At 41.4% G+C, this 71,939-nt stretch overlaps 2 protein-coding genes across 3 annotated transcripts; one reads left to right on the top strand and one right to left on the bottom strand.

The window, feature by feature from the left end:
• Positions 1 to 22,769: 22,769 nt before the first annotated feature.
• NUFIP1 (nuclear FMR1 interacting protein 1) lies at positions 22,770 to 46,148 on the bottom strand. Its single transcript, XM_027649327.1, has 10 exons — positions 45,515 to 46,148; positions 45,165 to 45,250; positions 43,925 to 44,029; positions 43,210 to 43,272; positions 42,801 to 42,877; positions 36,086 to 36,178; positions 32,290 to 32,552; positions 29,300 to 29,428; positions 28,179 to 28,411; positions 22,770 to 25,019 (listed from the first exon to the last, which is right to left on the bottom strand). The coding sequence occupies exons 1-10, from the start codon at positions 46,104 to 46,106 to the stop codon at positions 24,684 to 24,686; spliced, it is 1,977 nt and encodes a 658-aa protein (XP_027505128.1). The 5' UTR covers positions 46,107 to 46,148; the 3' UTR covers positions 22,770 to 24,683.
• Positions 46,149 to 46,289: 141 nt separating this feature from the next.
• Positions 46,290 to 67,710, top strand: GPALPP1 (GPALPP motifs containing 1). 2 transcript variants are annotated; one of them, XM_027649302.1, is made up of 8 exons: positions 46,290 to 46,412; positions 52,553 to 52,694; positions 53,722 to 53,817; positions 57,649 to 57,757; positions 60,608 to 60,742; positions 60,966 to 61,130; positions 61,552 to 61,650; positions 63,848 to 67,710. In XM_027649302.1, exons 1-8 carry the CDS (start codon positions 46,328 to 46,330, stop codon positions 64,064 to 64,066), a joined length of 1,050 nt encoding a protein of 349 aa, XP_027505103.1. In that variant the 5' UTR covers positions 46,290 to 46,327; the 3' UTR covers positions 64,067 to 67,710. The 2 variants fall into 2 exon arrangements, with proteins under 2 accessions (XP_027505103.1, XP_027505112.1); XM_027649311.1 differs by having other exon boundaries at positions 46,292 to 46,412; positions 52,559 to 52,694.
• Positions 67,711 to 71,939: the final 4,229 nt, after the last annotated feature.

The following is a 71,939-nucleotide window of genomic DNA, read 5'->3' as shown; positions in this document are numbered from 1 at the left end:
TATCTACATACTTAATACACTATTGGTTTGGGGGTTTTTTCAATCCTAATGATACCCAGTTTGTCAACTTGATTGTTCCTAAATTCAGTACTCCCTTTTGTCACTTTCCATAAATATCTGTAAGGACACAGTGCAGCCAGATCATGCAGCCAAAATTGTGTAGCCTCTAAGCCCTCATAAAGTTAAATATATATTCAAATATAAATATTATTTCACCTCTTCATATTCAGACAAAAATTAATGCCAAAGCAGACTCCAATTCCACATACCAGCCATAGCAGGAGAGCTGTCATCTCAGGCTTCATGCTCAGCTGATTGAAATGCTGATTGAGGCACTTAAAATGTACAAATAAATATATATATACACATATATCTCAATCATTGCTAAATTTAAGAGCTCAAGGGAGGAAAAGCCAAAACAACAGGAAGTTTCTAAAAGAAGGAAAATACTTCTCTTCCCCTAAAAAAAGCCAAACCACAACATCCCACCCCCCCAAAAAAAACCCCAAACAAAACCAACCAAAAAAACCCCCACCCAACACAGAAACACAGCATGTGCAAGGTATATTTTACATGTCCTGTATCCTCCAAGGCCTGGTGTTCTCTGGAGCTATTGACTGCCAAGGACTTCGAGAGGAGACATGAACGGCAGCAGAGGTAGCTCCATTTTCACGGTCCTCTGCTCGTTCGTGTGCTCTGGCTGTGTTATGGCTCAGGGGCTTATGCCAGTGCAGCTGATGCACAACCAGACAAGGAACATCAAACAATACCTCTAGTTTTAATTGTAACCTTTTGAATTTTCACTGACCAGGAAGAACTTCGGCCTGGCAGTGTAGAGGCTGGCTGGTTCACTTACAGACCAGATGCACCAGCATATTGGTGATGCCAAATCTGACAGTGTAGAAAAGGGTTGAGGTTCCCCATGCAGGGATAAAGTAAGAGTTAATGACTCTTCGCCCCAGCTACAGACCTTCTGGGTAGTGATTGTCACCATGAGAAGGTTTTAACCCTGCAGCTAATCACTGCATTTCACAACTTCTCAGCACCCAGTGGAAAACCTCTGCCATCCAGTGAAGATGGGATTGTCCATACATCTGGACTGGGAATGGTCACCTGCAGCTGCCTCTATGCTCAGAGAACATGGTCTTTGTTTCACAGACCACTGATCTCCATCCCTCCTGTTAGGCAGATATATTTGTTGGCTCAGGTTTCAGCCCAGGCCCGTCTTGCCCCCAAAAGATAGTTTGAGGATCGCAGCTCACATGAGGTGGTGATGGCCAGGTATGGCTCCTGCCCTTGCAGGAAGCCCTGGTTAGACCTCTTCAAAATAATGTGCACCATTGTGTATTTTGCAATTCAAGCTGCAACACGTACAGAGGACAGAGATGGGCAGAGATGAACAGAAACATTTTTTTAGCCTTCTTTAACAAATATTATAAAAGCTACAGAGAAACCCATGTGTTTGCATGCAGATGTATTTTTCATCCTGAAAAAAAAAATTATTTGGTTCCAGTTTGAAAGGTGAAAACCATGTGGTAGCTAGTTAGACAGTACATGTGATTAATAATTTACCCCAGCGATTTAGGACTTGAAGACTTTACTTGGGTAATAGCAGGAAGGAGCAAAAGGGATCCATGAAATCCATGCATGCTGCGCTGAGACCCACTGATAACACTTCACCTAGGTCAGAGGGGGAAATGATTTACAGCTGTTTCAAACTGGAATACCACAAAGTTTGGAGGGAGTGGTAAACCTTGCTAGCTACCATCATTCATCTCTCCTGTCTCTTGGGTTAGTTTCTAATTTTAGAAGTCCATTTCTTTTAAGAGCCATCATTATGTTTTCAATCTACAAACATTTCAGTTTCTGTGGAGAAACAAATGTGGAAAAAACCCCCAACTTTTCAGAGCTCAGGAGGAAATGATGGGTTTAGCGTGATCGTTTCTTTCTAGAAGATGGGTTGGCAAATGATTTTCAAGAACAGACTCAAGTCAGAGTGCACTTTGTGTTCAGCAGTATTGCCGGGGAATTTACACACCTGTCACCTCATTGCTGCTTCCTTTGTAAAACAGAAAATGACAAACCCAAGTCATTTGCTTTCATTGTATTTTTTTTTCCTTTATAACAAAATGCTTGACAGTCTTTTGAAAAGACATAGCAGATTTCCTCCACCCTTTGGGATTCAGCACAGACTGCAGTCTCTAAGGTGTAAGTAGAGTGGGTTTCCTTTGAGTTGTTGTGGTATTAGACAGTGCAATGTATTATTAAAATCCAATTTAAACTTCCTACTCTCAGGTGCCAGATGGCCAAACAATATTTGTAGTGCTGGAAGAGAACTAGGATGGGCTTGTCACATACTACTGCTGTTGTCACATCCATCTAAATAGAAATTTCTAATGTCACTTTGTTTTTTAAATAGTTGGAAGCCTATTGATCAATTTGGCTTTAGCACATGTAAGTGCCTTACTGCTCTCCATCATGATGCACAAACATTCCCGAGTTCCTGCTTACCTTTGAAAAACTGAGGTTCTCCTTAGCCAATGGTGCATATTAATATTAATTTGTATATTGTGCTAGACCCTCATATTTGTATCTTGCTCCTCTGTTCTCATTGAAAAGCTATGAGAACACAGAGATGTAACATGCACAAAGAGACTGCATTTCCAAGGCCTGACCAGACTTTTCAGCTTGAGACTGATCATGAGAGTGAGAGTACTCATTAAACAATAAAAGGAGAGAAGTCAAGGAGAGAAGTTTCTTGTATCTCCAGGGTTCAGGGGATTTCTACCAGGAAAGTTTTTATTTTTTTTAACTGTATGTATTTCTCACTGCTATTTTCTATCCTTCATGACATTCCCCACTGCTTTGTAATTGAGGTTTTTTAGAAGATAGGACAACTTTTGAGCTGGCAGGATAACAAAATTATATAGGATGTGGCTTGGATGGAATTTAGCCCAATGACATCCTGGCTGCATTACAACCCCTACAAAAAAAAAAAAAAACAACCAAAAAAAAAAAAAAAAACCCCAAAAAAAAACCAGCCTCCAGATCACATATGGAGCAGGACATCCTCTCTGGAGAACTGTCCCATGGTTGTCCCTGGGGCAAATGGGATGGGGCAGTCGCTGCTGCAATCTGATTACAGGGGATGTAGGCACATACTTACCTACAGTCCCATGGGCTGGAACACCTCCACTGTGCTCAGCTGTACACCTGTCTCCTCCAGGGAGGGATGCTCTGCTGCTTTGGATTCATAAAGAGCACACATGCACTTCACCACTGAAGGCTTCATGCCTCTGAGTGTTGTCTGCATTTTCCCCTGAGAAAGGAGCCAAAAAAATCTGCCCCATGAGGATGTCTCATGGAGCATCCTGTAGGCTTTCTCTTTGTTTTTCTTTCAGAAAAACAAAGATCAGACTGGGTTTCTCATTAGTAGTAAGGGGAAAGGCAATCCCCCATGGGAGGGAGAAATGGGGAGAACCCCAATCTTTACAAGAGGATCATTGTATGAGGATTGGGAGGCACAAACTATTTGGAAGCACAATCTGCCCCTCTCACAGCTAGCTCAGTGTGTTCAGTAGCATGGCAACATGACTGAGCCATCTTTCTTGAAGCTAATACCACATGGGGGGATTAACTGCAAGCAAGCAGGCAACAATAATGGGCTCATTGAAATTCAAGGAGAGCTCTGCTTCAACCACACTGAAATATCCCTTCTCCATTTTGAGCTTCTCTCCCTGCTACAGGAGTAGGTGTCCTGCCTGCATGGTACAGAGTAGTCCCACCTTTTTGTGGCAGTTGTCATCAGCATTATGCCTGACAGCAGCACTCCCAGAAAGTGTCAGAAAGTGATGTGAGACAGTGGGATAATGGCAGGGAAGTCCCTAACCTATCACGAAGTTGGGGCAGGAAAAGGAGAACAGGGAGGGAGTGTGAAACTGGAGGCAGGTGGTGAACTGGGATGTAATTCCCAGCGGAGCTTCCTGGAAGAGTCTGACCAGTGCAGAGAGGGGATTTATCCCCTCCTCCTCCTCCCTGCAGGCCCCAGAATAAGTTAAACAAGACGTCAGATGTTTCTATTTTAAGAATAACCAGGGAGACTGGCAACTACGAAAGGAAAAGGAGGGGAGGGCAGAAGTTGTCTAGTAAAATTAGCAGCATATTTTCCTCCCTGCCTTCCAGAGAGTATGCCCCCTTCCAGCAAGCCAGAGTCTGCACAGCATAAATTATTACTGTCTACATTTGAGCCTGTGCTGTTGCTTCTGCCAAGTGTTTACTCTTGAATGCCATATTTTTTCAGGCACAGATGACACTGGGTGACATGTGTCATCACAGTACATGCCCCTGAAAAATATGCGCTGTGAAATTGCACTGACATTCTCCAAGACAGGCTGCTCACGTGTGCAGAGAAAGGAGTTGGAAGGTCTTAGTCAAGAGACTATTCATCTGTCCCACTATGGCAAAGCTGGACTACAGACTGGGTAAGATCCATGCTGCAAATGTCACCGAGTTCACGGATCATCACTAAGCTGTACTTGTGTAGATAAGACCTCTGGGAACCTCCTACTCAAGATATTACTTCTCTGTTGTTTCCCCCATGAATGAGACCTGTCCTCATGGCAGTGAGTAAAGCCACAACTTCATCATCTATCACAGGTTCCTTAACATACAGAAGCTGCATCAGGCACAGCACAGTGATTATGTACCACCAGCAACTGCTGTAAGGGTGAAAGAGAGATGCTGGATAAATATTTGACAGCTATTTCCATTCTTCCAAGCCCACATTCCTCTTAACCCCTTTTGGCCACATGTTGCAGTGAGTCCGGAGCTCTTTGAAAAGGTTGGATGATCCAGTTTTGGTCATATTCAGCTTGCTGAAAGCCCATATCCATGCAGTGTGATTGACAAACCAAATCACTTAAACAGTCTGCAGGTCTCTTTTGGCTGTGTCAGGTAATAGACTTTAATGGCTGTTGATGTAATGAGTGTATTCTGTCATCAGAAAAAGGAGCTCTGGGCTGGGCGTGCTCACCTGGCTCTTAATCAGCTTTGGGCTTCACCTACTCATACGTTTCTGTTCAAACTAAAGCATACTGGTTAAAATAAACCATACATTTAAAGAGAGGGCTTTAGACCCCCAATTACGGAAAAATGTTTTACGTTAGTGTCTTAAACATCAGCGTGTTAAGGTTAGAAATGTTCTTGTTTAATTTCTCTGACAACATATGGCCAAAGGCAATGAGAAGCTGATGCGAGCATTTGATATATGGCAGCCCAGCATGATCTCATCTTATGGAGGTCACGGGATTAGAGCATAAAACAGTCAAATATGATTAACATTAGGTACCATATCTGTGTGAGGATGTACTGGTCTCTTGCTTTGACTACAGATAGAAAGCCAAAGTTGGATGAAGGTCAGACTGTTTAGACAGTCAAAACCTGTGACATCCTACTCTATGTGGTGCTACTGGCAGAGGGAAGTCACTTGTCCCAGAATGCTTCTCACTGCCATCAGCATTATTGTGCCTCACAGCTTAGATTCACTCAGCACACCTGTCTGCTACAACAGCACGCAGCAAATGGAGGAGGACATCTGTGCCGGGGAATTGGTTTCTGCCATTTTCTGCTATTTTTACATGGTGGCTGTGAAAGCTTCCAAAATGAGATGCATTGCCACAATTAAACTGAACGCATTTAATAGCAAACTATTGCAAATTGCAGAGTAAAGCCACTTCATATTTCCATGGGGCTTTCCAGAAAAATAGCTCCAATTAATGAGACACATTGTAGACTTGTTTATATTCAACTGACTCTGTTCAAGCACCAAATTATCTGTGTGTGATTATGAGGCCAAATTCACCCTGTAATTTTTCATTTAGCCTTATTTTACTGCCTGGCCTATTCTGCTGAGCAGAGGAGTCACTCATGAAGCAAAACCTCCCTGTCCTCACTCCCTAGCTTCAGTGGACTTTACAGGTGTTGCACGAAGTCACAGCATCCTGTAAATAACCACTGCTCTGTAGTATCAGATTCCAGGCTCAGAGTTAGCAGGCAGAGGGCTGGGTCACCCTTCTGGCTTTGTTTGCTTCTCCCTGTCTCCGTAACCAGAAACTAAGCAGCAAAGATATTCTGGAGTGGTAAAATTTATTTCACAAACGTGCACCAGCTTCAGGCAGAATTTAGGCTTTGACATTTGGAGGAAAAGAGCCTGCTCTGCCTTATGACCTGCCCCATGGTATTCATGGTGAAGAACATCCCTGGTATGCCTAGGCCATCCAGGTCCCAGTGCTGTAAGTGAAACCACCTAACACTGAAGCACCCTGCCCTAATTCCCTAGTCCTAGCCCCCCTCCCACATCTCAACTTAATGTGGGATGATTCTTTCCAGACAAAACACGCCAGACTCAGAATGGGGGAAAGGGAATATATTACAATGACTGTACAAATAAATATTGTAATACATTATACACATGATCACAACTCTCTCTACCATGACATATAGTATTTACAATGGATCAGATCTCTTCTCCCCTCCAAATAAAAGTCCAGGAGGGAAGAAGAACAGATCCCTTCCAGTCTCAAAACAGGAGTCTCTTCTAAGGCAGTAGGTTCTTCTCATCTGTCTTCCATGCAGCAGTTGCAACTGGGTTGTTGTAGCTGGATCTCTTTTCAATACACACAAGGGAGTCTCCAAGCCCCTCAGCTCTCCTTCGACTCCAAGCGAAGGCCTCACCTGTGGACTGCCAGCAGGGACAAGACTCATGTCACCACAGGTATATCACGAAATACAGGGGCATCTTCGTGAAAGTCCCTTCCTCAGGGGATTCAAATTCCCCTTTGCAGAGCTCCATGCTCTGTCTCAAGGCAGTGGGGGGGGAAAGCCCTCCTCCACATTCCTTTGGCTGTCCCGGTCCAGCTTCAGGATGCTTTTGAGCTTCTCAGCTCCTCTCTCTCCGGTGCTGCTGTACTCCAAGGCTCCTCTCAAATAGGAGTCCATCTACTCCTCCTCTCTCTAGGAGGGGTCTCCAAGGGAGTTTGGGGGGTTTGGGTCAGTTCTTACCCCCAGAACTCTGTAACTCTGCTGCTGACTCTCTTTTCCTCTGCTCTCCTTCCAGGAGTTCTTTCTCTGGTGCTGCATGTCTCTGTTGCTCCGTCTTATCTCTTCTGGCTCTCTGCCACCATTTCTCCAGCCAGTGCCGGCTGCTGCTTTCTCCAGCCGCTGCCCACGATGGAGAAAACATCTCCTGGCATAACTACAGACACTTAGCCCAGTCTAAGACTGTTCCAAGTCTCTGCAGTTCCCCCAGCTGGGGCTGGGGTTGGGGGGGCAGAGACCCCGAGGGGCTCCGGGCCCCTTTCCTCGTGGCTCTACAACATGGCTACCTCACCTACTACCCAAACTACAACTCTTCTCTTCCGGTCAGCTTGTGGAATGTTTACATTTTGCAGTAGCGTCCATTGGACAAGACTTCAAAACTTCCAGGGGTTTCCACCCCTTGGGGTTTTACCATTTTTTAGCCTCTGGGGGAAAACAAGGTTTAAACCACTACACCGTGAAAAGCAGTGGAGGTCACATTTCATCACTAATCCAGTGATTCTTCTCACAGTTACAAGTAATGTTCCCAGTGAAAGAGGCGCAGGTGAATTTTTGTGTGCTCTTCATGCAGCTGTGTGGGAGCATCTCTGGGAAGAAACCTTTTGAGACTTGAGTATTTTGGGGCAATTTAGGCCTTGCAGTGATGTTTCACTGTACGTTTTAGAACAAGCCATGTCGCTGGCACTTATCACCATGGGCACACTGGGCTTTCTGTGCAAGCCATGATGGGGCAAGGATGAAGAGAGACAGAATAGTCCTATATTACAATCCCAAATTAGGACAAATTGCCCCAGCCATTATATGTGTGCCTTCACTCATGCCACGTAAGCAGCACCAATGTCAAAACATCAAGCTTTTCTCCCTTCCCTAGGCTGCTGGAAGAGGCAGCCCAGCAGTAGAGCCCTCCATGATGGCCCTCCTCTACTCAGTGCACACCGTAGTACCCAGTCCCAAGCACAGGGACATTGGATCCCTTATTTCCACAGTAACAATTGCACAGACTATATATTTACAGCCTCCCACAAATGTCCTGAAGAGGAAAAGATCACATAAAACTGTCAATCAGAAGAGCAGCACTGTAGCTGTGCGATTCCACTTGTTGTTGCTCAGATGCCTTTTATTTTTGGTGCCTGTCCTAGCAAGCAATCTCCCCCTATCCTATTTCTACTCCAACCCTTCAGGCACAAACTTGGGGAACAGTCAGGCTGTAAGTTCAAGCTTGTACTTATAATACGAGATGTGCAGGAGATCAGGTACATCTCAGCAGGGCTCAGTAAGGGACAGGCAAAACTGCCTACTGCTAAATTCAGGTCAAATCTTGACTCTCTGCTGTTTCACCTGTTTTGGTTTTAGTGGAAATATCCCCATTTAATTATACTGGTAAAAGCATGTCAGATAACATTCATCATTGTTACTTCTACAGGATTAAAGCATGGGTACCATTTGCTGTTTCAGATTTTCCCCACATTAAAATCTGTATAGTTTATGCATTTCTCATTGGCAATAAAGTCCAAGTAAAACACAGGCAGACATCAGCAAGACATACGAGGAGCAAACTTACTCAGGAGCATTCCTGTGGGCAAAGTGCACCCAAATGCCTCCTTTGATTTTAAGTAAATATATCTTAGAGACATTTTAATGTGTGGAAAAAACCAACCTCTTAACCTCTTCGGTTCCACTGGTCCTCTTCATTTCTCACATGGAGCCATAATCCTTTCCAGTGGTAACTAGTTGGGATGTTACAAATAAAGGATTATACCTTCAGGTGAGGCAGAGCTTCTTATGAGCTTACTGAGTAGCTATTATAAATCTTGTTCTCATGCAGAAGTTACTCGCACATAAGGACGTGCATTATTTAAGATGGAGCAGAAAGACTGGAGATGGGTAGATCTTCAGATAGATCATCTAGCTCAGGAAACACCAATTATTGTTATTCCCATGTAGCCATCCAGTGCTGAGGTGGGGAAAATTAAGCATGGGGCATTAGATGGTCCTACAGATAAACTTTTAAAACAGGATATTCAGCAGGGAAGCACAAGTTATTATCAAGATGTGTTTCTTATATGGTCTCAAGTGACCAGTGCTGGATTTAGGTTGATGTTTCAACAGGTTGCAGTTGTTAACCCTGCAGTCAGGTTATTCCATTTGGATATTTCTGGCATGTTGCAAGATTTCAAGAAGAAAGTGCACTTACATTTTTAATATGCATCCTGCTGACACACCACCTTTCCCTGTGGGATAAGCAGTCCTTGAGGAGGGAAGACTAGAAAGAGGATTAAAAAAAAAATGGAAGTCATCATTGTAATGTGTTTATTATTCCAGTGAGTAGCAAAATGTCATTCTATATATAATATTAACCTACCATGAGAAGCCACATAATTTTTATGAGGATAATTGATAAAACAGACCTCTATCTAATGTTTCTCTTCATAGAAAATTACAGCCTTGGAGAAGAACACTTTATTGCAGAGAAAGTCAGAGTGAGCACTGAAGAGCTGACAGCCCAGTCTGGAGACAGATATTTCTTTTCATGGAAAACACAAGGTTTTACCAGTGCTAAACTGATTTGTACTGTATGACAATCAAAGTAACAACATCTATGGAGCTCGATCTGCCCTACGAGAAGTTACAAGAAAATTGTCCTTTCACCACACCACATGTAATATATATAAAAACATATACTTGGAGGAAGTCTCCAACAATCACGTTTTCCATCATCTCTCCCCCAGAAAAGAAAGATCAGTCACTGACACCAGATGAAGCCATTCCTAAGTCTTGTTTTCTTCTATCATCCAGAATGAAAGCCCACTGTGAAGGCAAGAGCTTGAAGAGGCTGGTCTGCAACTGCTCCTGAGAGCCTCAGTCATGGCTCCCATTTTCCATTTCCTATTCTCCAAAAGGGAAGACAGACAGCTGTTTAGGAAGCTTTGAAAAAGCTCACTCGTCAAGAATTTAAAAGAAGGAGATGGTGAAGGAGCGTGTTTGTATGTCTAGGTTTTGGCCTATCTCCATCTGGCTGATGGTATGGTTTTGGCTTTCTTCTTTGATTCCAAGCTGCAAAATAATCATAATTAAAAAAAATCTAAATAATGTATTAATGGCTTGATTAATTCAACTTTTGTTCATGTATTTTAGTACTTGTGCAGCCCCAGAGTTGTTTCACTGTGTAACAACAAGCAGTTCTCTAACTGTGAAAGAGGACAGAAGAGCTGGTGTGAGTTCACAACAGTAAATAACACTCTGCTGTTCCACACCTGGTGCTTGCAAAAAAAATAAAAAAGGAGATGTTTCAGTTCAGGGAGAATTATGCGCTCTCTGAACTTTTTTCCTGAGTGCCTGAGAGTACGATAAAATACAAACAAGCATTTCCAGGAACACCTGAGAAGCTGGGTACATGCTGCCTTGGATTCCCGAGGACATTCTTGTTCCTTCACAGCCCTGAATGCTGCACGGTAGCAGAAGAGCTGGATTTGTTCCTGCTGACCTCACAATGGTCATTCTGAAGGCCAAGCCTATTTTGAGAAACTATTTTCTTAAGAAAGCATGTACAAAGAAAGGCAACAGCGAGTAGTTTTTTGTTTGCTTCACTGTTTAGCTGAATTCTGGTTAACATTTAAAAAGATCAATCCAGAATCGCTCAAAATTAATGTTGCTATTCAGATCTTCATAAGACAGCATGAATGTTGCATCTTGCCCTTGACCTGACACTTTGTAAATTCCCCATAAATTTACAAAACTAAGCTAGATTTAATTTAATTGAGGTCTTACCTTTGTGTCCGGCAGAACACATACATGCACAAACACAGCATTTTAAGTGACACAAGAAGCCACTAACACTATTATGACAGGCACTACAGGCAAATATCTTTTAATGCACATCTACTTCTGCTTGCAAATGATCCCTTCTCATGGTGCTTTCTGCAAATCTTACTCATTTCCTGTTATCAAGCTGCAAGAAGTCATCTGTCTTCTTTCAGAAGAAATGAGTGAAGAAAGACAAGTCCTCCCACAGAGAATGGTCAAGTTAAAGAAGTGGGGTTTGACATTGCCTACTGTCCAGCTGTATTTTATGCCTTGCTGGCTTTATTGTGAAATGTCCATGCAAAGCCAAAAAACCCTCACAAACACTTTATTTGCTTTGCTGTGAGTTCTTTATTCTGCAGAAGACCAAATGAAGAGCAGCGCTAGATAAGCTACTCAGTCTTTCCCAAGACATACTAGTATTTTCACTTTCAGAGTCCACAAGAGCAGCATGACGCCCTTGCCTTGTAATTAGCTTAAGCAAGAGGGAGCAAAGATCTCAGTCTCTTGTACCAAAGAGACTGAGAGCTGAAAAGCTGAGACAGAGTTGCTGCCACCTGCCATAACCCTCCCTCAACATCAACACCCCATCAGTGTGAAAATCAATGTGTTTACTTCCCATCAGTGGGTGAAATCAGAGCCCTAGTGCAATTCCTGTCAACAATTACTTGATCACCCTATTTTTGTGCAGGTCTGATGATTGCAGTGCAGCGTCTCTGTCAGGGGATGGATGAGAGGCTGGAAGGGATCGACCTATTGCTTAAAAGCAGAATGCAACAGCTAGAAGAACTGTGTTTTTGCAGAGCTTTTTTTATTGAAATGCTAAAGTTGTTTCATACTAAACAAGCTAGGCTAATAGATGTGGCAAATTAAATGCTAAGTCAAGTCTGCCTTGACTCGCCACAGCAGCTGTTAATCTGATTTTTTAAGCCACCAGCTTGCTGGGCAGTATGAACACAGTTTGCTGGCTGCTCTCATGGCTGGTGGTGCAATGTAAGCGCAACACTTGGAATACAATCCACCAGTGTCCCCACGCCAGATCCCAAAACCTACTTCCTAGGCCTGCTGCCAGTGTTGTGCGATGAGTCATGAAGAGAAACAAACACAAGGAATGTCAAATTAAATAGGACACAACGCTTTCACAGGATTCAAATGCGGAGCAATTGTGCTGCAGAGTACAAACCTCCCTGGATTCCTCTTCGACTGCTTCTCATCTTGGTAATAAGAAACATCCCTTTAATTAGTTCCACCTAATGAAATTCATAAGTCAGGGAGTGGGAGTTTTGCTCCTGGGTAGAAACTGAAAACTTCTCTCCACTCTATCTGCCCATTTTCTGCAGCAGTCATTAGCAAATTTTATCAAATCTCTGCATTAAACAGTAACAACTATTGTTCACTCAGAACACAGGTCCATTTATGAGCTGCAATACGACACATCTTAGAAACCCCAGACTGAAAGACACCTCTGAAAAAAAAAGTAAATAAATTAGGGCTGGCAAGAAAAAGTAGTTTCAAATTGTCTAGAAGAAACAATAGAGAAACTTCTACCTGATCTTTCCGGCTGCTGCTATTAGAGAAGTTCCTTTATCTTTCTGGGTTTGGGCAAAATAATTTACAAAATTTATTCCTCTTTCTTTACAGCTAAGGAGCACCCTTTACCTCTTCAGCTGAAGCTCTGGGTGCTTTATGCTCCTTGCATCAGGGTCAAGTAAAATAACTCTAGGAAGCCTCAAGAGGTGCATTTGCTCCTATAGAAATATTGACCCACAAGCATCTGTTTAAATTCATTTTGGTTATGTGTCTCTCAAGACAAAGCAATATCCATGGTAACACTTTCACTGCAGAGGAGAGAGCACATCCAGAATGAGAATGTAATCACTCTGTTTATTGATTACTAAAGGCCTGAAAACACAAAGTTTGAGCTCTCAGGTGCAACACCAGTGCTCTGCAGATGACTAGGGCCTTTATCAGGACACTTTTGTAAATGTCTGTCATAGAGGATGGAGGGGGAAAGTGAAGCCTGGCCAACTGTTTTCCTTTCCAAACTCTTTTGCAAAGAGACATGGCTTACTGTGCATTTGCAGTTGCCATTGCCCTTTCAGAAGGTAACAGAGGAGAGTGAGAAGGACAGAGGTGATGCTCAGCTACAGAGACAGCAAAAGCACAGATCACCACTAAGACAAACAATTAGGACAGTTTGGATTTTGGTATGAACTGTTTTCAGCACCTATGGGGTCCCTTGGTGTATCTGCTTGTTTTCCTCAAAGTGAGGAAATATATTCATCCTGTTATTCCACATTGAGTCCCATGATTACAGAGTGTGATTTACAGGGTTGGTTATAGTTGCTATTACAGGAAGGTACGACGTTGGACACAACCACAGTGTTGATGCGGGAAGGAAGCAGGAAGATGGCACATGGCAGCTCTTGCATGAACACTTGCTGCACTGGGCAGTGTAGTCCCTCCCTGCACAGAGGGAATGGAGGAGGAAGCCACAGCCCTCATAGGATCTTTCCAAGACTCCTTCCTACTTATAAAGCTACCTTTGACTTGGGCTGTGAGGAGAAATTTTCTAGTTTAGCACTCAGGGGTGAGTTTTTCAGAGCTTTCAGCAATATCTCAAACCAATTCTGCTTTTGGGACCTGCTAGGGAAAGGTGTTGGTGCAGAAGTCCTACTGTGGTCCCACTGGTGCTAGAGGACTGCTTTGCTGGTTTAGTGCATTCTAAGCCAGGAGTGTCTTACACTGACCTGAATCCCCTTCCCCTCTAAACCTGGCTGCCTTGCTAGCATTTGCTCTGTTCTCCAAGCACACTGAGACAAAAACCTCACACCAGCATTGATCAAGGCCTCCAAGACAATTCCTTGAGCTGCTAGGATTCTTCTACCTGCAAACCAGACCCAGCACACACTTCTAGCCTTGAAGATCTGTGGAGGCTGGTATGAGCTTGCCCAACAGACACTGCTGTAGAGGGAACACAAAAGGCTAGAGTTTTCAAGCAATGTTTTGGTGCCATAACCCCTCTAAACACTACACAGTCACTTGAAAATGATGTAATTGATTACAAATTACATTAGCACCATCCTATCAGACCTTCTTTCCTAGAGTAGCGCTGACAGAGCACTCATCAGCTTCATTTCTGAGAACCCATAAATGTAAGACCTGTAAGGTCATCATCCTCACTGGCAAAAAAAGGGCCCCTTGTTTTGAAAGCCAAAGTAGCTCTGTTAGAAATTTGAGGACAAGGTACTCAAAGGGGCACACACTGTTCCCTAAACATGTATCCAGGTTGAGCATATCTCCCACAGAAAATACGAAATGTGAGATGCTTGCTTTGTCAGGGAAAGACCAGGGTAATGGTTTCTTTCAGAGGTTTGGCTTCTTATACTGGAGCTTCCTGTCCCAAAGAGAAACAGGTCCTACTTCTGGAGGCCAAACCTTATCCATTGAGGACAGCAAATTATTTGAAGATCAATATTGAATTTAGCATCTCTAGTTGAGATCAGGAGACTCACCTGAGTGAAAAAACTCTCAGACACTGCCTCTCCCACCCATGCACTTGCAAGTACCTACAATTCACCCTCCTGTATCCACCTCACCCCACCACCATCTGTCTGAAAAACCCCACCTCTGTTACTGCAGGGTTTTCCATTTCAGCTGCAAGAGATGGTGGCCTCTTGCTCTGCAGCAGCGGTGACGTATTACCCACCCAGGAACTGACCAGGCTCTGCGCATCAGCTTATCTGCCAAGGTCTGCTTCCATGACCCTTTGTCCCTGTTAGCCTGCTGATTTTATGCTCCTCCTCTGATGCATTGCTACATGAAGCTGAAGGCAATGATGAAGGTGGTGCAGTTAAAACCATGAAGAAAAAGAAAAGTCCATGAGCAAAACTGTCTCACCTTATCAAGATCAGGTGGAATTCAACCTTACTCTCTTGTTGGAAATGTAGCAAATATCAGTTGATCAAAATGGCTTCAGGTACAGCATTCTTAATACAAATTTGAAAGAGCTATAAGAAAACATCTGTACTGTCTCAGGAGGATGCTTACTTGAATTTAAAGAGACCTCCAAGTGGTTTGAGATCAGCTATGTGGGTCAGAGGGAAACTCTACTTCAGTGATTCTCAGTGAAAAGATACAGTGCCAAGCTAGGGTTTTATTATGGTTAACCCTTTTAATGCTTACTATTGGAGTTATGAATTCAGATGCATATTAGGTTTAGGTACTGTCAGTGTCTCCTTGTGTAAACAGTATCTTCTCAAGTCCAGAAACTGATGGCTGGTTGCCCATCTGTCTCTTGATTCTTTTCTCCCCAGATATAGTGGGTATTTATAAGTCATCACTCTCTCATTCACTTGCCCTTAATAGGGCATCACATTCTCAAAGCCACCTATCAGAGCTCGGCTGGCTACGGAGACTGTACTTATCCTCCCTCCCCTCCTCTCTCACATCATGCCCCATAAGGCTTCTCTTAGTGGTAGCCAAGATCCTGCTGAAGATGACCAAATTTCAGACTACTCAGCAATTCCAGTTCCTGGGGGAGCATGAGATCCAGGCTGGAGAAGCCTTTTCTATAGTCACTCCTTGGAGCTGTTAACAGCCAAGAAGTGGTTTTGCCAGATCTCAACTCCTCTCAAGTTACATCCCCACCACTGTGACCCTAAGCAGAAATCCCAGGCTTATAAAATTAAACAAGCCTTTCCCATGAGTCACTCTGGGACTCCATGCTTGGGTGGGATCAGGGGAAAGAGGAGAGGCACGTCTGCTCCCTGAGCAGTGCAGAATAGGCAGTGTACAAATGCAGGCTCCGAGATTCCCTGGCCCCAGCTTTTCTCATAGCTGCAGGTCAAACGGACACGGATATAGCACAGTAACCTATTGAACCAGATTTTGTTAGCTAACTACAGAGAAGTCTAGCAGACCATTAAAAATTAAGCTAAAAATAGGCACACATAAAAAAACCCGGTGACTCTAAAGCTCTGTGCCTAATTCATCAGGGAGCAGAAAATCATAACACTTGGGATGTTCTTCAGACGATGTAACTGCAGCTCTAGTGAGCCAGAAAGCTTTAAGCAGGTCTCCCCAGAACCACAGGAAGGAATGCTGTGCCTCTGCTCTGCTGCCAAAAAGGCCCGGCTTCCTGCATGCCTGGTTATTTTCCACACTCAGATGTGAGTTCACACAGAATACAATGGATGTGCTACCCTTTCCAGCCTCCAGAGGCTTGCTGCTGCTTTCAAGGCTAGCTTGGTAGCCCAAAGGATAGAACAGTTTATTTCCCTGGAGACTGGGAGTGTTGGTGACAATTGGTTGGCTTTTTAACAGCTGATGTCACTGGGACAACCTCCTGGTCTAACCCTGCAAAGCCACTGCTGTCACTCCTGCTTTTGACTCACACTTGAGCAGTAAGGACACCTGACTAGCAGTGTTGGGTGTCAAGTGCAAAAGACATCTTTTAACTGAGAAATGGGTGTTGCACAGTGGTCTAAGCACAGGGCTTGGCAGCAAGAGCTGTGAATGTCTCCACCTACAGCCTTCAGGTTTTATCAGGCTCTCAGGAGGCAGAATGAATGAAGTAGACTGAGGAAAGGCCCTACCAGAAATAAAACAAGACCTTCACAGTTGTCCCATGAGGTTAAATTAGTTTGTATAAAGGCTTTGGAGTCACAAGCAATCTTCTGGCTCAAACCTCCAACATTATGTGAGTCATGGCGCTTTGATAAGGGCTGAATTACTCTAGGAAACTTCAAAGCCATCAAAGAGCTTGTGCTTGGTGACGTTTGTGTGCAGTGCTTTGAGTGAGTTCTCTCTGCTTTTCCCAGTCACCGCGCAACAGTCAATTAAAAGCGCTGCTCTCTTCGTAGCCTTCACTGCAGTACTACATTTATTGTCCTATTTATCACCATTGAACTGCCTCAGGCTGAATTATTTATAGCACTGGAGAAGATGAATTAAGTGGTAAATTCAAAGTGGGTCAGAGGGATGTTACTTGGCCTTGAGACCCAGACGTGTCAGTGGGCTGATATCTTGGTCTCTTTGGTTTAATGGGATGGAGCAGCATCATCCACACTCACACCAAAACCTTGACCTGCACCCAGCCAGTGCCCCCCTTGCCTTGGGCCAGAGGAGTAGAAGGCAGGTGCCAGGACCCTGTGTTTTGCTCCACAGGTGATTTGGCTCCACCTTTTTATTTGTGTGTGCTCTGGTATTTCAATTGAGTAGATCATCACAGCACCCTTATCAAGAAACTCCACTACAGAGCTGCATTTCTGGCACGTGACGTGGCATGCCAGTGCATCACACTGCCAGTGGCACGCTGCAGGGTGGGCCAAAACACCCCAAAAATTCAGAAAGCAGCCCACTAGTCTGAGTTTTTTAGTTTTTAGTGTATAAACAAAATAGCTACTTAAGCACAGGGCTTTTTAAAGGAAATCCTGCATGCATTTCCGTCCCTAAATCCCAACTGAATCTTGTAATCCTCCACTGGGAACAGCCTGTGCTCCACACCGACTCCAACTTTAATGATGACGATGAATCAGTTGTTTCCCAAAGAATAGAATCACTTTTCACATTACTGCTTTTTTTATGCCACATCTGACTGCATAGCAGAGGCTCCAGCAGGATGCTTATGCCACGGTTTCCCCAATACCTTCCATGCCAGAAGGTGGGGAGCATTCCCACAGGCAAAAGGGATGGGGTACCTGCCTGGCATGGCCTTGGAACCACCAATATGAGGATATTGATCTCCTAAATATTGCAAATTTACATTATTTTACCAATATCAATGCTCAAATACAATGCCCAAGCATTTTTGAAATACGCTTTAAAAAATAAATACATACATGAAGTGAAACACTGCTCCCTGCACAACATCCTTGTTCTTGGAAAGCACCAGACATGTTGATTCTGGTCATCTTAGGGTTTTCTCATAGGATGTCACAGTCAGACACCAGCTATGAGCTCCCATGTGTGGATGGAGGTCATGGGCTAACAGATATCAGATCCCCTAAAAGAGTAATTTGAAACTCAGATGGAAAAGATGCTTCTGGCTGTGAAACCAAAGGGCAACAACAGAAAACCAGGTTAATGGTATTTTCCCTCCACAGCGCAAGGGCAGATAAACTTCATTCTCTCTTGTGAGAAAATTTGTATCGACAGTATCACTTAATATAGCACAAAAGACAAGACCGCCTCCAAAATTCAGAATGAATTTGTTTTAACAAAAAGGCGGGGAAATACCTCTACTTTTGGAAATCTGCAATAACATTTTGCCACTATATGATGCAATCACCTTCCATCCAGTACCTGTTGGCTGGTACAATACTGACATCTTGCCCTTGAAAGTCAAAATCTCTTGGCTAAGAGACCAAAAGAAAATAAAGAGGGTTTAGATTCAAGTACAGTAGAATGAAGACTTTTACAAACAGCGAACTTGCTGAGAAATGTGGTTTAAGTAATCCCACTGCTATTTTCAAATTCAGGTTGAATTTACTTAATAGCTCCAGCAAATGAGAGCCTGAGCCCAGACTCCCCAGCCCCAGCAGAGTGGGAGGAGGAGGAGGAAGCAGAAAGCTTTAATTAGCAAGGAAGTCAGCAAAAGCACTTGCTCAGGAGAGGATCATCCCGAGGACGTAGACCCCCCATGTCTCCATGACCAGGAATCCTCCAAGCAACATATTGCCTCTCTCCAGCATCCTCTGTTTTTTTTTTTTTTTAAATTCCATTTTGCAGAAGTTCATCCTCCCAGGTGAGAGATGCAGCAAAGTAGCCTGGTCCTTCCTCTGCCGGGAGGGAAGCACGTTGGGCCACGTGGAATCAAGGAGAGGCAGGAGATGGGGCCGGCCAGCCCCACATGCCCCAAGGGGGCCACTCCAAACAGCTCTCTCTTGGGAACCTGGGAATGGGGGTCACCTTTTCTCACGCTGAGAAACTGCTCTGGCTTCCTCTTTTCTGTTTCAATAGAAACTAAACACTTTTGTCCTAAGTGAAACGCAAGGTTTCACCAATCTAAACCCAATGTTCCAAAAATGCTATACTCTGGTCAAACATAAGAAAGACATCTCTTCTGAAATCATTACAAACTGGTGTACTTTGGGATGCTTTGGGTCATTTCTGGAGCTGAAAAAATATCCTCCTTACCCAGATCCATCCGTAAGTCAGTCCTCTGGGAAATCTAGTTGCTTCACCCCAACTGTTTGCCAAGGAAGCAGAGTTTAAAAGACACCCAGTTCTGAACAGATGCCTGCTAGTCAAGAGAGAGCAGTGGATCAGCACAGACAAATATTGGTGCCAATTTTCTTTCAGCCTCCTCAAAGCCAAGGATACACTTCTACTGTTCAAGCAGATCAATCTGTGTTTAGAAAGTAAAGTGGTATGACTGGAGGGGGGGAAGTAGGTTTAACAACTCTGTACCTGGCTTGCTGTGACAAACAGAAAATGAATTTGCCATTTTCCTCCAACTACATATTGCATTTGTTCCGATTTCTTGTCTCCTTTTCCACAACAAGAACACAGATCAGTGTTTTCATGATGATGTTAGTCAACCTGAAAGAGAATTAAATCCACATTTCCCCTCACCCAAAACAACTGCTCCTATGACCACTTCGATGTGTCAGATACTCTTCAGTAAAAGCTTTATTTTACTGAGCTCTTATTGTTTTTATACAAGAGCCCATACTCACTCACAATCTATACAGCTTCCTTCATGTATACAATAAAGATGGAAAAATTATACCATGCCAAGAAAGCTGTCTTGCCAAACAAGAACCACCCCCTGAAGGGTATATTTAGAAATCAGAGGACAACTTAAGAAGAGAGTCACACAACATAAGTCAGAAGAGTAATGAAAAGTAGGAAGAGTGGGAGTTTCTTTCAGGTATTGAGCACTCTCAGACTGCACCAGTGAATACCCAGACCGACACAACTCTTTTTCACCTCACCAAGTAATAGCAAAGCCCAACACTTACACAGCACTTTTCATTCATTCATCTCAAATTGCATTGCAAGGAGAGCTAAAGCTTTGAATTTAGTATCCCCCTCTGCAACTTGATGCACAGAGCTGAAGTCCAAGGTTGAACAAAGGCAAACACTAGGGACAAATGTAGGCCATGGAGTTGTACCTGTTTTGGCGGATGCTGAGTTTGGACTTTCCATTCAATCCTTGATGCAGCCCATCAACCTTGCGCAGACAGGGCAGCCCATGGGGTCTGCCTGTTCTTGCCGTTTCATTAGGGGCAGTGCTTTCAAAGCAAGTGTTCTACATCAAGAAGTAATTTTCAGCAGCACATCCATTTCAGCCCACAGAATCCCAGTGCTGCTGACGCTGGCTAGCACCTCTGGAGATCATCCATTCCAACTCTCACTCAGAGCAGGTTCTGGCACAGCAGGCTGCAACACTGGGTTTTGAATATCCCCAGGGATGGAGATGCCATGACTTCTCTGGGCAAGTTAACTGGTACAAAAGCACAGCTTTGTGCCAGTGCTTGATCTCTCTCATAGTAAAAATGTTTCATCCTATACTTAAAAGAAATTTCTTGTATTTTGGTTAGTGTTGCTTTTCTCAAGTCTCATCCGTGGACACCCCTGAGAAAATCCTGGCTACATCTTCTTTACTTTGCCCATCAGTTACCTATCCACATGGTACGCATCCTCAAGCCTTCTCTTCTGCAGGCTCCCTCAGCTTCTCCCCATAAAAAAGATGCTCCAGTCCCTTCATTATCTTTGTGCCATGCACTGGACTTGCAGTATGTCCATGTCTTTCCCATACTGGGCAGCCCAGCACTCAACCCAGCACTCCAGATACACATTACCAATGCTGAACACAGAGAAAGGACCACTTCTGTCAACCTGCTGCTGACTGATCAAAACCCTTTGAGCCTGGCAGTTCAGCTAGTGTTCTATCTACCACATCATCCACCTACCTAGCCTCACCAATGAGGATTTTATAGGACACAGAATAAAAAGCCTTGTTAAATCTACAATAAGCAATATCTATTGCACCCCCCTCAGGCAATCAAGGAAGTAATCTCTCTGTAAATGACCTTCCAGTTGATCAAGCCATGCTGACTAAACCAAACACCTTCTTCCATTCTAGATTATTAGAAATTCTTTACTGTGAGGGTGGTGAGAACTAGAACAGGTTGCACAGAGAAGTTGTTAGATGCCCCATCCCTGGAAGTCTTCAAGGCCAGGTTGGACTGGGCTTTGAGCAACCTTGTCTAGTGGAAGGTGTCCCTGCCCATGGCACTGGGATTGGAACTGGGTGATCTTTAAGGTCCCTTCCCAGACAAACCATTCTACGATTCTAGGACTGTATTTATTATGTCTGGAAATGGTTTTCAAGCTCATCTGTTTCACCTTCTCTGGCGTCAAGGTGAAGTTGATGAGCCCATAGGTCCCAAGATCCTCCTTAACTGCTATTTGTTTTCCTACCAGTCCTCAGAAACTTTCTCCAATTGCATTTGCTTTTACAGGCATTCAAGAGTAATCTCACAATGACACAGTATGCCAGATAGACAGCTTAGGGAATACAGTATTCCAGCACAGGCTTCTGCCTTTGACAGAACAATCTGCCCAAAGAGTCTGTATTTGTTCCTCAACATTTTTTAAATATCTAAGACCTGCTAGGACTGTATGACTGTTATTCAAAAAAATGATTGCACCATATGACTTGGATTAGCAGTCACAGGAACAAGGGGAAATATGAGGGACACCCAGTTATGACACAGAGAATCAGAGCACTGGCAGCAGGGACATCTCTCTCCCTTCTAAGCAGGGCTAACGAAACTACCCCATCTCTAGAGCTTTCAATGCAAAGACTGCAACATCAACAGGTAAAATCAGTTGCAAAGACCCTCACTGACCAAGAAATCCTACAGATAGAAATGCACACCATTTGTTTCCCTTACCCTCTCAGGAGCAGCTGTGCTGTAGTACAAGTGATTTTGTTCACAGCCAAGCCTAAATTGCCCAAGCTGCACCACCACAACTGAGTAAAGTCTGATTTTTTTCTTCCCTCTCTCAACTCTTCTAGCTCAGTAGGTGAGAGGGATTTAAAACAAAAAGAAATCCAAAGCCCAAGGGTATTGAATTTAAACTAGACACCCACAATTACATTTTCAGTAGCTAAGTTATAAAAGAAGAAAGATAAAAAATAAAATTTCAGAAGTGTGAAGGTTGTCACTGGAATATTTTTATCTAAAGTGAGTCACAAAGACTGAGCAGTAGGATTCTTTTTGTCCTAATAATACTGCAAAAAACCCCATAAGAAACTATCATACCCCAAACCAAGACAATGAGAAAGCTAAAAGCTACACAAAGCCTAATAAAGACACTGGCTCCTGCAGCATGTCAGAAACAACAGGCTCTTCTTACACAGACAAAGAGAGCTATTTTATTAGAGTGAACAAAACGCACCTCTCCTAACCCTTAACAGAAAAGCTGCAGGGACCAGAGAAGCCTGCAGGCATTTGACAGTACCAGAAAAGGTCATTACGGTAGCTTTCCTATACAAAGACTGAAACCAAAGTACAAAGAAAGCACATTCTTGATTAGTAGAAAAGGGCATGTGAAGTCTGAACATGGTCTGGAAGAACAGGAAAAGAGAAGTAGGGAAGAGGAAGGGACAGAGACCTTCTACTCACAGACCAAGACTGCAATTCAGGGTTTAACATCACTGCAGTGTTTGTCTCCACGTGTCTGCTGTATGAGTTGGTGGAAACGGCCTGTTATGAGAAAAATAGCAATTCCTCACATATGCAACAAGTCCTAGATTAAAACTCCTGATTTATGCCACATACAGATCTCCCTCCAAAGAAACTTACTTCTTCCCATCTACATGAAACAGACTTTCAAAAGATTTTTGTCTGACAAAGTTTTTGGTTTTGTGTGAAAGTTTAATATTCTCAAGTTGTAATGACATAGTATAAAGAAGTCAGGGTAAAGGTTTTGTCTTTTTAAACATAAGGTCAGAGTGTACAGTCAAAGAAAGCTCTGCCATCACCTCAATACAGACAGTGTTGTTTAAAGTGCAATTTAGTAGCAATTTTAAGACATCTATTTCTTTTCCTGTAGCTGTTACCCCTGCTTTCAACAGCACTGGTACCACTCCACTGAAATCAGGTTCTGCCCAAGTGCCAGATCTCCATGGCTGAGGGTCCTTTGCTGGTATATTCATTGCAGTAAGAACTGTAAGAGCCAGAGGCAAGTCAGTGAGATTGAGACAGCTTGTGAGATCATCATGGGAGGAATGAATCATCTGCCTTGGAAATATAAATGTTTATGATCACTGCTTCTATTCTGCACATATATTCTCAAGATACACAATTTTACAAGGGTGTTGATATTTATATAATTCCATAAATTTAGACAGTGTATTACAAACACAATATGCAGTTGTAGCTATAAATAGCAGAGCAGCAGGACTGCATTTTCAACTCTTTCTTGTTTTCTATACTCCACAAATGGGATGTGTGGCACAAGTTAAGGAACTAAAGAAAAGAAAATATAGCTATTAGGCAATGAAAAATCCATGTGAGTCTCCATATTGTAGATGGTGGAATGGAAGGCTAAACATCTACCAAAGAACAAAAAAAAAAAATAAAACCAGCTCCCAACATTTAACTGTAACATTACCATGACTAAAAGACAAAGAGCAGATTCTGAAGTGGAGGTTTTGAGAATAGATTATTTTCATGGCATGTTTTTGGTGTCAATGTGACAAACTAACACCTGCCTTCGACAAGAAGCATTTTGGGAAACAAATGCACAGTGTAATCAAAAGACTAAGCTTGCTTCTAAACCTTGGCTGATGCTTTTTTTTTAGTGCTCACAACACTATGGCTGTACGCACAAACCCATGAAAAAAACAATTGCTGGGTACTGTAGGAGCATCATATCAATGTACCAAGGGAGATATTCTTCCAGAAGGCCAACTAATAAATTCCCCATGCATATTAAAAAGGGACAAGCCAGTAACTCTTGGTAAGCTTTCTAAACTTAGTATTAAGGATTTGCTTCAAGAGTTAGATTTGTCAGGCAATAACTTTAACAGCAATTAAGGCCTACGGCTTAATACTGGGTACCTGATGTAAACCAGCAACCTAGCACTGATGCAAGCAGTTACAGTATATTTATTTATTAATTTTGTAAAAAAGGCTTCTTGCAGCAGCCTGCACCCTTATTTCAATTTCTTGGCTCAATTAATATATAATTCAGAGAGGAAGAGATGTGTGGTACAAACAGTACTTTTAGAGGTCAGTTATATGTTACATTTAATTTTTTTATTTAACATTGGATATATTAGAATTATATTGGATACATCTTTTAACAGTTGAAGTAAAAAAATATGTGCACTGAATCGTCATTTCAAAACTACACTGAAATACTTCTGGACGCTCAAGATACACCAGACACACCAGGCCATGACTTCACATGAAGATCCATCCTACCACAACACTACTTGGCTCTGGTGATGGACTGACACACATTTCATAAGAAGGTAAAACATTCAGAGCTCTGAAGCTCAGAAGTGGGGCTTTCTGCACCTACTCTAGGGAAGGTCATATTCTGTGCCACTGCTGCCTTTGTGCCACGGGAAAATGGAATTACTGAACATGGATGCTGTTTTTCCAAGGAAACGGCCACCTTAGGCAGAACAGATCAGGAAAGTGGTTTTAACAGCTCTCACTGTGTACTTTAATGATTTTTTGTTATACTGATGTCTTTCGAAAAGCATCAGTTGGGTAGAAAATGTAAGCCTTTGCTTTACTGTCCACAACAGACATCCTCTACGGTGCTCCTTCACACTGAACTGATGGGGTTTCCCATGTGTCCTCATCTGCCAGGTGAACCATCTGTGAAGTCTGATCCATAAGTTCTTTCTCATCCTGGGCTATTAATAACGCATCTTCTTGTCCTCCTGCTACCTGAAGGTCAGAGCTATGAGAACAATTAGATTCATCACGTTTGTCCATTGAAGACATTGTAGTTGTAGAGGACTGTTCAGTTTTTGTTTCAGCTTGTGGTTCTGCTTTAAAATGAAGTCCAAACATGTTATTTCTGATGAGGTATCGAATGCACTGCAAAATCACATTCCTTTCATGTCGGATGTCCTGGGCCAGTAACTGGAAATAAAAAAAAGAGAAGATGATCTATTGCTCTGTAGCTGATACAAGATGTGTGGCTCTACTCAGTGATTTCCTACGTCTCTGAATTTAAATAGTTGGCTCTCACACACAAGTCCTGGACACATGGGGCTAGAGACTGCCATAGAGACACAGCAAAAGAAGGCCGGGTATTCTCTCCTTTGGTGCTTTCTCAGCACCTGACTGGGGCTTTGGCAGAGTCAGCAAGCACATTTGATAGCACTACCACTCAGCCTGCTGGGCTGGGCCATCTATGGGCTTGCCGTCCCCTCCCTCAAATCAGCACACGCTGATCAGACCTCTTACTGCCCCAGTTCAACTCAGCAGCCAGAAGAAAATGAACCTGACAATTAGCAGCAAGTAGTGGGGTATTCCGGGATTTTCTATTGTCTGTTTTTTCAGTGGAGTGTGTGTCAAAAACTGAGCAGGCTCAGCAAAGGGTACAGTACAGCAGAGAAGAGGTGGGTCCAGGCACCCAGAGAGGAGGCAGCAGGCAGAGAGCTGCCCCTCTGGGCAGAAGCAGGCTGTTAGAGCAGTGAAGGCTGGTCTGCTCTAGTGATAGAGGCTCATAATGGCCACAACTAGATGAAAGGGGATGAAAAATAGTCACATGCCCAAAGTACACATGTTTAAGCATTGTTCTTTTAGCACCATCAAAGCAATAAGGTAGCTAGAACAAGCTGACATATGTGGTGGTATCTTTGGATTAAGCTGTCATCTCAGTGTGCTCAGGCAGGAGAGAACATCACTGAACATACTAAAATACGAGGGATTTCCTTCCCAATTACCTGACTGTAGATTGAGATGACAATGTTCTCATATCATGGACTATAATACTAGGTCATGCATTCCAGTACATCAGGTTAGTAAGTCTATAAGCATCTATTGCACTTTCTAAGTTATACCGTATCTGTAATTTAATATTCGATGCATTTTTAATTTAAATCCCCTATGAGTAAAAGATAAATACAAGGAAAGGGTAAGTTTCATCAGGTACCAGATGTACTGTGGATTTAAACAGCAGTAACTGGTTTGGGCTATAATACACCAACCTAAATCTAGGAACTTAAAAAGTGTTAGAGGCCTCCCTCACCTCCTTTAACCTCATTGAAATTCATTTTGGTTGTAGGGGAAAAAAAAAAAGCTATCAGCCAGGGAGCTGAAAGAACTTTTGTCATTGCAAGTGTCAGCAGAATTAATACTCTGAACAAACAAAAAATTTGAAGCAAGTGACTAAATCTGTAACTTCCTGATCATTTGCAGGAGAGCTGTATTACACATTGCAGGAGATCTGGCTTAATTTAGCTTGAAACATCACAAAGCAGCTTTTTTTGTTGTTATAAGTTTCAACAGTGTTTAACCAGCCACTTTTAAGTCTGCATATTTCTACTTAGACTAGCTGTTGAGAGGTGTTACAAGCAGCTCACAACTAAAATGAGCCTTCGGGAACCTTCCATCTGAACTAAGAGATGTCCTTTAGGGTAGAGAAGGGACAGTGTAGTGATGTTCTCTTTGTCTGACTGGGAGAAACTGCTGAATTCCCAAATGGACAAATTAAGGCACAGATGGGATGCACCATCACCCTATCAAAGACTGTATCTTTGTATTTTATTTTTTAATGTAGGGATGAGTATCAGTGGAGTGATACTACACAAGCTTTTTATATTGTCAGCATAGAGAATGACTAAATACACATTACTATTTGCATGGCTACAGTAAACTATTTTAGTAATGCTCCAACTCACTGCAAATGACTGCCAACAGATATCTGCAGCTATTCTCCTACCACCCCCCCTTTTATTTGGATGCATTTTACAGAATTTCAGCCTTGCTCCCTCTCAAGGTTTTTACACACTGACCATTTCTGATGACACTGGAAGCCTACCTGCAAGCCTCAGGCACTCCTCTATGATTCACAGCCACAGTACACTTCCGTTAGCAACAGCTTTGAGCAACATTAAAGGGCAAAAAGCCCTCACTAAAACGCAACTTTAAAAACAGACTACACTGGCAAGCTTCAGCTCAGGCTTTCTTGTTTTGCCAGCTTCTCTCAGCATGTGGGACTTCATCTGACTTTCTTCAGAGCTGTCACTGCTTTGATCACCAACAACTTTGAAGAGTGAGAGATAAAGGCAACTGCATGCTTAGGGAGCTAAACAAAGGACAAACACTTCCTTTTCAGTCATTAGGAACTTTAATTCTTGGCAGCGGTGGTACTATGTGCTAAAAAAACTACCAAGGGATTTCTCCCACATCTGCAGCTTGGGATGTACCTTATCAGGTATCTCTTGCCTAAACATCCTGTGCTATTTCAGAGCCCTGATGTCAGTGCCACCCTGCTTTCTCCTGTGTTTTGCCCATAGCAAGTTTTCCGTTGATGGGAGAGCTTTATGCTGACTATTTACAGAATCACAAAGGTGGTCTACCTATCTCATACTGGTTTTGAGTAATAAACGCAATAAAAGCTCCAAAATTTTGTTGGAGTTTTCTAAAGAAAGTCACCAAGGTTTGTGGCCAAATAGGTTGCTTTGTGCTACCCCTACAAACCTCTTTTTACCCTTCTGAGACACCAACCTGTCGCTCTTCAAGGTACCAGTGGTGTCCTTTCCTCAGATTGATCTAAACACACCTACAGAGAAGAAACCCCTGTGCGTGCAGGTTGGAGCTCAACACCACTCTGTAGTTTAAGTCACCAACATATTTATCAACAAGGTCTCTTTGCATGTGGAAAAAAAAACAAACTGTGTCTACTCCTTGACCAGAGGAAGGCAGCTGAATAGCAAAGCTGAGAGCAAAGGGAAGAAGATCAGAACAAGGCTGATGGGATTACACACAAACAAAACCCACTGGATACTACCACAGGGAAGGGAAGAGAGAGGAATAAAGGTTTCGTTCTTTGTGCAGCACATGTAAGGCACATGATTGTCATCTCACGCTCACCAGTCATTACCTGAATGCACACCAGGGTGTTTCTATTTGTCTATTTAAGCATTTATACCTTCAAGTGAAACATTCGCTATTTTTAAGACAGACCCTCTGCTAACAGACTGCTCTAACTTCCCACAGGGAAGAAAAGAACCACTCACAAATAGTTCTACTCTTGCACAGGGGGCATTATTTTAGCACTAAGACTATTACCATTTCCAGTAGAGTTGGACGGCGCTTTGGAAGGAGAGGTAATGTTTTCTTGCCCCAGTTATCAGGCCCTCTGGGGGGACGTGCATTTGAATTTGAGCTTCTTAACTTCGTGCCTGCATATTCCGGACGTTTTTGATTTGGGTTTTGACTCTGAGGAACATAAGTAGTTTGAGGCATATTTCTGAGCACAGCCTGGTTCTTCTCAGTTTTTGTTGCAGTCTTGACAGGGATTTCTTAAAGAAAAAGAACACACTTTCATCTCAAACTTAAAAGCCTCTTTAACATGCTTATATCCCCACACATTGGCAGTTCGTTAGTACTATTCTTGCTCACACAACTTCATGTGAAGGTGTTCAAGGTTTACTTGGAGGAAGGGAGGGGTTTATTTGGTTGGGGTTTTCTTTTTAAATACAAAGAATAATCTCTAAACATTCACAGAAATGAAAACAAAATATTTAAATTCAGCAATGTAAAAAGAAAAATAGAAGGAGTAAGAGCTGAATTTCAAACCTCTGCCTTCTTATAACTTATGAAGTACATTACTTCTGCTTCACATTATAGCTTGCTGCAAATTTGGCTGCTGAGAAAATCATAATACAATTAGGACAGAGGATGCCCAAGTTCAACTCATGGCCTGCTAGATGCTCTCTAACTTTGGGTAGGCCATCCTGGGCAAGTAAGGCACAGTAACTATCTGCAAAAACAAGCAGCAGCAGCAATTCTTCACCATACACTGATGCATACAGTCAGAGAAGCACAAAATACAAGTATTAGAGTTCATAGTCTTACTGCAATACCCAGCAGCCTTCTATGGAAAAAGCCCTTAAGGACATGGAAATTAGTTCACAGGGTGAGCATAACAGCTTTTTACTGGGACTATTCAAATATGATTTGAAGCAAGATTGAAAACAGGTTGCTTTTTTTTCCCCAGCTAGGGGAAAAAAAGGTTTGGGAAATTCAATGACATGCAACCTAACCAAAGACATTTCATGCCTCCCCTCTCAACCCAGGACATGCTGCTGAGAAAAGGCAAGCAAAAAACCCACATGTCCTGTTTGCGCAAGTCCACATCACTGCGGTGTGACATAGGGTAGAAAGGGCGAGGATGAGATTCTACGAACCTTCGGGCTCGCTGTCGGATGCACTGCCATAGTTGACCGACAAGGCACTAAGGGCAGAGGTCACCTGCTTGGGAACAACTGCCAGTCCCAGCCTCCCATCTTCATCAGCTGTTTCCTCCTTGTCGGATTCTGCAGGGAAAGAAAAGGCAAGAAGGACTTTTTCCTAATAATCCTGCATGCCAACAGCCAGCCTTGCTGCTAAACCCCCATCTTGCCACCACACAAGCCTGATGTTGGGTACCATTGCTCAACACCATGGACTGAGAGAAAAACCCCACATTTGTCTACCCTCTTTGGACATTTGCTGGCAAGCTTGTGTCTCCACTGCTTTACAGTCCTGCCAGCAACGTTACTGAAACAAAAAGTCTCCAGAACACAAGCTTGAGCTTTCTGCTTCTTTCTTCACATACCAAACATAATTATAGGTTTTATTATCAAATGTAGGTAAAGAGAGAGAGAGGATTTCATAATACGTTTTGAAGTCTTGCTGGATTTAGTCCTGCTGGATTTACTCCTGCAGACACAGGGGTGTGGAGAAGGTTTTAAAAGCCAGTTAGGGGGAATTAAAAAAGAAAAAAAAAAAAAAGGAGAATTCAGATCATTCATAGTGAGAACTGAAGAGCAAAGACATTTTTGGACAGTACAAAAAGTTCATAAGAGACACTGAGAACCAAGCCTACAAATTAGACAATCTGTTTTCAGCAGTACTTCAGACCACTTGATACTTAAATCCCTGCAGAGCGTTATGCATGCACATGTAAGCAAAGTATTACACTCTTGAACCATCCCAAAAGAGAATACTAGGAAGACAAGAGGCAAGCAGACCAAGAATACTGAATTTAAGGATACTAGGAAAACAGAGGCCTAGAAGAAAAAGATCCCTAAAAATAAAAATGCAAAATTGTGATGGCTTTAGTTTGAAACAAAGGATCTATATGAAGTAAAATGTTGGAAAGACTCTCAGGTAAACACTGCCACAACTAGCAGGAAAACTAAGAAATGCTTTTTAGTAATACACCTGCATACAAATTCTGTATTTTTTTTAAATGTATGTATATACACAGACACATCCCTCCCACTACTAAAAACCTTTTGAAAAACTAGCTTGTTGGTACTTCTAGAAAAAAACTGGTTGCAACCTTATTTTCACAAAGGAAAAGAGTTGTGCCCTTTCCCATCCCCTTTATGTCTAAGCTTGCCCTGTGGGAAAGCTGCCTCACACTTCTTAAGAAGATTTTACTGAAATTAACACTTCTGAGATCATTATTTTGAAATCACAGATTTCTCTATTCTCTTTTAATATAACATTAGAAACTGGCAATTTGATTAATTGGAACTCATGATGGGTAAAACAACTTTTTGATAAATACTCAGGTAATTCATGTAAACTACTTACCTGCTTCCTTTTACTTTTTGAGAAAGGTCAATTCTCTCTGATTTAGTAATCATGCCAGTTTGCAATTACATTCGCAGCTCATGCCAAATGCAGTGCATTTTTCTAATGGAGAACATACAGCACCTGCATATACTTATGCAATTATAAAGTACCTTTTACTTCCACTTATTTTGATTCATTGCTGCCTTTTTTCTATCTCATCCAAAAAGTTGAGTGTATACTGTGGTTGGATGCCTTTTCTTTTTATTTTTGTTAAATTTTAAATATTTACCCTTATTTTGCTTTTTATAAAATTAAGAAAACACATTTACTGGACTACATTTTCTCTTTGAGAGTAACATATTTGGAGGAAGCATTATGCACTACTGAGTACAACTGCCTGTTTCTGGTCAGTAGATTCCTCCAAGTTTTACACCTGACAGGTTCATCACCTTACCTTGTTTCTACTTATAAATCAAAAGGAAAATTCTGTTTTCTCATCTTCTATTCAATTCCTTAGCTTTGAAGATACTAGTGACTAAACAGAACTTAAGTAAATTCATTAATTAAAAAATACAAGCTTTAAATACTCCAGAAAAATGTACCTTTACAGTAAAATCATGGATTTCAGTTGGTTTTTTTTTTTTAAATTCTACTTAGTTATATTGCAGTTTTTATTATCTGTTCTGGCTACATTTCTCAGTAGTCTAAAAAGCTGCAAACCAGCTTTAATAATGTGCAATAAGCAAGTACTACATTCCTTTTCTGCCTATAGTAACAGAAGTTACTAGCTGTACTTTGGTATAATTAGACCTTTTATCATTAAGTAAAACACAGATGCTGCAGGGAAATACAGATATATTTCAGCATACTTAAGTTTCCCAACATGCAGAAATTAGTGCAATAAACAATTTGCATGGGGATGCTGAGTTCTTTTTCCCACTAACTGAAGATTATGTTTTCAAGAGGAAAAGCTCAGCATCAAACATCTTTCCAGGGGATATATTCTACACTTGTTGCTAAAAATAGCTAGACTATAAGTCAGCTTACATGCCATATTCTAAGAGTACTGCACCACTGCTGATTATATTATAAATAATTACATCTGAAGAATTTATGTTGCTGCCAGCATGTGGAAACAAGACATGCCCACCAAAAAAACCTCCCAAAAACTAAGCAGCAATACTTCAGAGAACACACATATGGAGAATATCAAGAGTAATAATATGACAAAGAACAGAATTATAAGAAAAACACTGACATTTTAAGTAATTAATTTAACTCATACAAGGAAATCTATTTGCTTTCACATTCTAAATACTGTTATTTTCAAAACCACAAAGGAATATTTAATAGTCTTTAAAAAATAATTTCACTGCTGAGGCTTTATTCTTCTTCTAGCTTTCTAAATATTTTCTTATTTTACATGTTAGTTTAGCAACTTAAGTTGGTGTATGTCTTTTACACTATTATACGGTATTTACAACAGAATGTGTAATGCTGCACACAAATTTTATGTCAGACTTCCAAAACGGTGACTAGCAAGTAAAAGTTTTAGCATTTAAACTTAAAACAACTATTTAAAATAAAAGTTCTCCAAGTTCCTTCATCTTACCAACTTCACCATTTGCCAGAAGACCGAGAGGGTCCACGTCCTTCTCATATGCTTGACCTACCAAAGTCTCTTGTTTTTCATGTTCCTTTTCATACGTGCTGTTTTCTGGCCCATTAGCTTCATTTTGAGTTCTATGTACATGATAATCCCCACCATTTTTCCTAAATTTCTTCCAGAACGGGCGCCACTGTCTTCTCCTGTGTCTTCCTTGATGCCCATGAGCCTCTCCATTTTCTGGAGGTTTCCACATCCCCTTCATTTTGCTGGAGAATAGAAACACAAATCTCAGTACAAATGATAAGCTATGAGAATTAAAATCAGTTGATGTAACCAAATGGCTCAGGCCCAGATTTAAGGTTTAGCAACACGCAATGATGGCAGGACTTACACCAGCTCTGCTAACATATGGTGACAGACCAGACAGGCAGTCACAGCTCATCTCATTGGTTGGGTAATGTGACAATGCTGGAACCTGAATGAACAGTTTGAAGTTCGTGACTTTTAGTTTTTAACAAGGCTAAGGGTACATGGGCTAAGCAAGTTCCTTGATCATCTGCAGTGGTGTTTTCATTTCAGAGAACAAAAACGACAAATATTCCCCTGACTTAAGCATTTAAGTAATTTAAAACAGCAGGAACATGAAACAAAAAAGAAAAGCATCCACTCGACGCATACTTCCACTGCTGAAGTCTCCTTTTTCTGGTTACAGCTCAGAGAAGCATCTTGCTGCACCAAATCCATTCAGCCATCTGACACCGTCAGCTGCAATGATTACCTACTCTTGCCTGCAAATAATATGCCATTCATCTTTTCCATTCCAAGGAAAAGGAATAAAAGAAATGTCCATCAAGGTAATGAATTTTTAAAAATCCTGAAGCAAAGGAACAAGTCCTAAAATATAGGAAAAGCACAGCATGCTGGTTCCACTTATCTTCCATGGTTTCATAATCTTCCAGGTCGTCCTATAAACACAAAACGTGTTTATAGGAAGATACATGGAAAGCTTAACAAACTCTGGTCAAAGCCTGTAGATACAAGAATAAGCGTGACGAAGACAGAAAAGACAACCTAAATTTCCTGAAAACAGTTGTTTTCAAGCAACAGAAACTTAATTCACCAAAACAAGATTGGAATTAATATCACTACATTACAACAGCAAAAAACATAAGATCTACTTTCCTGAATGAGCCCCATGGTTCATTCTGATCAGTACTACTTGCCTTAGCCTGACCTGCAGCATGGCAGAGGTCCTATTATCCCTAGTCAACCATGCACCTCATGCTGTGGGATGCTGTATTGACAAAGGACTTCTTTTGATTTTTCTTCATTCTGACATCTAAAACAGTCATTTGGTACTCCATCCTTACTGAGTTACAAGAAACAATGTATAGCCACACTTCATTCACATCTTCCACCTATGCAGTTTTTCTAGGCCTCCATCATACAGCCCTTCCAAGCCATCCACTACTTTGCTTGTACAGAAATGTTCCCATTACCAGCATTGCTCACTTCTATGCTTTTCCAAATCAATTAAGTCCTTCTTGAGAAGAGAACACGGCCTGTCATAGCAGTCAATACGACTTTATATCACACCAAAACCTATTTATTTTCACTCTCCAGTCATTTCATGACAGCATCTAACAATGATTGCTCAGCCCTGATAGTGTCACCCACCACAGCATAGTGCTCCTGTGGCACAAGTAGCAAGCCACTGCCTTCCTGTGTATCAGTCTCTCATCCACAAAAGATGGCTAATATTAGCTCCCGTAATCAACTCCATCTAGAGAGAAAACTGCATTTCTGAATTTGTACAACCAGGTTCTAAATTCAGCATGTTGTTGTATAACCTAAAAGATATTGAGTAAATATAGGTGTTGTCCTTGACCAAGGATTAAAAACAACATTTCTAGTTGTTTAAAGTCCCCTGGGGCCTCAAACACCTAGAAAGAAACCCCAAAGTCACAAACATCAGCCTGGCATCTGTCTTCTACCGTTCGCTCATGAAAGGTATACTGCTCTTCGCTTCCCATTCAGAGGGGACAGAGAGCCATGTGCTATTACTCTGCTGTTGCAAGACACCAGACAGACTTTCAAAGTGCTCCTTCTGCATCTCCAATCTTACACACAAGGATACTGAGAATTAGCAGTTGTAAAGCACTTCAGAGAACCACAAATGGAAAGCGCCATAGAAGTGTTAAGCATCTAATCTTTTCTAAATCTTACTTAGCTATTTGCTTTAATAGTACCGCTTGCACAGAACAAGTTGTATTCTGTTTATTGCCTTGTGCATCAGTAAATTTGCCAGATAAGCACTAATTCCAGAATCTTTACTGCTGATATACAAAGCAGAAATGACAACTTTTGGACAGTTCATCAAGTCTATACTGCTAGCAGCTCAGGGGAGGGAGGGGAAAAAAAGAGGAGATTTCTAGAATCAACCAGAGTAAAAGGTCACTAAGCGAAAGCAAACAACCTATAATTTTGAGGGCTTTTTTTTTTCCAAACAATTTTCCCGATATAAAGCTACTAGCAAATGTAATAGCATGGAATTGCTGACAGACATTTAAGACTACATAATGCATCTGACTCAGAGCCACAGGAGTTAGCAAATAAACCTGCAGACATCAGTTTGTTACTGTGACAAGGAAAACTCATCTTCGCTCGTAAGAATCTCCGAACGTAACATTACATATGTTTGCAGCTTTAGTCTCAAGGCCTAGGTTTGGTTTCCTGGGTCCAAAGCACTTCTGCAACTTTATATTCTTTGAAAGAAGTTTTACTTCAGTCTCCTGTAAGTCTTTCCTTCCAAAGTTATGAAAGGCAACCAGTTGAAGGGGGCAGGTAAGTCTTGGATCTTCTGAAGCCCAAGCTGCACCAAGGTAACTTGCACTGTCAACATTTAACAAATTTAACTAGCTTCTTATTCTGCACTAGTTCAACCACTTTACCACGGTGCAAGTTTTGTTTTGTTTGGCACCATCACCCATAAAAAAAGAAAAACCTAGGCAAGCCCCAGCTTCACTTCCACGCAGCAGCAAATGGTACTTAGCAAGAGCCCCTTAGGACTGAGTCTGCTCCTGCCTTCCAGCACAGTCATTCTAGTTTAAACAAGTGATATTTTAGGCACTAAATGAGAGCTAATGAAGCTAGTTGGTTCCACCTAACAATGATATTGAGGGAAGAGAGAAGAACAAAACCATACTGGAAAGTAATTTATAAGGGAGAGAATGGATAAAAATCCATGACAAGAACAATGGTAGCAGACAGATAAGCAGAAAGAAGCAGCATTACTTAATTAATAATGAAAACTTTATGTAAATAAAGTTAAATCTTTCTCCCCTTTTCACTTGATTATTGATTTATCATCTGAAAGGAGAGATTAAGAAGCCAAATCTGCCCATAAAATCTCTCCTGGTCATTTTCAGGCATTAAAGGATTAGACCACGTAGATTTATTATGCTGCATGAATTTTGTCCCCTTTACTACTATTTCAGAGACCAAGGTTATGCTGATCTAATGAATGGCCACTAGAATGTGGTTTTCTCAAACCTGAGTACAGAATTAAGCAAGACTAACAGATTTTTAATACAGTTATTGTTTCACTTAACTGAAGTGGACTTTGAAGCACTATGAAGTAAACAAAAGAATATTACATCTGTAGTTTGTCACATGACTTGTCCTCTGTTAAAGGGCAGCTAGATTGTGTATACAGTGGAAGCAGTAAATTCTGGGAGACCACAGTAAGAGAGTGCACTCGTGAAGGAAGAAAGCAACAAGCTTGGTTCAAAACACTTACCCAAACTGTTGCGTAGTCAGCACTTCTCCCCTTTCCTCCTTCTGTGCCTGCATTGCCTTCTTCTTTTCAATATTGGCCAATGTAGGAAAATTCCTAGAAGAAAAAAAAATTTCACTGGCTTTTAAAGGATTCACTGTACTTTCTCAATTCCCCCTTTACCAAACCAGCTTCCTCTATAAACATTACAGATTTTTTAAACCTTTCATGGAACTTTAACAGACTGTTCCTCTCTTAAAAAGGTACCAGTGGGGAAAAGAACACATCCAGATTAAAAAAGAAAAAAAAAAATCAACCAAATTATCATGCTTAGATTTACCAACCCATCAAACAAGCTACAGACAAACAGTTTGGTTACAGTCATGCACCCTCTGCTTGTTCCAGTACATAACAGCATCATTTGGTCCTCCAATTTTATTTTTACAGAGCTTCAAATGGATTATTTGAATGACACTAAAAGGCACAACGTGCTTTTAGCAAACTAACTGCCACATTCTTGTAATCTTAAAAAAAAAAAAAGTTATAGGAACAGCTTCTGGGCGCACAAGTTTCCTTTAATGTGACAGTTTGGGAAAAGCACACAGGTTTCCTCTCAAGCAATATTCAGCATCGTGCCTGCACACTGACCTCTAGTTCACCAAAATTACTGCCTCTTTTTAATTCCAGCTTCAAGAAAAATTGCTAAGTCATGCAGATCAAAAGAAATCTACTGTTATAACCATCTCCCAAAACATCCCTCTCTTCCGTTCCCCGCCTCCCTTAAAATCCTTTCCTACAGAAAAATGCCACACTTGGTTTTAACATGCAAAGACCATAGAGTAGGCTTTTTACCACCAAAGCCCAAAAATGGCTACAGTAGTTGCTCTGCAAACATTCGTTAGCTAAATCCCAGTGCTTTGAGATAAAGATGGTAAATGAGAAACACATGCACATAGTCCCCCAGCTTCTGGATGGAAACACAAAGTATAAATATTTGATGTCTATTAAAATGGAGTAAAGAGAAACTCAGAACAGCCTCTCACTGTATATAGCTATCAAAAAAGATACATATCTTTCTTTAAATATTTAATCATATCACACACATTTTCCCCATTTTACAGCATGAATGTCAAGTGTCACATTGATTCAAGACAGCTTCAACCACATACCAAGGGAAAAAGAGAAGCATTTTCTATGAGACAAACCTAAACACACTACAGAACTTGTCTCCTTGAAGAGGATTTGAACACAAGCTGTCAATATCTATTTTCATTGGATTTCTCCCAGAAATCTGCCATACAGCTCAAGTGAGCACAGGGATGCGCTGCTTTATCTCTGCTCTTCCCTGTTAGTTACATTTGTTCATCCCTGTTCTAACACTCGCAGCACACAACAAATACGCAGTGAACTCTTTAATCTCAAGAGCTTCGCATTGACAAAGACCTCTGTGCCTGGCACCTCTCCACAGTTTTGGAATAAGGTGCTTTCCTTCACACATATAAAGGCTCACAGGAGAAGAGCAAGTTATAAAATAAGTAGTTGTGCTCAAAAAACCCCCAAGCTTGTCGTAAAAATTGGGGTTTTTTCAAATATAAGGGAAGACCCTAAATCCTAGAACAAAGGAGTCATCAAAGTGCTCCAGTACTTATGCTGATTAAGGACATATTCAGACATGCTCTTGGCAACATGATTTGAGACATGAATGCCTCCCACTTTCATTCCTATGAGTTACCACTCCCTCCACCAAGCCACCGTTACGGACTGCATGAAGGCTTTCAGTGTAATTCATTGCCAAGACTGACAGATTTCTCCCAAACCACCCTTCCAGTTGACACAGGCAGTAACTAACAGCTGGCAAGAGCTCAAGTCGCAAGTCCAAGTACACCCGCAGGAGCACATCTGAAGGCACCTGTGGTGGCTCTGTTTATTTTCTCCAACTCTTTTTACTCACTCGTGCAGAAAATGTACCTATTCTGAGAGCACACGTGCAATGTTTCATTTCATTCACAATGAGCGACTTTATTCTTCCATCTAAGGACCTGGTGGGCAGAAAGCTCTAGATGTTCGAATCCGCAGGTCATCAGCCTAGGTCTGTGGTAGACTGGGTTTACTCCTCCCCAGGTGCTCTGTGTTACAAGGTTGGGTTAAGCCCACCAGTGGGTCATAGCAGGACCTAGTGGGCAAAGTCAACTCCAGCTGACCTTGCAAAGATCAAACAGTCCAAAGAGGCCTAGACCAAAGTTACCCACGCACTCCAACGTACCAGCCCCAGTGCAATTCCAGAACTCATCAGGTACTGCAGCTCCCGTACAAAGAGGTCTGTGCACCTCCTAGCATTGGCTAGATCTACTCAAGGAGGCAGGGAAATTCAACTGGACCCCATGTGGAGGCAGATGCCCACAATGGAAACATTATGGTCTTGAGGTAAAGGTTTATGGTAGACTTTGTAGACTTCACTATCTAAAGGACAGCCACAAAGTACTCAAGTGAGATCAAAAATCAAAAAGAGAGGAATTTAATCTTTTTATATAGAGAATTCTTATTCTGGAAGGCTAAATTTAGAAAGACTGCTTCTGAACATAGGTGTGACAATGCAGAAGGAAAAACCTATACCGACTGAATCTCTCCACATAAAAGGTCATGTGTTTAAATACAATGAGCTGACAGGTTTGAACCCTTCAAAGATGGCATGCCCTCCTCCTTCCCTAACGAAATGAGGTTCTTAAAATGCTTCCTACAAACATGACTGAAGTAGAAAAACTAGCCCAGCACTGATGTCCTGCAAACAGCTTGTCAGAGCTTGAATACAAACAGCTTCATCAGTCCCCACAAAGGCTTTACAAACCTAAGCAACTTACTGTAAAAGAGAGTTAAATCAGGAAGCGATGGTCTGGCACAGCAGATTTCATGAAACCAGAACTGCCTGAGAGGTCAGCCCTATTTCAGAGCAGCTGCAGTTTTCAACCATAGACACTTCTATAATCCAAATTGGAAGTTTTTCAGCATAAATTGTCAAGATAATACTAGAAAACTGGTTTTCAAGCTGAGTATATTAGATATATACCAACAAAGTGAGACATGCAGGTTACCCTAAGCTTCCAGAGACAGGGAATGGTGACATTGAACATAATCACTAATGTGTTTTAGTGAATAGATTTTTTATTTCAATAAGTGAGTGCACTAGCCAGAGCCATACATTCTTTTTATAGACCAGCATCCTGTATCTTGCTCACATAAACATCAGAGTAAACTAGCTCTTAGCAAGCAGTGAAAAAACAGAGCTTTGCCAATGTCTAACAGAAAAGAGACCTGTTTCTATAGCAGTTTACACAGTGAATTTCTGAGTCAAGAGTTACACAAGTTTAACTTAATAGGAACAGCACTGTGATCAAAATGCCTCAATAATCTGAGTTTATCTTAATTGCATACGCACAACCAAAGGGGGACATGGATAGTCCAAAGGGGACATGGATAGCCCAAAGGGGACAAAGAGACCCAACAGAAAGTTGAAAAAATCTTGGTTTAACTGTCCCACATCGGATTTTACCATGTTAGCTGAGACAGATTGCTAATCCATCCCTGCAGATCAGAGTAAACTTTATTGTATCTATGCTTACCTTGATCTACCAACACATTCCTTCTACTTTGCTTTGCCTTCTCTAATTTACCAGTGCTAAGAAACTATTTTTCATATTACATATTTAACTACTATGAATGCAACACCAGGAAGGATTCCAAGCTACTCTAGAATTATCATTATTCAACTAGAGAACCACAAATTAAATAAAGTGATGTGGTTAATGGTACTGGACTTCATTCATTAAGCACATGCTCAGCCTATGAGATATATTGCAAGGAAATACAGCAGACAATCCCTATCTGAACAAACCAACCCCAACAGATTAAAGAAAGCGGGGGAGGAGGGGAAGAATTTACAAGCAACACACAAGATGACGAAAATCTTCCAGTGTTGTATTAAAACCTAAGCAACAGCACATTTAATGATTTGCTGTAACACTAGAGCAGCCTTGCCACATTCTTACTAATAACCTTTGCTCAAGAAGAGTTGGTGAGAAACAGATGGGCTAACAGACCCAGATCTCACTTGGGAAGACGGGAAGACAGCACTATCCCATTCTGACACATTAAGGAAATGTACTGCAGATAATTCCCTTTAAGCTCACGTTTAAGAAAAAATATGCTGAAAACAGCACATTTCTCAACATTTGTAAAGGACAGGACAAATCAAAACAAGAAAAGTTGATGTCAGACTTCGCAACCATCTGTCTGCAAAACACAGGGAAACCCTAAGATCCCATGGAACTTTATCTCTATTGCTGTTTGCTTAATTAGATTGCTTGGCTCAGCTGGTTCAACAGGGAAACAGCATTCCAGCCCAGTATACTTCATTGAGAGAGACTCCTTACGATCTCTTCTCCTTCAGCTACAAGACTAAGGCTGCACTTTAAACACAGGCTCTGTCTAGAAGATTTTAAGCAGGATACACAACTGAGCAACACAGCAGCTAACTAAGAAGAAAAATCTCAACTCTGTAACCGAAACAACAAGCAAGACAGGACGCAACATGGAAACATACATGTTAAATCACTGCAACCTAATTAGAAACAAACTACTAATGACCTAAAAAGATTCATTCTTAGCTCTGACTGGGGCTTCTAAAAAGAAAAAGATTTTTTCCTGTCACCATAAGCCAAGACTGCTTAATAGCTCAGACTCCCTCTGGTGTCCTTTTTTTGTGTACAATGCAATGTTTACTGCACGTCAACAACAGACCTTCAGTACTAAACTGATGCTTTGCTGGCGACCCAATTAAAGCTTCACAAAAGTTCCAGATGGCTTTCTCTCTCTGCCTGCCCCCATCCCCCTTTTTTTTTAATTAAAAAAGGAAAGATGTTCATACAGCTTCCTTGCTGTACAAAGAGTAACAAAAGCCACCCAGGTAGTCATTCTATACCCACCCGTCACGGCTAAATAAGATGCCCACAGAAGGCTTGAAGTACCAAAATAAGGCACAGCACTACTCCATCTAGTGGTTTGGCTTAGACAGCCCTAATCCCATTTTGCCTTTTTCGATTGGTGGTTGTGACCACAGGACTTTATTTCCTTTGATTTTACTGCGGTGCTGCAAGCAAAGGCTTTCAGCAACATTGTATCAGAGCCAAATTATATTAATTTATAAAAAAGCAAAAGTATCTACCATAAGATTCTTTAGAATCTCAGCAAAACCATCTCAAGCAGAGCATCACCCTTATAATTAACTGTAGATAAAGGCTGCTATGACTCACAGCACTCACTCTCTACACAAACAGTATCTTAATCACGATTGTACACTCAATTCCCACTTAACTAATGTTCTAGTAAACAGCAGAGCACATACTGACACATACACCTTAAACATCACACTTAAACCTTAGAATCAACCACTAGACAGGAACTCTCCTGAACACCTCACAAAACAGAAAAGTGTATCAAAAGTTGAAGATGAGTAGCAAAGACTCACTCAAAAACTGTACATGAGTATTGACCTTTTTCCTTGGAGCTACTATTAGAAAATTAGATGTAGGTCCCTGAAAAACATGACAGTAATATGCAGACTGAAAGTAAATAAAAAACAAGCCCTCAAGTATCTTTTGAATAAAAGGAAACCCTGGAATGAAAATTAACCTAACACTAAACTTGCCTAATCTAACATTTGTGCTTGTATTTGCACAGACCACAACCAATTTTTGTCTGGTTAACTATGGCATTTTAAACATGAGAGAAAATAATTTGTTTATATATCAACAAAAGCATATTTAAAAAACAATATGAACCTATGGATTATCTTCATTTGCTAAAAAAGATGACATTTGGTAGAAATTACGAAAAAAGTGGTGAGAGAAACAAAACCCATGCACTGATCACTTGCAAGACTATATTCTAAATCACTAACAGAAGTGAGGAAAGCCTACAGTATCTTTCACCTGATGGAAAAGGGCAGATTTTAATTTGTTCAATTCTGAGGGAAAAAAAATTTGTGAGATAAGGTCTATGGAAGTACAGTATGAATTTCTAAACACTTCAGTCCTGCTCAACAGAAAAAAGTTACAAGCTTTTACATCTGAGAATGAGAAATTATGAGAAATACTGCATACAGAAGAACTTTACCTTGCACCCTATATACAATGTAAGTTACACTACCTGAGACAATATCATTCATTGATGCTGTTCTCTTTCAGTAGAAAAGCGTCAAGCAATGCAGAAAGTCCTCAAAAATTAGGAAAACTCCCTGTTGCAGTCTACTGGGACAACTTAAGCTGTGGAAATCTGCATACAGCAGGATAGATTACAATTACAGTCTGTACAACAGTTCCTTATTTTTTAACTATTAGAAAAACACCACATAAACACACATTTTGACTTAAAATGTGATCAGTGATCAGGCTAAGAGGAATAAGACATTCACCTAACCTGGGGTACCGGATCAAACATCTGGGAAAGCTACCTCTTCTCAGCTGATATTTGGCCTTCTATTATAATACTACAAATTATTATAGTCTCTGCAACTCACACTCTCCTGCCTAAGGCATTCTGACGCAGATTACTACTGCAGGAGTTTTGCAGGGTCAGTGGAACAGCACGGCAGCAGCAAGTACATGCTGCTATTGCCTTTCATCTGTCATCTAATGATCACATGGAGAAAATCCAGTAAAACAAATTGATAGGCCACAAGTCTTACCTTTTTCTTTCTTCTCTCCATCTAGCAATCTCTTCTGGACTATCTAATTTTATTCTTTTAGCACCCGGTGCGTGTGCCTAAGGAAGAAGTATTCAATGGTGTTTAAAAGGGGAAGGAAAAAAACAGGAAAAAGGGAAAAAAAAGGCATCATTATGTCAGCTATAGCAGTATCACACTGTTTTCACCTCCAAAAGTGGTGAGACTGCACACAGTGATGACAAAATTAATCCATTAAAAAAAAACAAACGTAGTTTTCAACATATTTTCATCCTCTTGCCTTAAAACACATTCTACTCAGAGGTGATACATTTTCTTTCCAGATGAACAAAAAGAAACCACTGAAGAATGAGAAAAGGGACTATGGTAAAGATGGCATAGACTCATGTTTTGGACCCAGAGGGATACCTACGTTTTTCCAGTGTATCTGAACTATCTTCTCATGTGCACTGAAATTGCAACCTTCTTCTGTGCACTGCAAGATAAGAGGGTGAACTTAAAACACACCAAATTACACAGACTATGAACAAGCATTTGAGCACACTTTAAACAAACTCAGTGACAGATACCTGCATGGTTTATTATATAGAATGTTTAAGCTACTCAGGTTCCAGACAAAGGCAACTGTAAAAACAGTAACAAGGGATAATACGCTTTCAAATATAATCTGATTTTAGAATAACCAGTGCAGCCAACGTATCTGATAACTGGAGATAATGTGAAGTTTACCTAAGGGAAAAATTTGCAAGACACTCCAATTTCAAATTTTGATACTTCTTTGCGATTAAGTTAAATGTTAAATCTTTGCGATGTTTTCCACACAAAAATTGTACATGCTATACTGATATCAATGAATTAATTCCTATCACTTAGCAATACTTCAGAAGAAAACATTTAAAAATACTTCAGTAATAAAACCAAAAATACAACTAAAACCTCCCTTACACACAGCATTCAGAAAAAAGTCCTCCACTACTACTTCACACAGCTCTGGAATCTCTTTGCTAAGTCCTCCATTCACAGACTGACTACAGCTAACTACTTATCAGGTAGAAAGTTTAAAATCAAAATGATTTTATGAAATGAATGAATGAAAGAAGCGAATGAAAGAAGCCAAACTCTTCAACCTGTTTATGCTGTGAAATATGTTCTTCATACTTCTCCTGGTTTTGATAGCCACGGTCACAGGTATCACAATAATGAGAGAAAACTGGCTCTTTTTTCTTTTTGGTCTGGAGAAAAAAAAAAGAAATAATCTCAAGATTGCAGTTACAAGATACTTCTATTTTTAATTAGTTGCGAAGCACTATCATGAACACTTTTATTAATAAAGCCATCAGTTACACATTTCAAAAGTTTCAAAGATAAGCTAACATAATGTGAAAGTTAAGTTCAAATCACTTATCTCCTAAACAAAGTGAGCTGCACTCATCTCTTCCACTACCACCTTTCAATCAAGTACTTCTGCAAATGCACCAGCCTAGCACAGACTTACTGAGGGCTGTGAGGCAAACTAGGCAACAGCTCTGAGTCTCTTCCCTATCAAGACAGACTATGACTCTCCCCACGTGACATGTACTAGTTCTGAGGGTAGCATAGATTTTTCCTTCTCCCACTACACACATCAGTGTCATCTGGTTGTCTGGTCTTTACAATATCACAGAGCGTTAATGTAATTTAGGCACTCAGGCATCACCACAGTAAGGGCGTTTCTAACACAAACCTGTGTTAGAATTTGCTTGAAATGTATCTTTCAAGAGGCTCAGTATTAACAGACTGTTATATGTAAGGGCTGGCATATTAGACAAGAGTATGGGATCTCTACAGCACCATGGGGCAAGACCCCCAACACTGTCACCACCACAGACTGACAAAATAGTTTGGGTTGGAAGGGATCTTCAAAAACTGTCTGGTTCCAACCTCCCTGACATAGGCAGGGGCAATCTTCCGCCAGATCAGGCTGCTCAAAGCCCCATCCAACTTGGCCTTGAACACTTCCAGGGACAGGGCATCCACAACTTCTCTGCACAATCTGTGCTAGCCTCCCATCCCCTTCATGGTAAAAAAAGTCTTCCTTACATCAAATCTAAAACTACTCTGTTTCAGTTTAAAACCATTACTCTGTGTTCTATCGCTACAGGTCCTATTACAAAGTCTGTTCCCATCTTTCTTGTAAATCCCCTTGAAATACTGAAAGGCTGCTATAACGTCTGCCTGGACCCTTCTCTTCTCCAGGCTGAACAATCCCAACTCTCCACTCGTCTTCACAGGAGAGGTGCTCCAGCCCTCTGATCATTTTTGTGGCGCTCCCCTGGATCCGCTCCAACAGGTCCACTTCTCTCTTGTGCTGGGGACCCCAACCCGTACCTTTGGCTTATTATTTTCTTGTGGACGTTTACCAAATGCAGGGACTTGCTTGCCTTGCCATTTCTGGGAGAAATTACCATTTCCACCTTTGGAACAGGGAAAAAAAAAAAAGAGCCATTTATACATACAGCTGGTAAAACATCCCTCCTCCCTCCTACTACCTCGGTGGGCCCACTGAAGGGTCTAGAGACGACAGAAGAGAGAGGGAAGAGACGAAAGAGGGTTGCACGACTAGCATGCTTGGAGGGTCCTCCACCCCCCAAGGCTTCAGGACAGCCCCAGGGCTCCTGCCTATGTGGGATGGGAAGGAGTCCAGAGGCCCACGGGACGACTTCTCCCATGTCCCTCACCTGCATGCGGGCCCTGCGGTCGCACTCCAAAGGCCGGTGGGTGCCAGGCAGCGGGGGATGTGTAGTTATTAGGCGGCAGGTAGCTCTTGGGCTGTGAGTAGCTCTCGGCAGGCGGGTACCGCTCAGGCTGTGGGTAGTTCTGAGTAGGCGGGTAGCTCTCGGTGGGCTGGCAGTAGCCCTCAGGCTGCGAGTACCCTTCGGGCTTTGGGTAATTCCCAGCCTGCGAGTAGCTCTTGGCAGGCTGGGAGTAGCTGTCGGTGGGAGGGCAGCTCTCGGCAGGCTGAGAATAGCTCCTGGCAGGAGGATAGCTCTTGGGCTGCGAGTAGTTCTCGGCGGGCGAGGCGCTCTGGGCAGGTTGCGAGTAGCTCCCAGCGGGCGGGTAGTTCTCGGCGGGCTCTGAGTAGGTGTCGGCGGCCGTGTAAGTGCTGGGTGGGAAGCTGTCGGGAGGCGGGTATCGCCCGGGCGGCGGGAAGGGCCCGGGGGCAGCCCAGAAGCTCGGCTCCCAGGAGGGCGGCGGGCAGAAGAAGGGTGGGGGCATCCCTGGTGGAGGGAGCCCCGGCGGGGGCGGCGGGTACCAGGCGAAGGGGTTCATGCCGGGCCGGAGCGGCCGCTCGGACGCGGCCCCTGCCCCGCGCTGCGCTCCCGCCACCACGTGGGGCCACTCCGGCGGCCGCCGCTAAACGCGTCACGTCCGGGGGTGAGGAAGGTAAATCCTCCTGGCTAGGCGGGAGTTGCATCATCCGAAAGCGCCGGAGGGGCGGGGACCGGGGAAGCGGAGCGGGACGGGGGCGAAGGGCCGGAGCCGGCTGTGCCATGGCCCGACAGCTCATCGGCCCCGCGCTGCCGCCTGGCTTCCCGAGCCGCGCCGAGGCGGACCCGGGCGAGGACTTCAGCCAGGGTGAGGGCACAGGGATGCGCCGGGGGTGGGATAACGGGGCTCCCAGTCCGTGTGCCACAGCGCGGGATGCGCCGGGGGTGGGATTACGGGGCTCTGCAACCCGTATTCCACAGCGCGGGATACGCCAGTGCGGGACCTGGATGGAGCTAATTTTCGCGGGGTGGTTATTACAGTGACTTTTTCAGAAAAAAAAAAAAAAAAAGCCTTGTGTGATGGGAAACTACAGATACGAAACGGTCTGAAACTTGTTTAAGAAAAATACTGCTTGGAGTCCTTTATTTTTTCCTGCTCAGGTCTCACGTGGGCTTTGAAGCCTGTGCTCTTCAGTAGCTCCGAGTCCGTAGTGGGCAGGAGAGCGAGGCGGATGCTGGGCCTTTTGTCAAACCAAACCGCTTCAGCAAACTGTAGTTTTCCAGGCAGTGTCCATCCACCACTGCGGAACAGACTGGCAGTGAGTGGGGCTGTGGTGCCAGGGTCTCTATGTTGAGAGCCGTCGTGTCAGAGGGGGGACCCCTCTGAGACCAGCCAACTGCGAGGCTGGCTTTTTTGCGGTGGAGCTCGGTTTCCCACACTTGAACGCTTGCATGTTCCCTGTCAGTAATAGCTCTGGAATTAGCTCTTTGACCTAGTTAGCACTCCTTGTCTTTAATCCAGGTTCAAGTCACTAGTATACATATTCAGTTTCTGTCAGTGTGTCCATGATCGTTCGGTTATCCCAAAGAAAGGAGCTTTGATGCGAGAGGTTTGCTGTGCTCGTCTGCTCTCCTAATTTCTTAATCCAGAAGAGGGAGCAATAGGAAGAGGGAGCAAAGATGCTGCATTAGCTGAAGTCATGGCAACGTGAAGCTCTGTGTCCCTAGCTTGCCTTTGTGCAGAAGCCCTGACTACAAGCTTGTTTGAGCGCGTGAAGCCTTTCCTTTTCCTATCTGTCTTGATGGCTTATTCACTTTCCATCAACGTACTGATGCATGTTGCAAGTATCTATATCGTGTATGAATCCACAAGTTAAACTTATCATTAGGCTTATCATGATTTTTTGACATTGAGTGTTTTGGCAGTATCTAGTCACGTTACTCAGCCTAGTTTGTCCACTTTTTGTCCCAGTGTACATCAGATCTGCTTGGAGATTTCTGTGTGAAGTGGGAGAGGGAATTTATTTGCTTTAAAAAGCCCAAACCCCAACTACTGGGAGGTTGTTTATTTGTTTTTATAATTTTTACAAACTTTTCCTAACTTAAAATAGCCTCTCAGAAAAACTAAGTGTACCTGCTGACCACATGAGGCATACTGGTACAGTGCAGAGGAGAAAGGGAGACCAAGTACTTCAGCATAATACGCTTTGCTGTACAGAACTACAGCTCCAGCTGGAGCCCTGTGTCTGGAGTGACAAAAATCATTTGGTGGGACTGCTGCAGTCTTCTGTGCTGTAACACTTGTTGGATCTTGAGTCAGATGGGCCTAGAAGTTGTTCTGTAACAATCTCCCATGTGTGTTCTAGCTGTTCTAAGAGATGCTTCACCTTTTAAAGCTGAACAGCTTTTCCAGTATGTTTTCTTTCCTTGTGATCTCACTGACCTGCTCATTGCTTTTCTTTAAGGACACTTATTTTTTTTTATTCTGCTTTCATAGTTTCTGCCTTCCAACAACAACAAAGTAGGACTTTGAGCAGCTTGTGGCAGTGTAGTCAAGAGAAGGCTCTCAGCCAGGTGCAAGAAATAGAACACAGTGGTTATGTTTGTTACTGGTACAGTATGTAAATATTGCCAGTGCAGTATCTAAACAGCAACTCTATCATCTATTACAATAGGTTATTGTATAATTAGATTGTGGTCCCTCCTGTGAGTCATGAACTTCTGTGAGACCCCTGTGCTTTCTAAGCTTCTCAGAGAAGTCTGGGTGTGGCTGGGTCCACTTAGTCTCAGATATGGCCAATAGTTTATGTTTAAAGGGTTATAAGCAAGTTTGATTAGAAACATACAATTTTACAGTCTTTAGCCATGCAGAACTCACAATTACAAAGCACCTATGTAGTTACTTCAGGATTTTGTCTCCATACTTGACCAGATCTTAGTGCTTTTTACACTCACCCATCCAAAAGTGAGTGTTCCCTGTCTTTGGTCTGGATGTACCCTGCAGTCATCCCTGCTGGGGCTGATCCACCTGGAAGCTGTGTGCAACCTTGGGAGACCAGCTGGCCCAGTCTCCAGTGGCATCTGATACCCTTATGCAGGCTGATGTGCACCACAGTCAGTAGCAAACTTTTCAGCTCCCCCTTGAGTCCCACCCTGCCCTTCCTCCCCCTCTGCCTTCCCCTGACTCCAGATGCATCATCCAGACACTTTCTCCTGCAATACTCATTTGTTATTCTTGCCATAGGACAAACCACATTGCCCATCGGAGACAGACAAAAAGGGAGAGGGGGAGTGTATGTGTGGGGAAACGCACTCCAAGACCCAACTATCTCTGGTGTCAGAGAAGTGACGCTACTAATATTCTGTCATCCTTAATCAGGAAGAGGATGGGAGCAGATGGTAGTTGGACATACACAAAAGCTCATCTCTCGTAAATTCTTTACCTTCTTCGTCTTGTCACTGTCCAGCCCGTGGGACACACTCGTTTCCTGATTCTTCACCTCATGGTGGTGCTTTGAAGCTGGCCGAATTGTGCTCCTGCTGAAAGAATCATGCTTCCTTTGGTCTGTTTGTCCCTGCCACTGCACTGTCCTTGTACCAGCAGGAGAGAAATGCTAGAGAATGGCTAAAAATAATCAGAGATGTAGAAGGGAGTTTTGTCTGTTTCAGCATTGGGGCCACATTTGTTCAATACTGATGTCTGAGTTGATCTGCCACTATTGCTGGAGGTGAAAGGCCCTGTCTGTCCCTGAGAACTTCCCAGTGCATACCTGATGGTGTGATAGATTGCTCAGAATCCCAAAATACAGCAGAAATTAACTTAGTAAAACAAAAAGGTTTTAATTTGGTTTCTGAATTGAATTGAATTGACTTAATTTTCAGGCAGAGAGTCACCAGAGCCAGCTCATTGGAGAAGGCAAGTCAGAGCAACATTAGTAGGATGGCCATTTCTAGCAGCCCTAAAACATTCACTTCAATCTGACTTGGTTCTGTTTCTCTCCTCTCCATCCCTAAAATTTCCTTCTCATACTTTTTTATGCCATTTTTCTGCTCCAAATTGTTCTGAGCTCTGGTTACTTTTTCGCTTTTCTGTTGCTCTACTATTGCTACATCCATTTGTCTTCCTCACCTCACTGGTTTTAGTTTCCTGACACTTTGACCTCTCCCCTGTTCCTCCTTTCATCTGCATTTTTCCACTTTTCCCTGGCTTTCATTCACAGACTTCTGATTAGGTCTTGGTCTCCCTTCTCGTCCTTTCCTTTCCTTTCCTTTCTTTGCTCCCAGAATCTATGCTCAGCAATTCCCATTCCTACCTTTCTGCTCTTTCCTGTGGCTCCCCAAACTACCCTATCTGTACCTATATCTTTGCCTGTGCAGGTTGTTAGTCTCAGTCAGTACCATGACCATATTAAGATTTAATCCCAAGTTTATTTCTCCTCCATTTCTTTTCACCACATGCAATGACTTCTTCTTCCTTAGGCTTTAAATGCCATTTTCCCTTCATTAATCAGTCTCTGTCTCTATTTCATTCCTGGTTGTCCTTCTTGGGCTGCAATTCCACGAACAAACAGTTCTTTCAGAGGAGTGCTGGGTTTTGCAGTGTTATTTTTATGCCTCTCAGGTTCCCTGATCCAGTTTATTGCATAGCCCATGCAAACAGTTGTGCCAACATGACAGAGAGGAATTGGGATGAAAGTATGTATGTTAGCCCTGATTTTGAACAACATGTGAGTGGGACCAGTCTCCCTCCATAAATAGTTTTGGGTTTAGAATCATAGAATCAACTGGGTTGGAAAAGACCTCCGAGATCATCAAGTCCAACCCTTAAACCAGCACCGCTGTGGTTACTAGACCATGGCACTAAGTGCCACATCCAGTCTCATCTTAAAAACCTCCAGGGACAGTGAATCCACCACCTCCCTGGCCCTGCTCTGATCAAAGACAAATTTGTCAGGATGGAAGATCTGTCCAAAGGGGCCAGAGCACACAGAGTCCATGGTGTCGGGTTCCAGGTCCACGAGGATGGCACGTGGGACATACTTGTTACCAGCAGCTTCATCATAGTAGACATTGATCCTCTCCAGCTGAGTTCTTTCCAGCTCACAAAGCTGCTCCCAATTTCTCTCTTTCTCTGTAGTATCAGACTCCTCAAACTGCACCTGAGTTTGTTCCTTTCACTCCAAATCCTTTCTCTAACCTGTCTGCATTCAGAGCAAATGAGATCTGCTTGCATGATGTCAGGGCACCAGGCAGCTGGAGAAAGCTGTTGTGCAGGTTTTGTCTGGTTTTTTAGTGCTTTTTATGTAGTGGTGCTTCTCATATCAAAAGAGGAGACTTCTTGATAGCAGTTTTTATTCCTATTTAGCATTTGTCTGTTGTTTCTCTGTCATCTTGAGCTTATTTTACCTCTATAGACTGGAGTGTTGTGTCATTTGGACTTTTTGGGGGGTGAGGGGGCAGTTTGTTGGTGTTTTTTTTTTTCTTTCTTAGTGCTGAAATGGATTTTTATGTCCCGGTTAAAGTCTCTTCCATTCAAACAGAAAACAAAGAAGTGGTATATCTGTCTGGATGCTTTGTAACTAGTAGACTGTCCTTGTTCTGTGTCTTATGCTCAAGATGAGTAAAAGCTTTATTAAACTTGCTCGAAGGACTCGATTTCTTCCTGGCCTTTGTCAGCTAACAATGGAACCATAATCTGTATCAGGTTTTATATTTTACACTATCAAAAAGTCCTAGTTCTTTAACTGGAGATGCAATTTCCTGGTACCATTCATCTTTTCATCTAACCCTTGACTATTCATAAAGCGAACAATGTCTTCCTCTCACCAAAACACCTCTCTGTCCTGTCAGTCTTGTACTCAGTGCTGGAAATATTAAAAGGAGAAATGATGTCTGTGCCTCAGGATGCTAAATCATCAGTAGGCTGTTCATAATGTGTCTCTGTAAATGGATGCTGGTCCTGCATACGTTGTCCTGCATCTGGGAAGGCCTCTTTTGTTGGGGCCGTTGGTAGTCTTTGCTTACTCCAGTTGGCTCATTGTTGATTGAGTCTGTGAGGGTATCGCTGTTAAGTGTCTTGTTTGGGGGACATTTGCTTTTAGGATCAACGGTTACGCTCCTTCTGGATCCATGTACATGGTACTGTATCCAAATAAACCTATGAAGATCAGTGCCTGCTGGTGGGGACAGTGCCAGAAATAGCTTGGGCTTGTTAGCAGTGTTAGTGTCTGAGTTTTTCCTTTGCTGGGATATCCCCCCTTGTTAATCCAGAGGGTGAAGAGTTGACCAGAGCATGAGATCTCTCCATCCACTACCATGGCCTTCTGACAGCAGTGATTCTTTAAAAAATTCATCCCTTTTTCAGCAGAATACTTAACTCTGTGCCTGCTTAAGTCTGTTCACACTTAGCTGGACTGGGTGTAACCTTAATTGGTTAAACTATTCCTAAAGCAGGCCGGCAATTAATTTAATACTTTATGGTTGCAATGCTCCCATTTAATAATCTATGGCCTCCCACTCTGTGTATGCACAAATTATGTGTTTCTTCACCAGTAAGCCTCAAATGCTTTATTAAGGGGGTAGTTTTAAATATTTTAAATATATTGGTTTATATCACGTGCCTTGTAAATCAGTTGTTATATAAAACAGGTCTTTCTAGTCCTGTTCCAGAAGACACTCATTTAGTAATGGATTAGTATAATTCAGGGCAGGTTGTTCATTGAAATATGGTGCTGAAAAAAGTAACTTGTAGAATTTTGTTTAGATATCTTCTCTAAATGCCAGACAGAGCAGTGATTGAATAAACTTAATTCCAAGTAGATACCTATTTTGGGAATGCCACGATAGACCATACTCATTTGAAATGTTTAATAAATATACTTATTAAACCTGGTCTGGTAGAAGGTTCTCTGCCTATGGCAGGGGGGCTGGAACTAGATGATCTTTAAGGTCCCTTCCAATCCAAAGCACTCTGTGATTTTATGATCCCAAATAACTCTGAATGTTCAGTTGCAGGACCAGCACTGCCTCCAGGCTACAAAAGCAGCTGTAGCTCAGAAACTCCTGACAGTGAAGATGACTTGGAATCTCTTCCTCTACCCAGAAATGCAAACAGAGATTCTGAAGAGGAGACAGGAGATCCAGCATCCAAGTGAGTATGTTCTTACTTTATTTGTATGTTTACCTTGTATTGCAAATTAAATGTGTCTGTCTAATTTATGAGAAAGGGACAACGGTGTGTAAAAAAATAAAAAGGTAAATTCTGTACCTGTATAAGACTTTTGATTACATGTTCTGCATGTTCTTTGTGGTCCAGAATGTTAAGCTGACCTGTTTGATAGCCTACAGTGGAATTAAGTTATTTGGGGCAATCAGATCTCTGTGTTTACATGTCTTATTTTAGTTTTGTAATTTTAGTGTTTATACTAAGGACAGGCACCACTTATCATGTACATATTTGGTACTGTTTTGCCCTGTTTTTTGTATACTAGCTATCATTGAGAGGCCATAAAAACTATTTATGGGCATGAATTTATGCATTCAGTTAAGTCAACTCTAATGGAAAAAAACCCTGAATTGTTTAGCAAGTAATGGGAGTATGCACATACTCTCATTTGGTGGGTTGATTACTCACAAGTGCTGTGTTTAGAATTTGTGTGTGTTTGTTCTAGGCATTGTATAAGAGACTTGAAGGTCATTTTGCCATCTTAATGAACGTTAGAGTAATTATTACTCACTTTTTTCTTGTTTTCTTATTCAACAGTTTCTCAGTTAATTACTGGGAAAAATACTACTCAAAATGCAGACAGTGTATAAAAATGGAGAAAGAAGTGTGCTGAATTTGAAATTACTTTGAGACTAGAAAATGGCATTTCAACATTAAGAATGCTTTTACTGTAGAAAGAAGAGTAGTATAATGTGGTTTTTTGGATTTTTTTGTTTTTATTTTTTTTAATTTTATTTTTAAATGTCAGAGCATTTTTGGAATGAAGCTTAGGCTCCCAATTTTTTAATTGCTTCAAATTATTTTGGATCCTTTTGCATTGTTTCCTTGGTAACGGTAGGATATTTAGTACATAAGACCATCTGAAATAATTTTATGTATTTTTTTCCTTTTTAAAATGTAGATAATTGCTATGCATGTCAGGGTAATTATGAAGTGAAATCTGTATTTGCAGAAAGCCAAAAAGAATTCTTGAAGACGATGATGATGATGGCTTTTTTGGGCCTGCTCTTCCTCCTGGATTTAAAAAACAGGATGATTCTCCAGAGAGGTAATTAAAATGGAATTATATTCAGATTCTTTTACTTAAAACACAGTTATTTTAGATAAAATATTTTGTGTCACTATTACAGAACACTTCAACTGTGCACTTCAGATTCAGATGATTAGAACTAATTCTTCCTCCACATTCTGAGAACAGGAACGTCATTCCCTTGAAACAGAACACACAGCCCTCCTAGACCTGGTTGGAGAGAAAAAGAACAAATGTAAATTGTCTCAGATGTATTTTGAATGTCAAATTTCTTCCATTTCTTTTGATAGGTTTCAGATCAGTGCAGAAAAAACCCCAAATTACAGGTATGAGGATCCATAGTTCTGTAGTTCATTCTGATCTGTGGGGGATTAGGGCAGTTAGCTTTTGTGTGGTGCAACACAGTGCAGACTATTAGAACTGTCATTTGCTAATGCATCAAGGATTATTGTTTATGTGTCTCCAGGTGCAAAACTCCTCTGAACAGTGTAGGTTTCTAGAAAAGAAGCTGTCAGGTCTAAGGAAATAAGCATTATTTATGGTCTCTATCAGGAAGCTTTCCATTTGGTTGCACACAATTATAAAATACTTCCCAAAAATACCTATTTATGGATTTTCTATGCAGAACTCAACCATGTCTCACAGCCTTTTAGTCTTTACATCAACCTGTGCACTTCCTTCTGTAATTAGAAATGATAATCCTTAGTGAAATTGGTGCTTCCAAGGGGATGCTTACTGACGAAAAGTACAAGTCTCTTGATCACTGTTACCTTCCTCAGAGCAGTGGGGAGCTGGTAGATAAAATAAAGCAATACCTGCTTGTCAGCAGTGAGTTTTCAGTTCTAGGAAGGTGACTCAGTTTATTGTTGGACTGTGTATGTAGTATACCATCTCAAAGGAAATTTCAAAGTTAAATGTTTTTTCAGTTTTGATAAATTTTTATGATACTTGATGCAGCTATGATGCAGCAGTTAGAAACTGATTAAACTGCTATGATGCAGCAGTTAGAAAAACAGGATTTATGTGACCGAGGTTATTTGGAAGTATCCTCTTCATATATATTTGGTTATGCTTTGCTGTAACCAGCAAACTCTTTCGTATTGTGAATATCATGCTCAGTGGGCTTGTTTGGTGCTTTGATTTCCTTTTTCTAGTGTTCTGTATGCACAGTGTGTTATTTTAATTATAAAATTTTGGAGGTCACTAAAACTAATGGGATCTCAAATAAAGCAAAAAAATACTTTTAACTTTTAATATCAGCAGAAGTAGCCTTCTTGCTTTCTTGAGTTTTGACATGAATACTCGTGGTAGGAAATGAAGAAGAAAAGAAGCCTTGTAGTTTGAAGGTTAGGGAGTTGAGCACTAACACCCATTATGTAACCTTAGCCTTTTGTATGTTGACCCAACTTCTATTTTTATTTATTTTATTTCCAAAATGCTGGATAACTTGCATTTACATTGAGGCAGGAGTCTGCTCTGTGTCTATGAGTATGAGAGATTAAAGCAGTAGAAGGCACTTGCTATCTTTTTTCCTGCCTCACCATACAATTGCTCCTAGCACACACTGAGAAAGCAGATTGAGCAGAGCTGTTTTGCACCCAGCCTGATTCCATAAATAGGTGGGAAAGATGTGATGTATGGGAAGAGCCTTGTCTGTCTTCCACCCCTGTACACCTGGGAGTCTGGTTGCACTGACACACTGAGATGCGTAAGCTCTGCGGGGCAGAGACGCTGCTGCTGACTATGTCCCTGCTACATTGCCCTTAGCCTTGAGCAGATTGCAAGCTGACAACCGACCATGAATAATTGAAACAAATGCAGGCTGTTTGTTTCAGTGTATGGACATACTGTTTATTAGTTTTGTGTGACATACTCATTCTTCTAGAAAAGCTTTTGTTCTGTTACATCTTTTCCAGACTTGTCAAAGCAATATATTCATGATTAAGGGCAGCTCACGTGGCAATTTGCAGCTTGTTGAAAATGGTTTGAATCTTTCCAGCATAAAATATGTATGTGAAAAGATTTCCTTCAACTTTGGAAATTATATTGCTGTTTATCAATGTTAGACAGAAGTGCAGCACTCGTAAATATTTCTGAAGCGTTCACACATCAAGGTAAAGAGAGAAGGTTGTCTTAAAAAAAATTATGTTATACATCAGAAGAATGCTGAAATGCCCATCTTGAAACATGCATTAACAAGGACTCCCAAGTCCAACAACAGGAGAACATTCTTTGCCATATATGAAATGCAATATTCCTTAAATTAAAGCTCAGTCCATGATGAGTTTGGGGGGCGTTTTTGAACATGTGTATATAGGTACTGAAGCTGGTAACAGCAGTAAAATGTATCTTACAGTGTTTTATTTAGATTGACTTCACCAATCGAAAGACCCTTTGGACATCCAGGAAGCTGTCAAGAGTCATGTCAGCTGTGTACTGCTGACAAGGCATAGCATTATTCATGGGGGGGGGAAGCGTAAGAAGTGGAAAGTGTGGGAAGGATGAATATGGGAACCATTTTTCTATTCCTTTGAAGAGCCTTTGAGCTGTAACAGAATCAAGACAGAGCATGTGAGATTGATTGTTTTTCATAGGTTTCACAGATACAACCCACAACATAGATGTTCCTATATCTTTTAGTATAAAGCTTTTTTTTATAGGTTGATTTAACTGTCTCTTCATGCAAAATAAAGGTATTCATATACTGAAATAAGAGATATTTTTTTTTGGCTGTATCTCTATCAGTTTAAATTCAATCTCTTTAAGTTATACTGGAAATTTAAAACATGGTTTTAACAACAAAGCAATCAGAAAGGAAGGGAGGAAGATAAAATTGCAGCAGCTAGGTGGGGGTGGAACTTCATATTTAACCAAGATTTCTTGCCTGGGTTTGAAACCTCACCAGTGCCCTTGTCCTGGCCTGAGCTCTTATTTGTTGCTCTTCTTTGTATATCTGTTAGCTCTTCATCAAGACTTTCTGATTTTTATTTCCCCAGTTTAAATCCTGACAATAATATCACTACAGCAGGGCTATAGTGATTAGCTTATGTGGGATCGAGAAGAAGACCATAATTAGCAAATTCACGTTGTTTCATTTGATCACCCTGAAGCTCAGAACTGAAGATGATCATAAACAAAAGTCTTTGCTGATACATTGCGAGGATACTGTCACCTGGATATTTCTTCAGGTGACAGTTGTTTGGGTTTTTAATTAGCTTTTATTAGCTTTAAAGAACATTATGGTGGATTATTAAGAGGAAGTCACATACAAAAGACTTTCAATACTGCAAACACAGCTTGTACTATTCTTTGAATTGTTTTCACTGTTGAAAAGAGATTCTTACATTCCTGTGTTTGTGGAGACAACTGAATTAAATTGCTTGCAGAGCTGCTGTGTAAAAACAAATCAGTGAAATTACCTGTAATCACAAAACTTTCCTTCTCTGATCTCCACTCCAAGGGAAAATAAAATCAGAGCAGTTCACTATTTCTGTTTATTGAAGGGCGCTGAAACTGTGGTGCAAGACAAGAAGAATAAAGTTGGGTTTGTTGCTAGAGAAGGAGGACTGTATATTGGGCTTAACACCTTTCATTGCTCTTGAATCTGGTGAAGGAAGCTAGGGAAGAAAAAAGTGGATTTCCTTGACTATATGCTGCAACTTTCCTGGGTTTTTTTTGCATCCCAGCTGTCTGCACAGACCCTCCCAAAAACTGGAGACACTCTTAGTTATTTCTGTGGTGTGTGCATAGGGGGCACACTTGACATTGGGAGGAAGGAGAGTCACACTTTGCATCAATATTTGACTTATATTTCTATATTAATCTGCTACATTTTTTTCCCCCTTAAAGGCCCATCATAGGTCCTGCATTACCACCTGGCTTTAAGAGACCTTCAGAGGACACCAGGAGTAGCAAATGTTTCATAGGACCATCTGTTTCATCAGAACTCAGTCCTCAGGTTTGTAAAAACAGAAGCCTTTTGTTTAGTAATGGTTAAACAAGTTGCATCCTGAAAAAAGACTACTAGACATACTTACCAGGATGACAGTTTAATTTGGGACCAGGAAGTGTCTGGAATATTTTTGCCTTAGTCAAATACTGAAGCATAACAAAGCCTTAAAAACAAAAAGACTGGTCTGGTTTGTTGTGCTTTTGCTGTTAGATAGATGGTGCACTCACTGAACACGAGCCATCTAGACATCCTAAACTGCAGTCACAATAATTCTTCCTAATATTTTTCCATTATTTCTTTTGTTGTGCCATCCTTAACAAGTGAACATCCTGGAAAAGTTCAGAGTTTTAAAGGCATTAAAGAAGTAATGAAACCTATTAGAATGAAAGTATTTCTCTGTAGTTCCAGCTTCTACTCCTTTGCTGATGGGAGAGCAAAATGATCGAATGTTTCACAAATCTTCACCTCCTTAAAGATGTTTATTAGTAGCTTCATTAAGTAAGTTTATCTAGAAGAATACAGTCAATAATGATGTTATAGTGTCACTATTTGTTCTTATCAATAGCAAGATAATACCTGTAACTGGGCCTGAGGTGGTGCAGGACAGTGACACTGACACAACTTTCTGGTTTGTCTTTTTTGACTGTTCCATCAGATTAGGTAAAACTTCTACCTAGGTAGAAGTTTTGTAGTCTAATACCTAGGGAAGAAAAAAGTGGATTTCCTTGACTATATGCTGCAACTTTCCTGGGATTTTTTTGCATCCCAGCTGTCTGCACAGACCCTCCCAAAAACTGGAGACACTCTTAGTTATTTCTGTGGTGTGTGCATAGGGGGCACACTTGACATTGGGAGGAAATACAGAATAAAGCATGTGCTACTAAAGAACATTCAGGACTAAGATATGTGATAAAATGCAACTAGAAGTATGGGGAAAATTCAGCGCCCTGGATGTGGGCCTCCAGTACCATTCTGAGGGATCCGAATTGTCTATGGAAGGGGCTGGCAGACAGGGAGTAGCACTCCAGAGAAGATTGCACCCTTCTTGAGCAGCACCTCTGGCAGGATACCCTAAGACACCAAAAATGGTGCTGGATACCAGTGCTTGGGCAATTGAATCTCTCTCATGCTATGATAAAGTGAATAGTAATTCCTTGTGAGAACTCACCGTTATTTTGTTTCATTTCAAAATACTTATATTTTTACATTTAACTCCCAGAAACTGTGGGAGATGCTAGGAAGCAAGGATGCAAAGGCTGCTCTGAAACTTCACTTTTTTGGTTAGTAGTTGCAAAGCATATAATTTTCCAGCCTCCTACAGCGAATGCTGTCGTAATCTATCACGAAGAAAGATTATCTGACATTTCTGAGATACTCATCATCTTATAACTCCAAATAACAATTAAGCAATTTATCATAGTGACAAATCTCTTGAGGCAGGGATGTCAAAACTGGTCTGCTTATATATTTTGCAAACAAAAAAGTCTCTTTTCTTATAAATACATCCTCTAGCATCAGCTTTTTTGCATCTATTACAGAACTCACCTTTTTTCTCTTCCTAATAATGATCTTTTTCTTACCTCTTCCTAATAATACTCTTTTTAAAATTTTTCAATTTGAGCAATTTTTGTTGGTTTTTTTTTAATTTATTTAATTATTTTATATTGTAGTACATCTTTAGAGGCAATCTACTTCATGCTGACTCTTCACTTTGTATTAGTGAATATAATGAATTGCCACTTATGTATTCTCAAGTAATGCTTTGTGCTTCCTGACTACACAGCCTTGTCATGCCTATTCCCATTGCTTTATCACCCACATTCTGACTGTGGCTAAATATTTGCTCTTTTATAGATATTGGGCACCTGAGCTTTGCTTCCAGGGCACTGTGGCATCACCATTTTCTGTCTAGTTTTGCCTCCATCCACATCTGTATTGTTTGAACTTGGAGGGAGGGACCTGTGAGCTTTCTGTACAATCCCTGGCAACTACAAAGATTCTTATTAATCTCTAGTCCCTTACAAACTTAGTTTTTTGAGCCCTTCTCCAAATAATTGCTTAGAACGCAATGCCAGAATCACAGAGTCATTAAGGGTGGAAAAGACCTCCAAGATCATCAAGTCCAACCTCTGACTGATCACTTGTCAACTAGACCATGGCACTAAGTGCCACATTCAGTCACTTCTTGAACACTTCCAGGAATCGTGACTCCACCACCTCCTTGGGCAGCCCGTTCCAATGTTTGACAACCCTTTCAGTGAACAAATTCTTCCTGAAGGGATCCTGAAGGGATTGAAGAAGCAAATGACAGAACCAAGAGATAAGACTGGCAGATGCTACATATCCAGGAGTGTAGTACCGTGCATGCCACTGTTACCCTACCTTCCATTGGAAATCTTTCTATCATCCTTACAGAATCTAAGCTCGAGACAGTTCTTGCAGTGTGAAATTGCGATCCTTATTATGGAGATGCATCCATATATTGCTAGTGGTGATAAAGCCCAAAGTATCGAAGATGTATCCTTGTGTGTTTCAAATCTGCCTGCGACCACAGAGGCTGTGTGGCTGCGTGCAGAGCAATGTAAAGCAGCAGGACTTTGTGTACTGCACTGTCCTTACCAGCCGTCTTGTCTCAGACAAGAGATGGTGCTTTTGGCAAAATGGAGACTAAGCATCCACGTTGAAGGGCTAGAACAAGTCTCATCTGGAGTTTTAATCCAGATTTTTGTTGTCTGACAGATGCATTGCATTGGGTTTATATGTTCTTCTAGACAAAATCATTCTAATCCTGTAAAGCTATAGTGTTTCTTGATGCTCTCAGCACTATGGTTGAGAAAAATGTTTTATTTTTGGAAGGTAACAGATAGTAGCGAGGAAGAAGACAATCTTATAGGCCCAATGCCTGCAAAAGGACCGGTGGAGTCTGATGTGACTGAAGAGTTTGAACGCAGAGCTCAGAGAATGAAAGAAAAACTTACTTCAGCAGACAGCGTAAGTTGGATTTCTTAATGTCTAATAATTTGCTGGATTGTATTTGTCTTTTTCTTTGCCTGTTTCTCTGTGAACCCAGTTGCAGTTCTGCTGGAGATGCTGAGTGTTTGCAGTTGTTAACACAAAGAAAAATCCATGATTTCTGCTGGAAGCTAAGAGATTTAGACAGTAATTTTTGATTTTGCTTTTTTTATTTCCCTCTGCCCCTATGTCTTTCACAAAGAATGAACCTAAGCAAGTTACCAGGGAATCATGGATGACAGAGCTTCCACCTGAGTTGAAAAGTTTTGGATTTGGCCCAAGAACATTCAAGAGACGAGCTGATGACACATCAGGCGATAGATCTATTTGGACAGATACTCCAGCTGACAGAGAGAGAAAAGCCAAGGTGAGCATTTTTTCATTACTCAAATACACCTGCAGGCAATATGTATGTTGTTGATGTTCTGTGAAAACCAAATAAAGATACCCTGGGCTGTTACATGAAATTTTATTTCCCAGATTTTTCTTTGTTATCAAAATTTACTAATTTAGGCTGAAAGGTAAAGGCACTGAAAGAATAGTATTAAGTATAATTGATGTTCATTTATTCCTACTCCCTTTTGGAGTAGTCAGATACTCTGTATCAACTCATTGAATTTCCAATTAGCGTGTCCAGTTTCTTCTTCTGTCAAGCTGAGCAAAATATATCTAGTGGGCTCTATCTTGAGCTCTACCCTTCGGAATTGATTAAAGTAGATATAGGCTTCCTTGCTTTTTACTTCAGACGTTCTGATTATTATAGTGTGTGATTTGCTTCTACTCATCAGGAAAGAGAAGAGGCAAAAAAGTCAACCAGTAAGGATAAGGAAGAAATAGTTTTATCTGGGAGGGACAAGAGACTCATTGAGCAAGTGACTTCATACAATGTAAGTGTAATTGCAAAATACTTCCTCTTCCTGTATTTTCTTTAGTTCTTTACTCTTTTCTTCTGGTTCTCATTTCTAGTGCTACTGGTTCCCATGGCGATGCCACCACAGTTTTCCCTTTTAGTGCCCAAACCTACTGCTGTTTTAAGTCATTAGAACATTTACCATTGACTTCAAAAAGAGCAGGATTGAGTCCTCTCCAAAGTGACAGAATTTGGGTTTGTATATATTGTCTCAGTTTTAGATGGTGCTTTCCTTAAATCACCCTCATGTCAGGACATGGTGGCTGGGAATAGGCAACCTTAATTTAAATATTAGCTTACTTCAACACATTAACAGCATCCCAAGAATAAAACAATGGTGGAGGTTTAACTTGTAGGACAAATATGCATTAACCTAAAAGAGGCTTGGTAGGCCAAGCAGATCAATGTGTCAATTACACTACGTCATTAATTACATTAACTGCTCATTACAGCAACTTCATTACATGTAATTTTTCTCAATCTCTACATGTGCAGATAATTTTCACAGACAGATGTTGATTACTAGAAATCTGAACTCCATGTCAAATTTTCTCTCACTTTTCTGTCTACCAGCCCTGTCCACTGGAGTGTATAGACTGTTGCCTGCCTTACAGCTGTTAGTTGCAGTTCTTCCCTGATGTACAGCCTGAACTCTTATGGAAGGCAGTCTGGTCTCTTGAGAGTATAATTAACTTGAGAATCACAGCCTTGGCGTATTTTACATGAATTATGTTTATCTGGCTCTTCTAATGATTTATTTGTAGTTCATTAATTCACATGTCCCTCTTGACTTAGAGACTTGCAAATCCGGTGCTATTAGCATTCTGCCTTAAATTTCTTCTTTACTGTTTGTTTCTACTGTCACTATGAATATAGTAGAATAATTTTTGTGTAAAACTTGGGGTTTGCTCTCTACCATTGGCAGAATAAAACATATACAGGCCTTTACTGTCTCTAAGGTTAATGGAATTTTCTCAAAAAAACTGGAAGGCATCTTGTTTAAGGACAGTGTTTCTTGGGTTGTTTTGCTGGGGGGTTTTGTTTGTTTGTCTTTGGTTGTTTTGGTTTTGTTTTTGTTTTTCTAATTAACTCTTCTGATTTTTAGGTGGTTTGTTATGGGCTTTGTGTTTTACAGTTTTTTCCTCTATTCTTTCCTATTTCTGACATTTACCAAGGCTACTTTCCTAGAACAGGAGCTTTCATTCTTAGAATAGTTTCTTACAGTTTATTCTCTCAATGTTACATACATTTTCTGGTGCGATTCTGTCAACACTGACACAGTTATACCTTGAATAAGTATTGTCCATTTTCTGTTTTCCATGAGAATCATTTCTTATGTCATGTATGAACCATTATTTGTATGTGTGATGAAGTTAAGTGTTTGCACAGGAAGTAAAGGAAAATGAACCTTTGGAATAAAAATCACGAGAAAAGAGAGCTGCTCATCTTTTGCACTTTTGGATGAAAGAATTGGTTTGGATACACAAATGCACTGTATCTGAGTACAGGATGGACCACATGGTGTTGTGAGGACTAATCCTGCTGCTGTGTGAAATCAGCAAAAGTTTTATGTTGTATTTGGGCTGGATCATGCTCTTTAAGAAATGGAACTTAAGCCCTTGGCTTGGCAAAACACATGCTCTAGCTCTAGCCTGTGACTTTGTCCTATGGGCTTTCAACAGATGATTCAAATTTGGGAGCATACATTAAAAAAACCACCGTAGTGCATGAAAGTAAGATCAAAAGGGTATCTAGCTTATTCCTGCCCCAAGCGGTGACCAAAACCAGGTGCTTAGGGGATGCATATAAGAAACTAGGCCTGTATGTTGAGATATTTCTCTTGATGTCTTCATTTTTCTCTGCTAATAATGGCAGAGCAACTCTTCTATTTCTTTTGCATTATTTTTATAATTTATCTCCATTGTCCATGGAGATTCAACAACATTCTGGGTATCTAACATCAGTGAATTATTAGTATTTTACTCAGCCTAGACAAGATTGCTCATATTTTCTGTTCCATGTGTGCTAAATTTATGATTCTATATCCAGTTACTAAGCTGTCTTTTTCTAGAATTTTTAGTCTTCCTCACTTCAATCTTTACATTCAGGTTTTCTATATGTTGTTCATATTCTGCAATAGTTTACTTCCTCTTCTTTCTTCTCATTATTTCCAGGAGTCAAAGAGGTCAGAATCTCTCATGGACATACATCAGAAAAAGCTGAAGAGCAAAGCTTCTGAAGAAAAGACCAAACCTCAAGAAAGAAGGCCATTTGACCGAGACCAGGATCTCAAAGTCAATCGATTTGATGAAGCACAGAAGAAAGCTCTTATAAGAAAATCCAGAGATCTGAATAGTAAATTTGAGCACAGTAAAGGCAATATGTTTTTATAAGATAAAAGCTTTTTTGAAGTCAATTAAACTTTGCATACTTAATTTTTGTAAGTATTTTTCTGTAAATATTTGTATGCAAAATAAATATCCTGATGTTTAACTATTTTTCCTTGTCTGTAAATATGCTGTTAGGGAGGATGACCTGTACTAAAACTAACCTAGTAAAGGAAAGTCTTGGTATAGAAAAAGATAATGTAAATTTGCTACTTTAAAACTTCGATATGTATATTTTTTTGTTGTTAGTATATACATAATTAATTAAAATAGGTGTTATTTTAAGGAGTGCTAGATTTGATCTTGAAATGCAATTGGCAGTTTTGCCTTTTCTCCTTCCGCACTTAAGATATTCTTGTTGAGCCTGACCTGGAGGCCATGGAAAAATCCCCCTTAGGCTTGTGGGCAGAACATTGCTTGCCTGGAGTTCCTGCTGGGGAGTATAAACTCAAATGGCAGCTTTTACATCTACCCAGTGTTTTTATTTATGTGAACGTCTGTCTGTACATAAATACAGGTTTATATATACAGTATAGTTTCTGTACTATATCAGGAAGAGCTAGTGGTAGCAGAAGTAGTAAAACCTTGAGGTTTTCAGATTTAGTTGTAAAATAGTATATGAGAAGACAAAATCTAATTTGAGTTCCAATTTTTAAGGCTTGTCAGCAGAAATCCATCTTTTTTTAAGCAAATGCAACAGGAAAATCAAAATTAAGCTGATTTTTTCAGTTAATTTGCAGAGCAGAACAGCTCTTCTGTATCAAAAAGGAAATAAATCTGACATTTAAAAAAGCTTACATTCATGCTTAGAGTTCTTTACCTCTTCTCTGTGTGAGCAGCGGAAAGGGTTGCTAAACATTGGAACAGGGCTGCCCAGGGAAGTTGTGGAGTCAGTACCCTGGAGGTGTTCAAGAAATGACTGGACATGGCACTTAGTGCCATGCTTTAGTTGACATCATCAATCTAAGGTTGGACTTGATGATCTCAGAGGTCTTTTCCAACCCAATTGATTTTGTGATTCTGTGTTACTCAAAATTAGACTTGTACTTTCACCCTTTTTGATTCGAACAATGCTTGGGGTCCTTTTTAAGGAGTTACTGAAAGTATTGATATGTGGAAATAATTTTATATATGAGATGCTGGTAACTTGTTTGGAAGTATTGAATACTGTGGGGTTTGCTGTAATTTAAAAAAAGGCTGCCCTGATAGATGGTGCCTGGGTTGGTTCACATTAATGGAGCAGTGGCCTAACAATCCCCTGAAAAGAATGGCTAAAAACTTGGTCTTATTTTATTGCACATGGGCCTGAGCCCAAGCCACAGGCTCTATGGGCTGAGAAGTCTTGGAGAGTTTCCAGTGTTGCAAATGAATGCTTACATAGAATGTATTTAGATACTGCTTTTTCTTTTTTAATAGACAATTTATTTTGCCTCTGAAAAATCTGCTACCTTCAGGAGGAAGAGAGACTAATTTCGTATTGTATCTGCTTTTTCTTTAATCCATTTTCGGTTTTTGAGCCTTTTGTTCTGAGGTGAGAGGAGGGTTTAAACAAGGGCTATTTATTTTTCCTCTCCTAATACAGACTTCTCTTAGTGCCTCTTACTTTTTTAACTCAGCCAGCAAGACCTCATTAGATTTCTACTTTCTGAGCAAATATAGATTTCTTAATTGGAAAAGCAGTATTAGAAATGTTTGGGGTTTTCTCAGGAACTGAAGTGATGACAGGGTAAGCATGATGTGACTAGCTAAATCTTCACAGTTGACAGAAGATTATTTCATGAGCACGTTGTGCAATCCTCACTTAGACAAGTCTGGAGCAGGGATGAGGGCTGCTTGTATGAAGATTTTGTTGTTGTTATGTGCTTTGTTTTCATTTTTGTTCCTTGGTTCCTCCTCCTCCAAACTGAGGATCGGTCATCAGATGTCACAGGTGGCTAGACCTTGCCATCCAACTGGCTTCCTGCTGTTTGCTCTCTGCCCTCCCCAGCTCCATTACGGTCTCCAGGGATATGTTTGAGTGGAGGCTCTGCAATGTTGCTCAAGAGGAGAGCTCTTGTAAGAGGAGTGCAGGCAGGCCCTTTGCAGTCCTACATTATACCTCTTGTATGTGGGACGTGTGGTTCTAATTAATGAAGCCTTGATGAGAACTGGAAACTTGTTTTCAGTCATCTGCTGAATCTTTTCTTCCCCGCTCTCAGGCAGCCTCTCAAAGACTTGATGAAATCCATGTTACAAACTTGGGAGAAAGTGGAATTGTTGAGAGCTCAAGTTAAGCTTTTCATTACTTTGTGTAAATTGAGTGAACCTTTGAATTGCCTTAATACACAGACTCATCTCCTCTTACCCATGTGAAGCCATTCCCTCAAATAGCCATTAGAACAAGCAGTAACTCAGTAAATTACAAGCTTTATAAGCTTTTGTGGGAAAAGATGAGGCGTCCTCTACAATTTGGACAAGTTGTAAAGCATTTCGGCAGAAATTTTAGGGGGTGATTTTTCAGAATCTCATTTGAAAAACCAGAATCTATTTCATAGAAAATCCTCTCCATAATTACTATGTAACATCTCTGGTAACCAGCTCCCAACACAGATTTAATATATGCTATTACTATTCTGCAGTGTCAGCCTGTGTCTCAGCATATTGACTCCAGGCATATCAGGAAACCTTGTTTTGTAAAAACAATGGCAGGGAGATGTGAAGAGTCTACCAGCCTAGATTTTAAAGTGCTTGCCTTTGGTTTGTGCTACCATAGACATCCTTTTTAATACTGATGTTGAAAATTTCTGCTCAAGAGTAGGATCCCCCTCCTTCTGAAATGTTAATAGGTGTGTAATTCATAGTGTGGTCAATAAAAAGAAGGCTTTTGTGGAAGGCATATGATAAATTGGAAGCTTAAAAGTAATTTTAAGGAACATTATCTGTTAATAACAAAAAAGGAAGAAAAGAAAGAAAACCAACCCTTGTTGAGTCTGCTGTTACCAAGGAACAATTAAAAGCAATAAAGGCATTTCAAGAAAATTTACTGACTTCTTTACATCTACCATGATGTTTGAGCTGGAAAATTTTGTTAGAATATGATATAGTAATACCTGAGTAAAATCCCTATCTCTGCTCTTTTGATGTAAACACCTATTTGTGGAGACTTATTTTTTGCTTCTGCTGTTGGTGTTGCTGGATGCCCTGTGCATGCTGGCTTTTCTGGATGACCTGCATTTCCTAAATAATAAACAGCAATAACAATGCATTTTATTGATGGCTGTGATGGCATCATGTTGTTGGCAGCAAAGTGGCATTGGTAAAATTGCTTTCTTCTAGAAACATTGAGATGAAACATTGATATGTTTCTGTCCACAAGGAAAGGGGGTTTTATGAATAAAAGAAGTTTTTAAATGCTCTAGAGGACTCCAAGAGTTCAGAGCTAATTGAGCCTGGGGACTTGTTTTGTTTCTGAAATGAAAACCTATTGTTATTTTTGTCCAGCCAATTATGAATCATATGTTTATTTAAGAGTAATATAGCATTAAAAATCAGAATCTGTGAACATGCATCCTTAACTTCTGCCACCCTACCTGCATACAGTGCATATAGTTGCTAATTGTGTGATTACCTAATTCTCAAATAAAACACATGCATGTGATTTTCTGTCCTTATGAATTGTGTGCAGTGGCTTATATGCTAGGGAAAAAAACCCCAACAAGTTATGCAGTGTCTTTCAGCCAACATCTTTAGATTTTTCTCATGTGCTTACAAATGAAATGGTGTCTTTTTACATAAGGAATGCAATGGCAGCTCCCAGTCGTCGTGCATCTGTGAAATGCATCTTCCTTATGCTCCCAGCTCTGGCAGATGAATGGGAAGTGGTGACCCTCAACAGTAAGTCACCCAAGTGTGGCATTTCTGTCCTTTCCAAATGTGACATGGAGGCTGAGGCATTACCTGTGCAGAGCTGATTTTTTTCATAGCAGCCACTTCTGGGTCCTCCCAAAGTGACCATCACTGCAACAGGCAAAAGGCCTTTCTTCATCATCCCATCTTCATTTCTTGTGGTTTCAGTCATCTGTTTCCTTACACTGGTCTTTAAACCAGTAATAAATCCCATTGCTCTTAGAAATTATACCATTTTGAATCAGCATGGCAAATCAAGCCTTATTTTTAAAAAACAAAGTCTTCCTTTTAGAGTGGGAACTTAAGTCTCCAGGAGACAGCAGCACAGACTGTCATTTCAGCAGGAGCAGCTGCAGCTGTGACTTCTTCCAAATAAGTATTCCAAACATAAATATTCAGAAAGAATTCTCATAAGCAGACTTTAGAGGAAGGGGGAGGAAAGAAGTGGCTGGGCCAGGCTGCTTAACATAGCAACCACTTGTTTCACTTCATAGGGCTGTAGTCACTTGTCCTTGCACATGAACACCTGGCCAGGGGTTTGACTCTCTTGGAGAGCCTCTCTCCCTGCCTTTGCTAATACCCGAGCTGCTGCAAAACACTTTGTGTACATCAACAAATACTTTTTGCTACATCTTAAGTTGTGTGAACCCTGGAAGAGCCCTCGCAGCTCTCCCCATCACTGGTCCTGGAACAAGCCAGTTGCAGAGTTCTGTGGCTACTGCTTTGTGTTTCCTAGGATATGCCTTTAGATCTTGTGGGTTTGTACAGGCTTGCCCCCCGTCAGCTTAGATCAGGAAGGAATTTGTCTGAGCCCAGACACGATGGGGAGAGGAGAAGCACTGTTACATCAGCTACAGCTCAAGGAAGAGAAGATCCTTTGCCCACTGGAGCTTGGTAGATGGGTTTATGGTAGAGCAGCAGAACTGTGACACAATCCTGACCCTGTCAGCTGCTCTGGTTGAGTCCTGCAAGCCAGACTTTTGTTCAAACAGCAGAAATTCTGGAGCAGGAGAGCCCCACGGGTACGTCTGCCTTCCTTACCTTGAGCAGCAGCCCTATTGCTCAGCAGGACCCATTTCTTCATTAGCCATGCCCCTTCCTAAATAAACATCTTGAAGACACTTCTATTTAGTGTCTGGCCAGACAGCCTAGGGGGGCTCACACAGCACTATTGGGCTGGATCCATCCTGGCCGCTTGGCTCATATCTCTGTGGCATCTTACAATCTACACAGCATAAGTTGGCTTAGGTCCACCACGACTTCTTTTTATTAATTTTTTAAGCATTTAAGTCTCCAAAGTGAATGCTCTGAATCTGGCTTGGTTTATGTTACAGAGCCACACTGCTTTGGCTTGGAGTTTGGGGCTGAGGAGGGAACTAAAAGTCCTCTGAAGACACCTGGGTTGTCTCCCTGGTGAGGATGAAGGGAGACACACGAGCGCATGTGTCCACCCAGCCAATGCTAAAAACCAACCACCTCCCCTCCCCCTTAGCACATCAGTACTGGGGATGGGAGGACGTCCCTGGGGGAACCTAGGCCTCCCCTACCAAAGGGACACCCCCAGCTGTGTCCTCCCCATTGGTCCCAGGGAGGTCTCATGGTGCTGCCTTGCCAGTCACCACCTTGAATTGCCACAGCACAAGCTGCCCCACAGAGCCAACCTCCTTCTCTTCCTAATAGTATTAGGAGATGTTGCAGACACAACCATGTAGTATCGTAAACTCTGCCTTCAAAGGAAATTCTGGTGTGGCTCCTCTTTCTTGTCCATGTTGGTTATAAATAAATCAGAAAACTCTGCTGTCCAAACTGCACTGGTTGTACACGTGGTTAGGACATCAAATTTCAAGCCCATTAGGTGCATTTCTGCATGGCTTTCATTTCCATCACTGGCGACATACTTTAATTAATGTTTTCCAGAGGTCATTGTCCCTGGAAGAGGCCAGAAGCCTAAAGGAGCTGGAGAGATGTAAGCGTGAAGAAACAAACAGACCCTGTGGCCTGCAGCCCTGGAAGTGATGTCCTTGTAAGCATTTATTTGCTATTAAGAAGCATACCCTTGGAAACTGAAGAGGTTTTCCTTTTTTCTGCTCACTTGACCAAAAAAAAAAAAGCTCCTGTAACTTAATCATTTCCTTTTGACAAGAAAATGTTTGTGAGGGCTTAACACATCTTCCCATAATCTGCACTATGACAGTGCAGCTGCAGTGCCAGGCCTTGGCTGAAGCTAAAAAGGCTGTTGCAGAACAGGAATATAGTGATTGTAATTCTCCCCAGTCCAGCCTCTAAATGAAATGACAGCCTCTGGGACCACACTCAGGCTGCTGCTGCTCCGACCTGCAGCTACTTGCAATTCTCTGCAGCGATGTCAAACATTTTCTGTTTGCATATAACATATATGGTATATTCCATGGAATATATGTAGCTCTAATACCGCACAAAGTTAAAAACTATTCCCTAAAGGGTTACTTCAGAAATATAAAAATTTTCACTGTTTTCTCTTCTCTGCAGTTTAGTCTAAAACTTATTTCACATGAGTCTGCAAGACTGCCTTCTAAAGATTGCATTTGAGGTGTCTTGTAAAGCTTTGCAATGTGGCTTCATCTTGAACTTCATCATGGCAGAGCATCAAATATAGGTAGGCTTTCTTTGGGTGATACTTTGCAAAAACTAAAACTATCACATTGTTTCTAATTGAGGAAGATAATATATGAAGGATATCCAGCACTACTTTGAAAGTGTTCCTTACAAATACAGCAGAAGGAATTCAAAAATTGAGGATGGCCACCCCTCTATCTGACAGTTAGTGGTGCAGCCCTTGGCAGCCCAGTGGACTGTTGGCTTCTGAGCCTTGTGGAATTCCCATGCTTTAACATCCCCTCCTGATTCACTCTTTTGATTAACATTACCTTCTAGTGATGGATGATCTTTATCGGGAAACAAGCATGGCCTTCTTGTGTCTCTGTTCCAACCTGTAGATCTGATTGTACCTCTTTCACATTAGTGCAATCCATACATTTTGTGACGAACCTGTGTCTCCACAGAGCACTCAAGAGCCCAGAGAAAGAAAAGCCTAAGGGCTTTGAAAGGAAAAATTCTTGCCTTTGGAGTTGTGATGAATTTAAGGGTCCAGATCTGTCCTGCTGTGCTGACAATTGCTTCTTCCCAGCAGGCTGGTCTCCCCACCTGCCAGAGAAGCCTGCTGCCCCATTCTCTTCTTCCCTGACATCTGGTTAGTGTTGAAGACCATTAATGGTATGTGGACATGTACATTCACACACAGAGGCAGCTGTCCTTGGACACAGTATCCTGTAGCTGCTTCCTGATCCCCTGCTCTGCTAGCCTCTAGCTGGTACCTGGACGTGCAAGCCCCTGGCTCGCAGCCCTGCTGCTGCAGTGTTCAGCCCTCTGCCACTGCTCACCAATCAGTCCAGGATCACGCTTGCTGTGCTCACACCCCCCCATTCAGACAGAAAGCACAATCTGGTTTCACAAGACAAAAATAGGTTTTAATGGGAATACAGAACAGATTGGAGTGATCGCATGCAGGCAGGGCTCAGGAGAGCATACTGACCTGCCCTTTCTATACTCTTTTTTTTCTGACACTCACTCCTTTCCAATCCACCTCAATTCCATCCTTTCCCCACTTTTAATCCATCCCCCAACATCCTGAACTAAGTCCTATATGTTCCCATAGCTCTCAAAAAATATCCCAAAGCATGCTTTTCCCACAACATCTCACAATGAGTCTTGTACACACCATCTTGTTGTAAGTACCTTTAGGTGTTTCTCCATGACCCACAAGAAAGTCACGTGTCTGGTCTGCAGGGCCTCACACAGGGTTGTCCACAGAAACAAGAAAGATGATAATAGTGGGAGATCCTGAATGCCATTCATCATTCAGAAGGGGACTCTCATTGTGTAATTTTTGGGAGTTATATATATGTTTGGGAATAGGATCTCCAGAACTCCAGTAGAGGCTGGTGTTGGAAAAGGA

Source organism: Corapipo altera, unplaced genomic scaffold, assembly GCF_003945725.1.
Source record: "Corapipo altera isolate COAL_440 unplaced genomic scaffold, ASM394572v1 0, whole genome shotgun sequence".
Lineage (NCBI taxonomy): Eukaryota > Metazoa > Chordata > Aves > Passeriformes > Pipridae > Corapipo > Corapipo altera.
The sequence above is the reverse complement of the archived record's forward strand: the minus strand, read 5'-3'. Positions and strand labels throughout refer to the sequence as shown.

Excerpts from the sequence above, each read along its gene's own strand:
- NUFIP1 (XM_027649327.1), bottom strand. The coding sequence starts at position 46,106 with ATGAACCCCTTCGCCTGGTACCCGCCGCCCCCGCCGGGGCTCCCTCCA. Across the intron at positions 44,030-45,164 it reads AAGAAAATAATAAGCCAAAG|ACCAAAAAGAAAAAAGAGCC; the intron begins GTACGGGTTGGG and ends TTTTTTCTCCAG. Across the intron at positions 25,020-28,178 it reads GTCCAACTCTACTGGAAATG|TTACTGGCCCAGGACATCCG; the intron begins GTAATAGTCTTA and ends TTTTATTTCCAG.
- GPALPP1 (XM_027649302.1), top strand. The coding sequence starts at position 46,328 with ATGGCCCGACAGCTCATCGGCCCCGCGCTGCCGCCTGGCTTCCCGAGC. Across the intron at positions 46,413-52,552 it reads GGGCGAGGACTTCAGCCAGG|TTGCAGGACCAGCACTGCCT; the intron begins GTGAGGGCACAG and ends CTGAATGTTCAG. Across the intron at positions 61,651-63,847 it reads AGCAAGTGACTTCATACAAT|GAGTCAAAGAGGTCAGAATC; the intron begins GTAAGTGTAATT and ends CATTATTTCCAG.